Here is a 72089-nt window from a genome sequence, read left to right as displayed (position 1 = left end):
TTGGATCTGAAGACTAAGTCTGAAATCAAGAGGTCAGCAGGGTTGATTACTGTGGATGGCTGGGAGGGAGAGTCCCTGCCACTCTCTCCACTTCTGGTGGTTTGCTGGTGATCGTGGGTGTTCTGGCCTTGGAGAGGCATTGTCCTGACACCACCTTCGTTTTCAGATGGGGTTCTCCCTGTTCGTGTCTGTTTCCAGGTCCACAGTTCCCCTTTTTGTAAGGACACAGGTGTATTGGCTTAGAGCCCACACTAATGACCTCGTGTTAACTCAATCATCCACAAAAACTCTGTTTCCAAATCACACTTTCACACGCACTGGAGGTGAGGACTGCAATGTCTTCCGGGGGACACAATTCAACCCATAATAACAGAGTCTACTTTTCTGACATCATCTCTTGCCTCTCTCCTTCTTCCCATAGCCACACTGGCCTTCCCGTTGTGCTTGTAACAGGTCAGTGGCATCATCTCTGTAGAGATTCTGGACTTTTTGGTGCTTTATGCTGAGGAAGCCCTTCTCCTGTCCATCACAGTCTTCTCACATAGATCTCAGGCCTAAGTCAGAGTCTGGCTCTGACCGCTCTCTGAGGCCCCTCTCTCACCCACCTGCTACTGGCCGGTCTATGCCCGTAAACCCCTGGCCGCAGCCAGAATCTTGTTCCTCTGTGTGTGTTTGTCTTTCCCGTCTCACATGAGCGCAGCAACCCTGCCTGCCTCCTTGGTGATGTGTCTGCAGCTCCTAAAGCCCTTCCAATTGCACAGCAGGGGCTCAATGAAATGATCATATCATAATGAATTAAATGGACTCGGAAGTAAGGTATAATCATTTAGAGTCACAGCACCAGAAAGAAGGGGAAGGGTCGAGTCAAGGAATATGTATAACGACCCATGGACAAATCCTCCCAGGTTGCAGGGGAGGATTGAAAGTCAAAGGTAGGTAGAGCAGGGGAAAGTAATGTGGGGGTGAGGGGTGGAATGGGGACAACAGTAACTGAACCCCAATAAAAAAATCAAAAGAAATAGAGGTGACAAGCCAATAAGAAATAAATAAGTTAGTTAAGGAAAAACAAGGTACATCACCCAACAGAATAAAAATTTAGCAAGGAAATTGGCAGAACAGGTCATTACTCAGAATAATTTTTTTCAAATATGGAAACATCATTCGCTTCCTTCTCCCAAGACTCAAAATAGTCTTCAGTGACATGTCCTTTCGTTAAACAGAGCCCCCCTGGCCAGGTATTTAGAATCACTGCCTTCTACCCCAGTCAGCATCCCCATACAGCTCCTCCTGGTTTTCTTGTTCCCCAACACTTACCTTCTAAAAGACTGTCTGACACACTTATTCCCACTGCTTCCTATTTCCTTTTTCACATTGTCTTCTATTGTTTATGCTGTTACAGTTTTTTCTCCCTTTGCCCATTTTGCCCAGCCCCTCCACTGACCCTCAAGCAACCTCCGCATTCTGTCTGTGCCCATGGGTCATGCATATATGCTCTTTGGCTGCTCCCCCCCACTTTCTTTGATTCTATTCTACCCCCACTTCTTCAGTAGCTATCAGTATGTTCCGTGTATCTGTGTTTCTATTTCTATTTTGTTTGTTAGTTTATTTTGTGTTATTACAATAGCCAAGATCTAGAAACAGCCTAAGTGCCCATCAGGAGATGAGTGGATAAAAGTGCTGGCTGTGGCTCATTTACATGGTGGAATACTACACAGCAGTCACAGAGAAGAAACTCTTACCTTTGGTAACAGTATAGATGGACCTAGAGAATATTAGGCTAAGTGAAATAAGCCAGTCAGTGAAAGACAAATACCATATGATCTCACTTACATGTGGACTCTAATGGACACTGCTTCTTAAAAGTCCCTCTCTTACTTCCAGGAGAGAAACTCGTCTGTTTGGTTCATTGAGGTAGCCCAAGAATGCAGATCAGCACCTCGTAACATAGTATATGCTCCGTAGATACGTGTGCATGGTGGAACAGAAAGTGCCGCCTTGCTCTTTTCATCTCGAATCTGTTTTCCCGAGTGTAATGACAGTGACAGGACTCCATTTGTAGGAGAACATCCTCGAGATCAGAGGAGAGAGAAGCAAAATCAACAGGGCGTGCACACTGCACAGTGTTTCCGTACAGGCTCTGACTATTCTTGCTCAACGCGGTGCCGTGCATTGGTGCTCACGTGCTGAAACTCCTGTTGGGTTGCGTGAATCCTGCAGGGCCTGTGCTGGTCCCGAGCCCGAGCCTTCACTCTTGCCTTGGCTGGAACTGGGCTCTTGTCGCTCTTTAGGATGAACGCTTGGTCATCAAAGCATGGTCTCTAGCCAAACCCCAGTGCATTCCCTTTTCCTACAGAAACTTTTTTTAAACCATACCAACATGAAAGGCCTCCCAACAATCCAGACCAACCTTCGCCTTAATGGAGTCTGAAGTTCACTCTTCTGTTTATGATGTGTAAGAATTGAAGTGGGAGATATAAAGTTTGCAGCTATTATGTAATCAAAACCATTCGTGTTTTCCCAAAGAGGAAGGGGGAGGCAAGAAGGGGATGGGGAGGCAGGGGAAGGAAGAAAAGGAAAAACCCCAGAGTTGGAAGCGCGGAGCCTGTGCAGTGAGCAGGAAGTTGAAACTCATCCAGCTGTCACATAAGAACAGAAGAAAAAGGCTTTATGTATTCAATCATTACTAAGCATTCTGCATGTCGATTTCCCACGTTATTTGCCAGAGTATATTGGTTTGGAAATGCTAGTCTTTTAAGAGCAGGAGAAATATTTGCTTTTAAGATAAAAATTGTTCCATTTTTGAAGGCTATAAAAATAAAACTTCCATGTGTTGAAAAAGTAAAAAAAAAGAAAAAAAGTGACAGCCTCACTTTGAAGCATTCTTTGCTGAAACCAAAAGGTCTCTACTGCCCGTGACTTTGCAAGGGGCTTAGTAAAGGAAGGGCCAGTCTGCGGCGCGCCAGTCCTGAAAATATACGTTAGACACACAGTGTCCAGTGCCCAGTGAGGGCGTGGAGGTAGATAGGACTTCAGAGCAAGGAGCTGATTGGCAGGCGAGCCGCCAGTACACAGCAGATTCTCCCGCAGAGAGCAGGTTCCTCCAAGCTAAACTGAGAGGCAGAAAATTTGGGGAAGTAAACGTTTTTGTGAACATTTTTCTCTTTTAGCGTCCGAACAAAGAAACTTCAATTACAATGAAATCACTGAATTTAGGAGTCCTCGAAAATGAAGAAAGCAGAGGAGGCCCACCTCTCTCTTTTACAGATGAGAAAATCTGAGCCCAGAAAAGAGCCTCGGCTTCTCAAGGTCACGTGCCTATTCAGCATCTCCGGCAGGCTTCACACCCAGTTACACAGTTGTTTGAAAATAAACATTGAACGTAGGTGTTCTGACTGCATCTTGGGCGTTTCTTCTTCTTTGATTGTTTTACAAGTGCCTCTCTGCTGGCCTTCGAAACCTCACCAAGGATCATCTTACTCCTTCTGGAGGGGGAAGCTCACGTATCACTCGTTAGTCCGTTTACTACTCCATCCCTACAAAAGGCCGTCTTGGGAACATACCTGATACACTCCTGGTCCACGTAACATAAAATCTGATCCCTCATGAGCAGAAATGTCTGGGGTGGCCTCTTGAAGGGCGGCAGCGTCCCGTGCTGCCCTCCCACTAGAAGAGCCCCCAAGCTCCCTGTCATCCTGTCTGTCTCTCCTGGAGTCGAGGCTTTGTTGACCTCACCCCGACTCATCGCCCACTCACTTCACCTCTGGGACCAGTTGTCCTCTTTAGCTCTCTCTCTAGGTATCTGTGTCTTGGCTTCATATCTAATACCTTTGTGGCTTTGCATCAAAATTGCTCTCCAGGATGCAGAAGTCATCTTGACACTTTGAGTGTCACCTCTCCACCACCTGTGGTCTCTCCCGGAGGAATGTTTCTTACTATTCAGTCCCTGCCCGCGACACTGTGCTCAGTTCCCTTGAAGTGAGATGAATGTCATTTGCTTATGGAGTTCTCTTGCTATTAATACATCCTCAATCCTCGATGCTTTTTCTTTCTCTTACTTTCTGTATTTATGATGTTCAAAGTAAATGCTTATGAAAGATGATACATGTTGGTCAACTGCCTGCATTCCCCTGTTGAGTGTATGGACTTCGGCAGTTTTAAAAAATAGTAACGACATGAACACTCGTGTATACACCATCGAGCTTAAGCAATAGAATGTCAGTGTCGCTGAAGCCCCCACAGGCTCCTCCTGATTCCATCTGCCTTCCTCCTACTTCAGAATGTTTGCCATTGCATTGTTTTTCTTTTTTCTTTTATTTTTCTTTTATTTTTAAATATATTTTATTGATTATACCATTACAGTTGTTCTATTCCCCCCCTTCATTCCCCTCCACCCGCACACTCCCTCCCCCACCATTCTCCCCCCCTTAGTTTATAACCACGTGTCTCAAGTTCTTTAGATTCTATATTTCCCCCACTATTCTCGCCCTCCCCCCTATCTATTTTCTACCTACCATCTATGCTATTTTCTGTGCCTTCTCCCCCCTTCTCCCCCTCCCACCCCCCTGTTTCTAACCCTCCATGTGTTCTTCATTTCTATGGTTCCACTCCTGATCTAGCTGTCCTCTTGGTTTGCTTTTGTTTTAGGTGTGGTTGTTAATAACTGTGTGTTTGCTGTCCTTTCACTGTTCATATTTTTCATCTTCTTTTTCTTATATAAGTCCCTTTAGCATTTCATATAATAAGGGCTTGGTGATGATGAACTCCTTGAACTTGACCTTATCTGAGAAGCACTTTATCTGTCCTTCCATTCTAAATGAAAGTTTTGCTGGATAAAGCAATCTTGGCTGTAGGTCTTTGGATTTCATGACTTGGAATACTTCTTTCCAGCCCCTTCTTGCCTGTAAGGTCTCTTTTGAGAAATCCGCTGACAGTCTGATGGGTACTCCTTTGTAGGTGACTGTCCCCTTATCCCTTGCTGCTTCTAGGATTCTCTCCTTCATTTTAGTCTTGGCTAATGTAATTATGATGTGCCTTGGTGTGTTCCTTCTTGGGTCCAACTTCTTTGGCACTCTCTGAGCTTCCTGGATTTCCTGGAAGTCTATTTCCTTTGCCAGACTGGGGAAGTTCTCCTTTATTATTTGTTCAAATACGTTTTCCACTCGTGGCTGTTTCTTTCCCCCTTCTGGTACCCCTATAATCCGGATGTTGGAACATTTAAAGATGTCCTGGAGGTTCCTAAGCCTCTCCTCATTTTTTTGAATTCTCATTTCTTCATTCCTTTCTGGTCCGATGTTTTGTTCTTCCTTCTGGTCCATTCCATTGATTTGAGTCCCCGTTTCCTTTCCATCACTATTGGTTTCCTGGACATCTCCCTTCATTTCAATTAGTTTAGCCTTCATATGTTCCTCTAATTTGTGACTATAATCAACCAGTTCTGTGAGCATCTTGATAAATAGTGTCTTGAATTGTGCTTCTGAGAGGCTGGCAATTTCTTGGTCACTGAGAGTTATCGGCTCTGGGACTTTGAGTTCTTCTTGCGCCACCTTTTGGGCTGTTCGTGCCTGTTCTATAGCAGGATCGGAGCCCTAAAGTGTTCACTAGAGCAGGGCAACTAAGTTGCTGGGTTGTGACGTTGTATGTGGGGGCGGGGTCAAAGAGGAACAATGGCTTCCCGTCTGCCGCCTGCCGCCGTGGCCCCCACCGTTACCAGTCCCACACGTTTCGTTCCACTGCACGCGAGTGTGCCACCACCGTCAGCCCTCCACCACTGGGATCGCCCCCTGGGGCCTGCGTGGTCCGTCTCACTGTGCGCGAATGTGCGACCGCGGTCAGTCTGCCCCGCACCCTGACTGTGTCCGGGCTGCCTGCTCGCCTAGGTCTGGGGACCTGTCCTGCCCGACCCTGCTCCGCTGCTGGCTCCACCTCTCTTACCGTCCCCATTGAACGGTTCGTAGTTGTCGGACTTCCGTATAATTCAGTTTTCTGGTCTTTGGGTGTGTCCTTGTTCTCCAAACCTTTGTTGTATTCAAACTTGGCTGTGGGAGAAGACACAGTGTTTCCACCTATGCCTCCATCTTGGCGGAAGTCTGTTTTTCTTTATAATTTTATCAGTTGTGCCTATACCTCGAATGTGTGTTCGGTTTTGCTTCTGTTGAGGTTTACAAACATAGCATCATGTACATAGCTTCTGTGACTTGCTTTTCTGGCTCATTAATATTAATTATTATTTTTAATTAATGCTTATCAACACATCGTTTAATTGATTTTCATTGCTGTAAGGAATTCCATTTTATAACCATGTCATCAGTTACTCGTCTTTTCTACTTTCCATTGACCGATGTTTGGGTGATTTCCAGTTGCTGCTTTTAAAAAATTGCTGTTGGGAACACACTTAGGCCTATCTCTTAGTTTACCTATTAAAGAGTTTCTGTAGGATATAAACTTAGGAGGAAAATTGCTAGGTCATAGGCTATGAGAACCTTCAACACAACTGGGTGATGTGGAGCCATTTCCTAAAATAGTTGTACCCAGTTATATTTCCATTCGCTCCACATTCTCACCAACACTTGGACTTGTCTGACATTTCTTCCTAATCTGTGTGTGCCTGTGTGAAATCTTCTCATTTATAGTATTAGCATACATTTCCCTAAATACTCATGAAATGCATCACTTAAAAATAGCCATATGGGCCATCCCTATTTTCTCCTCTGATATATACCTGATGACGTATTTTACCACTTTAAAAAATTGGATTGTCTGTCCCTTTCTGATTTATGTGCAGGAGTTCTTTACATGTTCTAGATTTCAAGCTTTTGTCCGTAGTGTATTATAAATAACCTCTGCTGCTCTGTGAGTTGTCCTTTTACCTTTCTCGTGATGTGTTTTCTTTTGATGATTTTTTTTGGCGACTCCTAATTTTAATTTAATCGAATCGATTTTTTCCTATAATTTGCACATTTTGTATATTTTAAGTAATCCTTCTTTTCCCTGAATTTATAAATATATTCTATTTTTTCTGAAAATATAAAACTTTCCTCTTAATCTACATGGATTGTGTGTGTGTAGTATGAAGTGAAATCTTTCTTTTTTTCTTATGAATAACTAAATAGATCAATATCTTACTGAAAAGTCTAGTCTTTCCTAACCTGCAATGACAACTCTGTTTCCATATTTAGATGAGCTTATTTTGGTCTCTCTACTTCATTCCACAGGGCTCTGTGTTTATTCTTGCACCAGTATTATATTTTCTTAATTATAAGAGCTTTTATACTAAGGATTGATATCTGGCAAGATGAGTCTTTTTTTTTAAGATTTTATTTATTTATCTTTGGAGGGGAAGGGAAGGAGAAAGGGAGAGAAATATCAATGTATGGTTGCCTCTCGTGTGTCCCCTGCTGGGAACTGGCCTGCAACCCAGGCATGTACCCTGACTGGGAATTGAACTGCAATACTCTGGTTCACAGGCCCACGCTCGATCCACTGAGCTATACCAGCCAGGGAAGATGAGTCTTTTTTGATAAAATTCTTCAAGAATGCCTTAGATGCCTCACCCCATGCAATGAGTTGGGCATTTTTTCCTTTTTTTTCCCCTCTGAAAAGTTTTGTGTGAGATTGAAATTATCTTTTTCTTGAATGTTTCCTAGACTTATTTGTAAAATGTCTTTACATGACATGTCTTTACATGTCTCTTATTTAACAGAAGAGTTTAACCATGGATTTAATACTAGAATATTATTCAGAATTTTTATTTCTTCTAAGTGCTTTTTGCTATATTTTTCTAATAATGTGTGCCTCTCAGCTAGCTCCTGAAATTTGTTGGCATTTATGTTTTAATGGTGTTCTCTTTTCTTTGTAAACAGAGATGCTTCTTTAGATATGTCCCCTTTGGTATTCTTAATATTATTTATTTGCGCCTTCTATTTTTCGCCTTGACCAGTATTGCCCAAAGTGAATTGATTTTGTTGAACTTTTACAAGACAACTGTTTGGCTTTTTTTTTTTTTTGATCCTCTCTATTTCCACCTTTGCTTTTTCTTTTAGTAACTCATCACTATCTATTCATTGTTACATTTTTGCCCAATATTGACCTAGCCCTTCATCAAAGAACCCCACGTGCGAGTACACTGTTTTCTGATTTATGTTGCAGTGCTGAAGGGAGAGGATGGCGGAGTAGGGGAACTCTACCCCTTCCCCTCTGTGGTTTAGCAGGAGCTGGCCGTTTCCAACTGGGCAGAAGATGGCTTTGCATTTCAGAGGTTGGTGTGAGGTATTAGGAATATCCATAACCTCAAAGGGAGAGTCTGCAAAGGGCACATGTTCAAGTTCATCTCTGACAGCCCAAATCCCACTGAGCACACGCTCGAGTTGTACTTAGGACATTCTTAAAGAGTTTTGTCAAAAGGATTCATCCTGTCAGACATTGATCCTTGATATGAAAGCGCCATGCTAGTGAATTTCCAAATTCGCTGATCCTCACCTGTGTGGGAGAGATAGCCTTTCCCAGAAGTTAAATATTTTGAGAAGATGAGTACTGGGGAGGGCCGGCAAGAAGATAGGATTGCTGAGGATGGCATGGACCCTCGAAAAATTAGCTTGACCATGAAATAAACTAAAAGAATACACAAGGGAAGACACAATGGCCATAACATACCATTTTACAGTTTACAGTTTTCTTTCTAAAGCACCTCAATAAACAAAGTGTTCTTCGGTCTTCTAACAACCCCAGTGTCAATAAAGTGGGTGGGACAGATACTCTGAATAATATACAATGAGAAGCAAGTGGGTGGGGCTTGTTTCCTTGGGAAAGAATGTCATCAGTTTGACTGAAGACAGACTTTATAATGAAACATCCAATAATAGGTTTTTAAAACTTTTTTAAATTCCTGTGATGCACAGAGCGTCTTGAATAGATTTTCAGATGAACTTGACTCAGAGGCAAGTTGTTTACTTTGATACGGCCTTCCCGAGAGTCGTCATTATTCTTTAGATTGATTTCCTCTTCAGGATCCAGGATACAATATACATCTTTAATTTATCTCATCACTCTTGTGGGGCACTTTCCCGCATGTGCTCTTGAATTTGCTAAGTGGAGGCATATCTCTATTTTGTAATCCGTGAAAGTTGGTATTAAAGACAAAATAAATACACTTCGGGGAAGATAACATTTTTCACAACAGATGTGAGAGCAAAGAAACTGCTGACATGTTTATTAGCAATGGATAAACTGAACGTTTCAGTTTGGCCCAGCCCCCAGAAAATACAGATGTGTATCCAGATGCAACCTCTAGAGTCTGCAAGAGAAAATTTGTGTTGGACATTCTACAAGATTTCTGGTACTTCCTGCTTAACAAGAAGCACCCCCGAGAGTCACCTATCTCGTGATATTTTGACAGTTTTTTTTCCCTTTGCTCTGCTAAGAGCCAAGAAGTACAGTAGGGCACCGTAGTTTTTAAAAAAATAGAAATGAGAAGTTTACCAAACTATTTCTGACCTTCAGGTTACAATAACAAGGTGGATCTGGCTGAAACACGTAGGTACCGAGGTCATGGTTCTGCCCCTTGGGCAACTCTCACTAGTTGTGGACAAGCTAAACCTTCTCTATCGCTTACAAACATTTATTTAAACGCATAAGCCCTCAGTTGAATTCCTTGATTTTTCCGCCCTTGATGGGAAATTGACTAAAGTCTTAGCAAATCTTTCAGGATCTAGTGACAATTTTTCATCTGGACAAATCACAACCAGAAAGTCAATCTCAACATAGGAATCCATGCTTTTAATGTTTATTTAGAATAACATATACATTAAGCAGTGTCCCAAAACTAAGAATTTGGCATTGTGACTATCTATCCTGGGTGTATATGATCACTGAGTCAATTAAATTTTTGGTCAAAGTTATCTTTCTGTTTGATCAGTAAGTTTTTTAAGTGGCAATATTAATAGCTACCATTGATTCACCCACATATGCCAAGTACTATGCTGGTGGCTTTATATGATAATAGTAATAGTCTCTAACATCTTTGGGTATTTAGCATGCTACACACTAAGTTTTCACTGGAATTTTTTCATTTGTTTCTTTCCAAACCTCCCTGAAGTCTCATGATTATATACATCTTACAGATGACAAAACTATGGCTTCAGAAATTTGGCATTCAATAAGAATTCAAAAGAAAATTTAGCTGGGGAAAAACTGTTTTGAAATGTTTGATTGTTTTTACAGCATTTAGATTGTTTTTATGAACTTGTTTATAACTCAAAAGTCCTAGCAGTTTCAATGGCATTTAACCCATAAATCTAAGAAATCATATGCTGCTTTGCTGGTGGCTGCCCCTTGCTGTTCTCTCCTCAGTGCCAGGTAAATGTGAGCCATTTGTGTGTTGCTCAAGTCACTGAACTCCCTGGAGGCAGCAAGACTCAGAAACCAAGAATCTAGGGCAGAACCTGGGGCTAAAACAGAAAGCAGGACAAAAAAGTAGACATTTCAGATAATGGACTTATACCTGATTGAGTGACAAGAGCAAGTGAAAGTATTCGAAAATCGAGAACGGAGTCCTCACGGGCCCCTTCCAGTCTGGCTTCTTGCTTTCTGGATTTCATACTCTTAAAACTTGATCTGGAAACATCTGTGCTGAAAAGTCATTGGCACGAATGGAATTTGAGGTTTCGTGTTAAATTGAAGTCCTGCTGTGTATGTTTCTGGTACACGAGCAACGCATAAACGTTGGTTTTTCAGGACTGTCTAGAAACAGACCATTTTGAAAATTTTCTTTAACAATTTTCATTACAAAGAAATACAATGATTGTGAAAACCCTTTTTTCACAATGATTGTGTACCCTTTTTCCGACTTACTCATTTTCATGTTTTATGAGAGCCACCCAAGGAAAACGAATTTAATTTGTTTCATAGTCACACCCTGTTTAGGACCTCAAACCAAGTGACCTTGCTTGGTCATTTACCTCATTCATCAGACACGCTTTGAAATGGTTGTGACTCTTGCTAACACTCAAATCCACTCTTAAAAAGTGCAGATTTGCAGCACTGAGTAGATACCAAAGAATGTTTTAGAGGCTGCCAGGGCAACGCAAGAGGCGTAGTCACAGAAAATGTTTGGGCTGTGGAACAGCAATGTCATTGGAATAGATACATTGTTTCCTAAGGCAACTGCTCTCTCGAAGTGTGAAGTGAGAAGTATTTCCTTTGAACGTGCCAGACCTTATACATTCAGAGCAGTTCTTCTCAAACGCATAGAATAATTTAGGAACGTTACAACAAATTTGCAGAGTGACTCCATGCATAGAAGCCTGGGGACCCAAGTCTCAAATAATCCCGTGGGCCTGCAGTAGGACTCAGGAGCCTGCATTTTAATTAACAAGCTCTCCCAAGGGATTCTACGCACCAGAACCTTTTCTACACAGACCCATCTGGACACATTACTACATAGTCACACTTGGTACACCCAGGAATGTAACTCCGCTATTCTGCGTTGTCTTCTCTTAAACAATCTTGACATTGCTTAAGAGTTTGGACTCTTGTGGTTATTCTTAGTTTCAATTTAAGAATAATAGTTTAATTTTTCACTATGACCTTAAGCCAGTAATTCTTAGTGGATTACAAATGAAACCCCTAAGACTCAGAGTGTAACCTCTCCACTGCGTCGAGGACTGCAGGCCGACAGCTTTGTTTTCGTCTGAATTTTTCAGTGGCCCTCAACAAGGAGGCGTGTTTTCGTGAGGACACTAAAGTGTATAGGTCAGGGCCAGCTTTGAGGGCCCTTCTAGTCGAGAGAGGCAACAACCCAAACACCCGTTTAGAGAGTCATGGCTAAGCTGTGGTGCGCTCACCAAGTGGAGGGCTGTGCAGCGGCGGGGGGCGTTACCTGTAGCCACCGGCACCAGCATGGACGGACACCACAGGTACAAGTTCAGCAAGTGCAGTGAGTTAGAAAAGAATGCAGTCAGGATGCCCCCATGCGTAGAAAACTCAAAACAGGTAAAACAAACCGTACTTTTAAGAATGTGTACGTTAATGGCAAAAGTACAAGGCAAACCTAAGCAATTAATGGCACAAAAATGAAGACCGTAGTTGCCGGTGGAGTGGTCACAGTGAGGAGAGAGCCTTTGAGTGGGTGGGAGCTGACAGGGCTCTGTTTCTCGGCGAGGGTAGTGGTTCCGCAGGTGCTCGCTTTACATGTATTTGTTCATTGTGTTAAAATGCACCGTGAAGTTCACTTTGTCTTACTTGCCAAGCACGCAACAATTTAAAAAATAAAACCAAAAATCTAAGAGGGAAGTCAGGGCTTTTCTCTGGATGCCGTGCACACAGACACACACAGGGATGTTTGTTATCTATGACTGTGTAACACACTGCTTACTTACCCAAACTTAGCAGCTTCAAACACAATATTTTGTTGTCGTGATTCTGGTTTTGTGACCTGACCAGACTTGGCTGGACAAGGGCGGAACCGTTGAAGGTTGCTTCTACTCTCACAGGTGGGCTCCTCGGAGAGATGCCTGTCGGAGCGGGGGCCGACTCGGTGCCTCCCTCTCTCGGGGGTCCGTCTGGCAGGGTGCCTTCCCAGATGATAAGCCCTGGTGTGCAAGTGCTGATCAAGTGTCTGCTTGTATCATTCTGGATCATGTTTCCATGAGCCCCAGATCAATGTGGGTGGGTCTGCGCAAGGCCATGGAAAGCATGGGCGGGGGGGTGCATTATTGGGAGTCAGCAGTGTAACTGGGTACTGCAGTGGTGTAGCCACGGAATACACACATGCAGGATATACACATATAGAGTATGTAAAGAGGTGTGTGTGTGTAGGTAGGTACATAACAGTTAGATAGATAGACAGGTAGATAGAAAGATAGACAGAAGGGGAAAAGTCAACAGTCTAAGGACGGCCTCACTAGAAAGTATAAGGGTGATTCAAATGATTGCTGTGTCCCTCCCAAATTTAAGATTCTGATACTTATTTTGTGAATCACAAGTTTCCTTTTTGCACAGTCACTGTCATCTCTGTTTTTCTTAGTCCAAGATAACTTGACTGAAGTAACCAGTAAACAAATTGGATGCTGAAAAAGAAGAAAAAAAAACTAGTGCTGAAATTCTGCCGTTTCATCTGACACTGGCGGGGCTGTGGCCACCTGCAAATAATGAAGAAGAGCCATCGTCCCTGCTGCTACCCTAGTTTCCAGGCTCCGTGAGGAGCCAACAGCAGCTCATTTGACTTGTCTGGGCCAGAACCATAGTAATGCGATAATGACTTTTCTACCAGCCTGGGAGGTGCCATTAGGACTGAGTAAAGAACACACCGGCTTTGGGCCCCGCTCCAGGAGTGCATGCCATGGGTGGTGTCCTGGAGTCCATGGCTCCTGAGATCTGCTGCATGAGGCTTGGAGTGAGACACAAAGCAGGCAGGGAGGGACCCTGGGAAGGAGAGCCAGCAGGCATGCGGATCGCACAGCTTTGGGAGTGTGTTTTAGCAGTTTGGCCACGAGCCTCCCCTAGTTCAGCATTCCTGTAAGCAGTTAGGTGGTGGTCCTTTTTCTATTGGGCCGTGAGCTCTCAGGGGCCGTGGACCAGACCATCTTTCTAAATCCCTGGGGACCCTGAGCTCAGGAGTGCACTGTACCCAGTGGACGCTCACTCACTGTTGGTGATGGCCTGGCAGACCCAAATCCACACTCATTAGTAGCATGTTTAACCAAATATTTCTGGAGTTTGAAAGAGGTCTCATTCTGAGTTTGAGGTGGAGGCCCACCTACTTCTTTATTCCAAACAACCCCGTGTGTCCATCAGAAACTCAGCATAGCAAAACATGTATTTGCAAAGAGCTCAGCTCAGCTAACTGGCCCTGTGCACATCACAGACCCCCTTGCTCAGGCTCCTTCTCCAAGCCCTCGAGAACTGTCCACACTGGGGGGGGCCATTCGGTACACTGTCTGGTGCCTGTTTGCACCCAGCCCACATAAGGTGAAGCTCCTGAAAGGTTCCAGAATGCAAAAAACAGAATTCTGGAGCAGACTTTTCTCTTGCTCTTCTCCTCTTAAATGTGTGGACTGGAACATGTGTATGCATGTGGTTAAGGCCATAGAGTGGGACTTACAATTTTCTCTTTTTTTCATCGCTCCTTTCCCTAAAGGGAACCTCAATTCATGACTGATGTCCATATTTTTTTCATTTGAAAATGCTATTTGAGATGTAATTAATGACCCACCAGCAAAGAACACTGAAATACCTGATTGGGTGAATGCTGAGGACTCGTTTCAGATAGACGGGCAATCACTTGTGTGTTTGCCATGGGTTGGAGACTCATCCTCGGTGCCCGAAAGGCTGTTTAGGATGCAGTAATCTGTCATTGTGAGGCTGGTCAGTTCCCATATGTCCCCTTTCCTCGCTCTTGTAATTGTTGAGACTAATGAAGTAATGAAACTAAAGCCTCCACCCTCCATTTTATCTGCACTTACGAACACTTTCAGGTTGGGTTTGACCCCTCTATTCCCTACACTCCCAGCTATATCTTCCCCCCCGAAGACAGAATTTTGTGAGAGTATATCAAAGTACAAATCTCAAAGTACAAATATTATGTATTTTCCATCTTATATCCCACATTTTTAATAAGTTTTGATGGAGCCTTTATAAGGACACACGAAAGTAACTCCAGGAAATAGTGACCACCCAGAGCCCAGCACTATTTAACGATAGTGATTAGTTCCCACTGCCTGCCGGGAGGATTACCATGGCAACTGTGCCTCCATGTAGGGCATAGTGACAGCTCTCTGGGTAGTTATTGCTTTCCATAATGGGACCAGAGGTGAATGGCAAATTCAGTCCTCTTGTTCACCAACGTGACAGCGGCGGCTGTTTGGGAGAAGGAATGTCCTCTGGTCACAGTTCTCAGAGGCAGGCTGCATGCTCTCCACCTGGTGGAAACACCAGAAAGATGGCCTGTCCACAGACATCTGGCCGGCCTGAGGCTGCTCTGCAGGCCCTCTCTCTTCCCCCTTCACGGGGCTTCTGCTGGCTGGAGTGAAACTGGACTCTACTTTCCCCAACAGCCGAGCTTCCCTCCCTCACAGGTCCCCCTGATCACGTTTTCAAAAGCTACCTCTTACTTTCCTTCTAAGCGATTTGGATGTTTGAGAGAAGCTTCTTTCCACAAGTCTTATGTTCAAAGCCGACACTAGTTTTGAGAAGATGCTTACTTCTTGGCCTAAAGTGAGGAGATGTATGAATGGAAAGATAAGTAACTTAACAGGTTTGAAAGAAGCATGAATCTTTAATTATGAGAAAAAGTAACCTTATATGCCCTCAAATTTGAATGTAAAAACACCCCAGTGTTTAAAGATGCTTTAGACAATGAACAAATCACAGGGAACAAATCTTAATAAAATGTATTCCATTTGGCCAAGACTCTCACTTCTCTCTTGACACCTCAATATTAATCATTATTTGCCTAGACTAAGACTGCGTTCTGGTCAGAGGTAAAAACAGACCCCCGAGTGTCTTAGGAGACCCTCCCAAACAGGCGTTTATCATTCCTCAGCCAGGGGCAAGGAGCACTTAACCCAGCAGCTTGGAGGTGAGTCTCTTCTAGAAAGCTGCGCCTCTTCAACGGTGATGGGACTCTGAGCAACAGACCAGCGATTTCCAAACCCATCTGAAGACTCGTGCCACACCTAGATGGATGCTATTTTTATCTCCTTTAAGTTTTGGAGGCTTCGAGAATCTTTACTGCTATGAAAAACCTTCCTTGACAGAGTTAGGAAAGAACATTGAGATTTTTTTTAACCTAACTCAAGGATATGTTTATTGATTTTAGAGAGAGAAAGAGAGAGGGAGAGAGAACCATTGAGAGAGAGAGAGAGATGGGCTGCCTCCCATACACACCCTGGCCGGGGATTGAACCTGCAACCTAAGTATGTGCCCCTGATCAGAAATTAAACCCACAACCTTCTGGTGTATGGGGCGACATTCACAACTGAGCCAGCTGGCAAGGGTGAATACTGGAATTCTTATGCTTCAAAAAATTAGATAGTATTGGCTTTTTTCTTTAATATAAAGGCAGAGGAGAAAATTTTGTTGTGATCATCCAGATTAAGGGACAGAGAAGAAGAAAATTTCCGAGAAAAATCAAACACATGTTTATGGTTGTGAGTCAATATTTCATGCATGTTGACTTTCAAACAAAGGGTTTTGACCCGAGAGGCCTCAGCAGGGAAAGTCCTGCCGGGGAGCGGAGGGGAGCAGAGAAGCGTTTACGAGTCTGCTCCAGATGAGAGGATTGGTCACAGTGATGCGCTAGCGCTGAGATGGCGAGAACACGAGGTGAGGCACCGGGCAGACCTGGTTTCAGACCCAGCCTTCACCCCTAGCTGTCTGAGACGCTTCAGACGGGTTACTTAGTCTCTCTGCTCTGACTCCCTCGTCTGTGGTAGTGCACGGCAACACGGGATCGACGTTGCTTCTGGAATCGAATGAGCTCACGCATGAAGCACGGAGCACAGTGCCTGGCACAGCTTAAAGCTGCTGCTAGGGTTTTTATTAGTCTCTTCTGGCAACAGACTTTTGTGGCTGTTTTGACAGTTTAACCCCACATCTCTACCAAGTTGCCAAAAGAGAATTTTCCGTCCCTGCCCCTCTTAACCACACCCTGCTTTAATCATGAACCAGATTTCAACACCATCCCTGAAAGGTCACCACCCATCACAGATTTTCTCTGTGTGGTTTTAAATTTCATGGCACCTATAAATGTTAAAAACAATCTATCAGTCAAAGTGATACTTAGCACTGGTTGGTAAAAGAGTGTACTCTTAGAGTATGCCTTACAATCTAGAAAGAAAATACGTGAGTTAGACATGAGTGAGGCCATTCACAATACCCTCCATTCCAATGGCTTCAAGACAACATTCTGTGTTCTCTGCAGACAGGGAGAGTTTGTATCTCAAAAGCCATCTCTCCAAGGGCCACGGATATCTCAGCCATGTCAGCACCGCCAACACTTCTAAGTAAGCCTCGATTGATCGATCGATCTATCTATCTATCTATGTATCCCTTCTTCCCTCCAATTCTCTTACAAAACAGTTCCAGTGATGGAGCACTGTAGGTTTAAATTTTTTTCTTCTCACACTTAATTGATATTTTGTGTTATTTTTTTCAGATTTCAATTTTGCCGTGAAACACACCACACCCAGTTTATAGTGTAATTATCCTCAGAACACTGAGAACTTTAATTTTGGACTGGATCTTGACAATTCAGTTATTCTCCATCTGTATCAGCTCCTTTCTTGTGCGGTGATGGAAAATGTAACTGAATCTGGCTTTAACAACCACAAAAAAGGATGGGTGAGGGGAGCGAAAGCTAATTTGTGGGCTCTCCTAACCAAAAGAGGTAGGGGTGGAACTCACAGGGACTTACAAGTGTCAGTAGACATTCATTGGTTTGCATATTTGAATTCTATGTTTTTAAAGCAGTGACTTCATTCTTATGTTCTGTTAGATGGTAAAATGGCAGGGAGCTCCAAGCCCAGCTGGCCCCAGGTTCATGTCCATAGAGCCCTTTTTCTCTCCCCCTCTCTTTTTTTCAAGTCCTAGCAAAAAGACTTGTGGATGGGAGAATTCTGTGAACACAGAAGGTCAAATGGATGGTACGTGTGAGCTGTCTGGTAGACCGTACCCTCACCTAGTGGTTTTAGGCAAGAGTAAATTTGTTCTTTCAACTGGGCTGCCCTGAAACTTCATGCTTTCACATCCACTAGAATAGAGGGAAATACCCAACTTCTATGGCCATCTCAGAGCATCTCGTCATGTGCCGTGTAGGTTCTCAGCATCTGTCAGTCAGGCTGTATGGTTTGAAGAAACATACAGATGTCTGTACTGTAACTCCCCTAACACCCCCCTCTCCATGTCAGCCATCGGGCAGTTCATCCTGGGCTCGAGGGGAAGACAGTGAGGAGATGAGAACCTTTTTAGGTTTGTGTGTATGTGTGTTACGCATACACAGAGTTAAAACAAAACAAAATAAAACAATCAAACAAAACCAGAGAGCAGCTTACACCTTTGAGATCTATTAGATCCGTAAAGATTATTCTCTGTTAGGTTCAAATGTATCTGGATCCAGGGTACACAAGTTGATTGGGGGCATTACTGCACCCTTTATTTATAGAAGGCTCAGAGGGTGTGAAATAGACATTGACTGGCCACTCGGTGGGTCCCTCCAAATCTCCCTGTGACTTCAGGGAGTTGTACAGAGCACAGTCCTGTACTACCTGAGACAGTCCATTTTGGAGTCTGTGTTATCTTTGGTGAGGACCAATTCTTTCATCCCTTTAATTAGGATGATATATACTTGTAAAAGCCCTAGATTATTGATCCAAATCTTAGCCCTCACAGGGTTTTTTTTGTTTGGTTGGGTAATTGGTTTGGTTTGGGGTAGGACAGGGTTAATAACACCATTTAATCAGTTCCACAATAAGCAAACACTGAAAGAAGTTTTAATTCTTATAAAGCATAAGAGTTAAACCTCATATTTTTTCCTCTCTGTTCTAAAAATTGTGTGACACATGGCAAAAGAGCTTGCCGAAGTCCCCATGGTCAATAAAAAGGACAGAATTGTGGTCCTCCCAGTCCTGCATGCATCTTGTGTTCATCTTCAGATATCTGTGGAAAGGCTCTGAGCCAGTGAAACGTGGTCTGGACATCACACCCTGTTCTTATGTTTGGCAAATAAATGGTTGCTTTCTGGATACGTGGGAAATTCCCTTTGAGACATCCTTGTGAAGTGTGGTTGCTCTGCTTACATCTTGCATAAGGCACACATGATCCATGGTGTTGATTTTTATAGACTGGATGGAGCTCCTCATCATTGCTTGAGACGTGTTACAATGGCTCATGGGGTTGGGCTGCACCACCACTTTGCAGAGGTCAATTCTGAGGCTGCCTGCAGCACCTTTGTCTTTCCTAGACGGTTCGGATTAGAGGAGGGGAATCCACCCGTTATCTTTCTGGCTGCTTCTTCTTAGAAAGTTAACACAGTGCAGTAGCCTTTTAGTGTATGGAAATTTTATCACATTGAAAACCAAGGAGGATGGGAAAGGAGCATCTTCACAAAAGTAATTTTAAAAGCTTTTTTCAAAAACCAGAATTTCAGATTTGGAGAGAGAAGCCTTTATGATATTTTTATTTATTTGTTAAAATTTTCAAAGAACTTAAGACAAAAGCTTTTTTATTGTATGGGCACATGGGCTCCCAGAGCTCACGTTAACCAGAGAAGGTGACCATGTCAGGGGCATTGGTTTGGGAAAGAATCACAAAATTCACTGGATTATGAGATTAAGTTACGGGTGGGATTGATAAAATTTTATGCTCATATTGGGGCAGTTAATGGAATAAAATTTGAGAAGTTACATAACCCCCAACTATTTCTAGTAGTGTCCCCTGTGTTTTAACTTGGATGATCCTGCTCATGGAGTGCTGTCAGACTTTCTTCTGGATTCAACTTCTGTAAGGTTTCCATGGAAATAGTCATCCGTGGTTTCTACCTTCGGGTGCAGTCAGTCACTTTCCTCTTCTGTGATGGTCATCAATTTTTGTTTGCCCACGTGGGCAATACCCTCCTTGTCGAAGCCTCTCTCCCAGCTCAGTGGAACATGGTGGGTAGTAAACCAGGCACACCTTTAATTCCTCAAATAAATGTGCATGTTCTGTATGAAAGGACGTCAAAACTCAGGCACATCTGACTCATTCATTTACTCAGTTACTTATTGAGAAAATACTATGTTCCTGGCATTGTTTAAGGTGTTAGGATATAGCAGTGAACAAGCAAAGAATCCTTTCCTCATGAAGTTTATAGTCAAGGGTGGGAGACAAAAATTAAAAAAAAAAACAAGGAAAAGAGTAAACTATATAGTATGTTAGATAATGATATGTGTTAAAGAGAAAAGTAATAAGGGGACGGGAGACTAGGGGTGTTGAGGATTTACACAGTCAAGGCTCAAGAATTCACTGAAGTGCACGGAGGGTAATCATCGTAGTTGCTGTGCCAAAAACATTTAGAAAGACTTAACTTACAATTGATAATTCATTGGGTAGGAGCTGACATGGTTCAAGTTCCATGGGGTGAGGAGAGAGCTTGTTAAATACATGCACGGCTTTTCAAAAGATTGTCAATAGAATTTTAAAGCAATTTAAGTGAAAAAACATTTCCAAATTACAGCTGCACACTAAATATAAATATGTGTAATTAAAACCACTTTATGCATTCACTAAGTGGGTCCCCCCACCCCCAAGCGTCACTCTAGCAAGCAGGATATTGTTGGCCTCACTCCAACTATTTTAAGCATAGACAAGGGATAAAACCCTACTTCTAAAAAATTTAATTTGGGCATTATATTAATTCAAAGAAGCTTTCCTGCCAAGATGATAAATTAGTGTTATTTCCCTGAGCATATTTAAATTGATACAAACATGTTATAATGGGTGTATTTTTCTTGTGCTTTAAAGGCTGGCCAGGCAGAACTTTGTAGATCCAAGGAGAGAAAGAAAAACCATAAATTAGGCTTTTGCTAAAACCCAGAATACTTATACTCCCCAGTCCCCTGATGACGAGATGTTGGATGTAGCTCTAGAAACAGGAGCAATGAGTTCTTTTTCACCTCTGCTTCAACACGACTGGAATGGGCATTTCAGTGTATTTCTGCTTCAGTGTGAGCACACCTCTGAGCTGTTAATCGACGGCTGTTGAACCTTAGTGGCAACCGAATCTCCCTGGTAGATAAACAGAATGTTTATGTGATTTGAGAATCCTCCCTCTGCAGTTCATTTGACATAGTCGTTTCTCGCTGGGTAACTGAAAACCAAATCTCTCCTTTGACCCTGTTTACACCTGGCCTTGTTTCCTGGCACTTGGGGGTCCTGAATTGTCTGCTATGTCTCCCATCTCAAACGCCTTCTGATTTCCCAAATGCCTTCTCCTGAATATTTTCTCATCTCTGATAGACACTAAATGACTGAGGCATTGACTAGACCAAACTCTGAGGGTAGCAGGATGTGATTGGGAGACCACTTCTCCTTCAGGGTGAGGTAGTGACAGGGGTCTCTTCAGTTGGCGACGTGTTTTCTGTAGAGGGGACTGGAACAAGGCTGTGTGGCATGCCAAGAACTTTTCCCAGGCAGAGCCATTGGTCCTCCTCTGGACTGAATGTAGGGCACTGAGAGGAAGGCAAGGGCTGCGTGTTGTTCTCTGAAGAAACTTTGGGCCTAGCAACCCAGCGTGGATTAGTTGATGTTTTTGCTTTGCTTTCATAAACATGGGTCCAGTATTCAGTTGTCCAAAAGCAGATTTTCAGGAGTGCATGTTTTCTAAGCAATTAGTATTTTCCTTTCTCCTTTCTGTTGGACTCTTGAACTTAAAGAGAAAGCATTTATAATGTTTTCTTCTAAAAGACTTCATGAAAAGTTGTATTAATTTTACAGGTAAAATGAAAATTTTAGATAACTCAAGGACTTAAATTATTCATGCTTCTTTTGGATGTAGCTAACACAAACTATTAAGTTAAATTGCTCTATCAGTTTTTCGTGTGTTACTAGTTTTTGTCCTCTTGTAGCCCTTTCTTTGAAAAAATCAACAGCAGTTCTGGGTATCCCACAAATTCACTGTGGCTCCAAGCAGACCAAGCTTGAGTGGGTGTATGCGAAAGTTGGAATCTGAAAGAACATTTGAAGGCATGTTTACAAGCTTGCCCTTCAGTGTTCCCAGTCCCACCTTACTCCTCCCACTTTTACTGGCCTCTCTGTGCAAAGCTGGGCTCTTGGAGGACCAGGATGGCTGCTCAGGTTACATTCTGTATGGAAGCGCTGGCCCTCTGCTGGTTGTAAATGAAGGTTTTATTAACTCCATGCCCCACAGCTTCCATTCATTGGATCAGCGAAAGATGAAAGTTTTTTGCTCAAGTGACAAATTTGGAATAAGGGTACTATGTGTGTGTGTGTGTGTGAAAAGATGGAAATCTGCCCACATCAGATACTGGATTTTCATACTCACACACATCAGAGGAAAAGTTTGCTTCCTAACCGGTTCTCATGTTTTCTTCTAGGGGCTTCTCTTCAAGAGGCTTCAGAAAATGCTGCCGAGTGGCGGTGTACCCACGAGGACATGAGGTACGGGCGACTCAAACCTTGTCACCTAGGCTGGGGTTTCTCTCCAGAGTCCAGGGAATGGGTGTCCGTTTGAAAAGACATGGAGAGAGACACATGGGGAAGCCTGGTTAGAAAAAACTAAACGGAGATTGCGTTTGTCTGGAGGTCGTTCTTACAACTGCGTTTAGCATCGTGCAGCGTGCACGGCAATGACTGAGAAGAGGGACACCCGCGACGGCAGCCTCATTACCCTCCCCGTTATAACAGTGGCCCTGGTGGGGCCGAGAGGAGTGTCTTCTCATTTAAGGCAGAAAGCAGCACTTTTGAATTGGCAGTGAAGATATTTGGCCAGGGCTGTACACTCAGAGAAACACGGCGCTGCAGGCGTCCCAACCAAGCCTTCTCACCCTTAGGTCTGATTAAAAATATTTTTAGTTGATGGAAATTTGGGGTATTTCCAGTTTGGGGCTATTATAAATAAATCTCCTATAAACATCTGAGTACAAGCCTTTGAGTGGGTTATGTTTCTGTTTCTCTTGAATAAAAGCAAAGAGTAGAATTTGTGAGATTTCTGGTCAGTATGTATACATATCCATAGATATATATGGATATACATATATATATAATTTATATGCTTAAACAGACAGAAGTGATTGTGTAAATTTGCATTCCCACGAGCAATGGGCATGAGCTATAGTTGCTCAGTATCCTTGCCAACATTTGGTGTAGTCAGTTTTTTAAAGTGTTGTGTTTTTATTGCGTGTATATTAGTATCTTGTGGTTTTATTGCATCACCTGGATGACTAGCCTTGAGCATCTTTTTGTGTGCTTATTTGTCACCTACATATAGACTTTGGTGACATGTCTGTTAAAATATTTCGCTGATTTTTTATGTTGTTCGTCTTCGTATTATTGAGTTGTAAATGTTTTTATGGATCTTGTATAGGTTCTTTGTCAGATACATCTTTTGGCAATATTTTCCCCTAGTCTGTGACTTGCCTTTTTATTTTTTAGATACTGTTTTTTGAATGAGCAAACCTTTTAAATTTTGATGGGCTCCAATGTATTGGGTGTTTTTTTAACATTCGCAGACTTTGGTGGTTTGGTCTACAATGTCTTTATTTAGCTAAAGGTCACAAACTTTCTTATATGTTTTTTCAGAGGAGTTGTGGTTTTAGCATTTACATTTAGGACTACAATCCATTTTGAGTTAATTTTTTACATGATGAAATAAGGGTCAAGTTTAATTTAATTTTTTAATTAATTAATTAATTAATTTTTAAAAAATATATTTTATTGATTATACCATTACAGTTGTTCTATTCCCCCCCTTCATTCCCCTCCACCTGCATACTCCCTCCCCCACCATTCTCCCCCCTTAGTTTATAACCATGCGTCTCAAGTTCTTTAGATTCTATATTTCCCCCACTATTCTTGCCCTCCCCCTATCTATTTTCTACTTACTGTCTATGCTATTTTCTGTACCTTCTCCCTCCTTCTCCTCCTCCCACCCCCTGTTGCTAACCCTCCATGTGTTCTTCAGTTCTATGGTTCTTTTGTTTAATTTTTTAATTATGAATATCTAATTGCTCAGCATTTATTGATAAAAATTTCCTTTCCCCATTGAAATTTCTTGGCACCTTTGTTATAAAACACTGACCCAATGTGTGCTTGTATATTGCCAGACTCCCAATCCTATCCCACTGATCTGTATTTCTGTTTTTTTCCAACACCATTTTATCTGGATTAAGGTAGGTTTACAGGCTTAAAAACAAGTAGTATAAGTTCTACAACTTGATTTTTCTGTGTCATATTTTATCAGGGGTTATTTTAGATCCTTTGCATGTCCATATAAATTTTAGAATTAGCTTTTCAATTTCTATAAAAATCAAGACATTTTGACTGGTTTTGTATTGAATTTATAGATTAATTTGGGGAAAATTGACATCTCAATATTGAGTCTTCTAGTCCAATCCATGAAAATGGTATATCTCTCCATTTTATTTGCCTTTTTAATTTTCTCTTCACTGTGTGTCATAGTTTGCAACATATAGGTCTTCATAATCTCTCCTTCCTGCTCCCCATCCCATCCCCACCTGGCAACCACTGATCTGCTCTGTCACTATAGAGGCATTTGCTTTCTAAACTTTCAAATAAGTGGAACCACACTTTTCTGTTTGACTTCCTTCACTGAGTGTAGTTATGTTGAGAGTCACCCATGCTGTGGTGTGTATCAACAGTTCACTCCTCTTTTAGCGTTATAGTATTCTGTTGTATGCATACACCACAATTTGTGTGTCCATTCACCTGTTGATGGACGTTTGGGTTGTTGCAGTTTTGAGTTATTACATATAAAATCTGAATGAGTATTGGTATACATATATTTCTGCGAGCTCAGGCTTTTATTTCTCTTGGATAAATACCGAAGATGAAAAACTTGGGTTTTATGGTAGGTATATGTTTAATTTTACAGGACACTAAAAACCTGTTTTCCAAAGTGGTGGCATAGCCGTACATTTTCACCTGAATTAGATGAGATTTTCACTTACCTCCTTACCATATTATCCCTGAAATTTATAGTTTCTTTGAATATGTTAACTGAGACAATCTCTTTGTATGCATTTTAAAATGCTCCAGATTTTCATGTTGACATTTCATGTATGGATTGAAGCCTTTCAAGATGCAGCCACTCATAGGAGGAAAATTGACCATGGTGTTGCATCTTCACAAATTCAAAAATTAGTGTTTTATTCAGTTTTATTCTGGTGTCAAAGCCAAGATGTGAGCCTGAGAGCTGCAGCAACCAAACTGAGAGCTGGCCCAAGAGAATGGGACCGGCACGTGGGGAAAGAGGGAGAAAGAGAGAAGGAGGAGTCAAAGACAGAGGAGGGACAGACTGACAGAATTCAAACCCCTGGCTTTGACACTTGTTGCCTGAAATAGTATCTTTCCCTCTTTGCCTTACAAAGGGTAATATATGTCACTCCTGCCGATATGCTACATGGTCTAGTTGAAGAGGCCACCTAACATAATAAAAAAAAACAAGGAAAAAAGTAAACTATATAGTATGTTAGATAATGATACCTGTTAAAGAGAAAAGTAACATGGGGACAGGAGACTAGGGGTGTTGAGGATTCATACAGTCAAGGCTCAAGACTGGAGCCTAACACAAGAATAATAGCTCACCATGCAACAAAAGAGTGAGGCAGCATGTGACCTACTGCAGTGACCTAGTGCTCAGTGATGCCGTTCTGTTTCTGCTGTATCACTTCTCGGGCTTGGGCTCCCGTTGGGTTCCTGTGGTACAGCGCTTCTCCCCTTCCTTTTCAGGGGCCTGTGGGAGCTTCTGTAAGGAGAGTGTGTGTGTCAGGGGGTGGATTTAGGTAATGACATGTCTACTTGTGAAACGCCTGCACAACTTGAGAACTTTCCGTCTCGTTTACTCATGTTAAAGCTCTCCCTTGGGCTTTCTCACCAGTGGCAAGTTTCTGACTTGGGAGGTCACGGTGTATCAGGCATGTTCACGGGCCATTCCAAGTGTTTGACCGTTGCCCACGGACAAAAGATACGCAGACAGTAGACCTTTCTCTTATTGTGAATGGAAACATATGGCACAAATAAATCTTTGTCTACCTGGGGCCGTCCATTTGTCAATAATGGAAGTCCCACCAGCAAGTGGTATGCTCAGCAATCTCTTATTAACAAAACATTGACATCACATGTACAAATGCAGACTTAAAATTCTATATAATCAGAAACCCGATTGACTCCAAAATTACTCTGCTTATGCTTCATCTTGACAAAAAAAAGTACTGAAGTCCCACAACTTTTTGGTAATTCAAGGCTAACACTTTTCTCTAAGGTTCTTCGTCTTGTTCAAGGTCAGACAGAGCCCTATTCAGTGAGTATCATGGACTGCTGACAAGATCTGTATTTTTGCAATCTGGAAACTCCTAGAGGGTAGCTTTTCAACTTCTTTTTTTTCTTCTCAGGAAATAACTCAGTCAGAGGACCAATCTATAAATGTATTTCAAGTTCATGGATCCTGGGGCCCATCAATGTGATTTAAATGAATAAACATTCCACATAAATTCCAAGTAGCTAAGAAACTGACTAGCTAAGGTAACGTGAGCCGTGGAAAACTAGACTGTAACTTTCAAGGTGATGGAACCTGTGGAGTGGCTAGGCAGTAGCAGAGAAACCACGCCTCACAGAGCAGTGCCTGAACCTGCTTCCATCTAACCCGACCAAGGCCATCAGATCGGAGCTTCACCAGGTGCCCACAGGTTCCGAGTAAACTGGCAGCTGCCCAGTGCTTCCGCGGATGAGAAGGAGACCGGGGCATTTTTCGATAAAAACCACCAGAGAATTCTATCCAGCTGCATTATTTCTCGAGCAAGGGAGACATCTTGTGTTTTGTGGAGCCCAGAGGTTTTATTTTTAGTAAGGATAAATGGAAGCATTTTTAATAAGGATAAATGAAAGCTTTTCCTTCATTATCCTAGGTGAGCTTTTACAAGACAAATTTACCCTGAAAAGCCAGGCGTCAGTCTACACGCAGGCGTCAGGTGAGGCACTGTGCATTTGCATCTTCGAATAAAACCGCTTAGACTCAACCACTTGGACTACAGATGGAATTCTTCAGCCTCCTGTTTTTAAAAGTCTCAACCTTGAAAAAATACAATAAGTACCCTCAAATAGAAACTTTAAAGAGAAGAACTATCCATTAACCAGGCTGTGTTAAAAGGCCGAATTAGATCTGATGAGTTTATGAAGCTGGTTTTTAAATTCCATTCAGGAAAATACTGAGAGTCTACTGAGGCACAGTGCTGAGGGAAAGCTGTGGTCACTGTTACTTTAAGAGAGTTTCAGTGGAGAGGAGAAGAAAGATGTGTTTTAAATGGGCTGCTTAGCGTGGTAGACATGGGGAGAGAGCACAAGGCCTGCTGCAGGGCTGGTTTATGGAGCACATTTCGGACTTTCCCAGGCTTCGTCTGTCGGCTTCAGCAGAAGCTGGAAGGCCAAGGCCTGCCCCTCAGAGCAGCCCTAGGCAGGCCTCGGTCGGATGCTGTGGCAGCAGAGAAGTCGCGTTCCCTCTCCCAAATACCGCGGAGTGTGAGATGGGAAAGCATCTTGGATCCCGCCTTGCAAGGCTTTCCCGACGTGCTCTGGAGGAGCGAGCCGGTGTACAGATGGACCAGGATCCGCACACGTAAGGCTGAGAAGCAAAAGGAGCAGAGACACAACTGGAAAGTAGTGGGCCCACGGCTTCAGACGGGGGTGGGGGGCGGCCCCGGGCGGCCCCGCCCTAAACGGCAAGGGGAAATGCACGGTAATGGAACTTGACCCGAAGCCTCTGGAGCTGACGTCTTGAGCGAACGTAAACCTTGAACGCAGAGTTCTGCCTGCAGGACTCTCGTCTCGCAATGAAGCACAGTGCTGGGCCCAGAAAGCTTTGCCCACTCACTGCCACACGGGGAGACTTTCTGGGAGGGTGTGACAACCTCGAGGTGACACTGAAAGCCCTGGTGTGTTTGTACAGGCATGTCCGGTTCACCTGGGTCCGACAGGACTTTGCAGGCCTACGAGAAGGAACTCCACAGGGTCGCCAGTTGCCCATGCCTCTGCAAACGCCACTGGCCTGTCCAGCCAAAGGAAAACACAGGCGCCTGCTAGGAGTAACAAAGTAATGGGCTTTCAAAGGAATGAAAACTGTCAGTTCTGGACGATCTGGTATTTTTAGAGAAAAGACCTGTGTAGAGGAGGCACCATGACCATGTCAACCTGAACTGACACGGCTCCAGTGTTCAGGATGGTGGCAGGGGCTGTGACATGGCGCTGCAGAGAGTTTGTGTCCTCAGGGGAGCAGGAAGGCACAGGTATTGGGAAAATATCCAATAACCTACACTTGAAAGCATGGATTCTTTATGGCTCCAACCACCTGGCAGGAGCACATAGTTTGGAGTGAGAAACAGGTCTTACCACTGTACACACGCTTTCTTGCCGTCTACACCTGTGCTTGCGGTGCCTGAGGAATGGAAAGACCAGAAGTACAAAAGGTTCCCACACAGGGCAATCCCCGAGGATCCTCGGCCAAGCGGTCTTGAGCCGGGATCCGTAGTTTGTGGCCCACACATTTCCAAAATTTTCTGAGGAACAATTTAACACTTAGATCCTAGAGTTTGGGGTTTTTATCAAAGCATGTTTTAAGCAGTTTATCAAATAAGGTTATAGAAATTTTCAACTCAAAAATTGTCAATATTTTGAAAACTACCTAGGGCTAAGAACGGAAGAAAACTTCCTAAAAACTGGTGATATCAGGCGTAAGGTTTAAGTATGAAACTTCACATTTCTCTAGACTTCAGCACAGCATCTTGCTCAAGACAATTGCCTGGAAAAAAACTTGCTGGATTGGCACAGGATGAATGTTTTCATGAGCACGTGAGCTCTGTGTAAAAGCCTGAACTCCAAGTAGAAACCTCTTCGGCGTCTCCCCGGACCAGGAGATCACTCAGTCCAGGAGCGCCAGATGTCATCATTCGATAAACTATTCAGCACTCTACCTGCCTGAATATTCATGAACCCAGATGCCTAGGACATGTCAGATTACTGGTGCTCCTGTGAAATTGTGTAGTGGAAACTGTTCAAAGTACGTTTCAGGGAAAAGCAGCTCCAGGCCCAAGTCTCTTATTTTATGCAGTGGTTAGCCGCAGGCCCATTGCCTTACTCGGGACACAGCTTCTTATTAACACTGGGAAGTTTGGGCACAACGCCTGGAAACTCGCTTTGCTTCTCTCACATGAAACTCTGGATATCACCGCTGACCACGAGAGGTATCACTCACCCGACTCTTATGGAGACATCCTTTATAGCCTTCCCATCTTGGACAACTGACAAAGGTAAAAATGATCTCCAGAAGCCGTTCCTTCACTTGAATTAATGTCTATTTTCTGCCAAAGTAGAATGGTAAATTATGAGAATCTTTAGAGAAGAGTTGATTGTAAAGAGCCATTAGTGAATGATTTGCAATCCTATCTCCTTAGAGGTCAGTCATATATACTTGTAGTTCAATTCAGTAATGGCCAAAGATCAGGATTTGATATCCCTAATGTAGCTATCAAATGGTCAAACGCAAACTTATGAGAATGGACTACTGAATGGAACGGACGAAAGCAGAATGTGTTACTTTGTGACCACACTGTTCAAAACCTTCATACTGCATTTAGAATAACATTGTAACTCTCTACTGTGGCCTGCAGTCCAATGTGATGCAGCTTCTGAGGCTTCCCCCACCTCCTGCTCTCTGCTCCCTAGCTCTCAGTGATGCTCCAGCCGCGTGGCCTCCCTGAGGTTCCGCCCCTGACTCCCTCCCCCAGCGATGCTCCCTGTGTCTCCCAACGCCCTCTGTGCTCCTTGCAAAGCCTTAGCCAGGTGTGCTCTGCCCTCCACCAGGGGCGGCTGCTCCTGCACACCCAGCTTGAAAGGTCTTTCTAGCATCCCAGTCCCTCCCTAGCATCTCTCCTCGTTTCAGTCCTTTCTTTTTCTTCATGACTTAGTCAGGACCCCAAGTAACCTGTTTGTTTGTCATTTTTCTGTTTCCGTCAACTGGACTTGAGCCATGTTGAAGGCGGAGACCTTGTCTGCCTTGTTCTTCGTCTATTGCTGGCACTTAGTGCTCAGCACGGAGAGGGGGCTCGATATACATATCTGTAGACAAATAGCAACCAACACGGATCACCAGAGTTTGTGCGGGTAATCGGATTCTAGCGTTGAGTTTATGAAGATAGGACTGCAGAATCCAAGCAAGGTCAGCCTGCACTCAAGCCACGAGGACGCAATGCCCAGCTTTTGTGTCCACGAGTCACCTTCCGACAAGTTCATCTAGTCCAGCCAGTCTCCTTCTCTCACCCCTGTTCATCACTCAGACCACGCCTTTCATCTGGTCTCTCCTGTAGTTGCTCCCGAATCTTCTGGAAGCGACACATGGAAATGTGGGCTCTGTCCATGGAACCAACCACCACTCTCCCACCACCAAAGCTCCATGGAGCCTTCAGTGTGTCCTGACTGGCTGTTTGTCAGGGCACAGGATGCTGGTCCCTCTCAGGGCAGGAGCTTTGCATCCAATTGTCGTAGCTCCCTGTGTCTTAACCAGTGGCTCTGTTTGAAGGGGTTGGAAACCGTATAGTATTTGGATTAAACCACTGGCATCTGTGGAAGGAAATGGGAGGACAGGAGGCCAGTCAATCTGTGGTTGGGATCAAACTACCCTGACCCGGGAGGGCTGATCTGAACGAGGCGCTGATGGGGACTGGGCGCACAGAGCAGCCAGGGAACTCTGGGGAGGGTGGGGGTTGGTTCCGGTGCTTTGGCAACAGTAGAGGAAAGGAGAGTCTGCAGAATGGATGGGAGAGAAAACAAGGACCCACTAACTGGAAATCACAGGGCTTGACGGATGCCTTACTCCATTGCCCTGGAAAATGTTTTATGGCAGGCAGGCCATGAATTCAGAGTGGTTAATTTTTTATTCTGTTGAATCAAAGCATTTTGACAGTATGTACCCACGGAGGGTGAGGCATCCCTGACCCCAGCTGCTCTGTTTCACCAGTGGGCAGAACCATAAAGAGGACCCCTCATCCTTCCGCCCATCTGCAGAGTTACGTACGTAGTATCTGCACGTGACTTGGGGCTTCCACTAGGATGGGACAGCAGGTACGAAGAGCGAGAAGGTGCTGCTGGGTTTTGTTTGTTGCAACGCCTTTTCTTTCTGCCCACGCTCTCTCTCTTTATACCCTCTGTAAGGGAATCTGATGACCAGAACCTCAGGCGTGCTTGTTCGGTTATTGAGACGTGGTTATCGTTTCCTGTGAGCAGGCGAGGACACTGTACGTGCTAGACGTGCGAGGGGGGTTGTTTTCTGACACCAACGTGGCTCCCTGCCTTCTCCTCCCCACGTGCAGGGGGAGCCGGGAGAGGAAAGCCGTCTATTCCTATCCGATAATCATGGCTTCACGATCTGCCTCTTAAAATGACACAGCTGTTAGAGCCCTCTGTCATCCATTTCCTGTTTGCCGAGACACCTGTCATATGAGCTTTGCTTTCGGAATTGATATCTGCTGGTCCACGGGAACGCACACAGCTTTTCCGGTCATTCTCAAAGATAGATGGCTGAGGAGTCAAAATTGTTACATTATTATCTTGTCCTTCATGTTCCATAATCTGTAAATTAGTAATACTGTCATCTACCTTGTGGGGGTTGTTATGTGGCTCAGGTTAATTAATATGCATAAAACCCTTAGGAAATAGTAAACAATGATGTGAATATAAGCAGGAGTTAAAGAGGCTTCCAAAGGGTATATGCGAGTGGTCTCTATCAGAGGTCAGTATAGCTGCATTTATTCATGAAGAAGCTTCTTCACGAGTTGGTAAATCCCACACATCTAATATGGTCTATATCACCTATTCCTAGGTCAAGAGTTATATAGTACTTTTCTAACAAATATGAGCTTTAGTTCATAATGCCAGGGTGCAATAAATGGCATAGGACGTTTCTTCTAAATCTAATTGAATGTGTTTCAATCAGGACGGTAGAAAATTAAACTTCAGGCATATTTGAAACGTTGGTAGAAAGTGATGGAAAAGGTGATCCCCCCTCCCCGATATACTTCAAGAACTCAGAGAATGTTAGGCGGTCCAGAACATTCGGAGTGTCTTTTAGTCCTTGGTCAGCATTGGTCATCACTGGTGTGTTCATTGTCCAAGTGTAGTCATGCCTTGAGGGCGGGCATTCTGCTACTTCCATGTCAGCCTTGGGTTCTAGGGTTTTTGCTGAAGCGGGGTGCCTCTGCGTGTCCCACACCCTCTCCTTAGGTATGTCTGCCAGACAAACAAAGCCCTCTAAGTTCCCGCCATCTCCCCAGGCCACTGGAAAGAAACAGGTCACTGGTTGTAGCAACAGTTGTCCAAATTGAACCTAGAAAAAAATGGAAATCTTGTATTTTGAATGTGAAGTTATTCCTTCCATTTCATAAATTTACTGAGCACTTTCCTAGGTGTGGGGGGTTTACAGTGTCTCTGGCGTTAACAACGTAGCAGGTTTCAAACTCTTTTGTGAATTTTATCTAATCTAATCCTTGAGTCAGAACCATTCTCTGTGGTGGAAACACAGGTCATGTCACACATTCCTATTTGACAGTTGAACCAACAGAAGCTCAGAAAGGCAAACCCCATTCACACAGGATCACATGCAGTCAGAGGAAACACTGGAAGTACATCTAAAGATGGAACCTCAGTAATCTTTACATTACTCCACTCCCATCCCGAGTCCCAGGGATTCCTTCCGAAAGGAGCCTAGGATGGCGTTGGTCTATCAGCCAGTAGGTGGAACAGTTCAGGGGACCCTCCCTCAGAGTGGTACTGTCCAGGGAGCTGCCCAGTGTGGCGCTCGCTGCCTGGACCATTGCCGGAGGGAGTCTCCATCAGCGTGGTATGGAGCTCAAGCCCTGGGGGTGCACAGATCGCAATTCAAACACCAACCCGCAGTAGTCTAAATGTGACATTAATGTCAACGTGCCTCCATTTTCTGAGGTGTTCTGATGGCCTGCCTTGTAGGACAGGTGGAAGGAGTGAGTGAGATGCTCTGTAGGGGTGACTTTGCCCTCAAGTCTCCCCATCTGCCATGGATGAAAGAAAACACTACCAAGACATGATCTGCTTGGGGAGGAGAGGTGGCCAGTTTCTCAGAGGAAAAAGGCCTCGAGCCCCTTCCTCCAGGGGCTTTTATTGGGTTGTAATACACAGGAATACAGGGCAGCAAGGATCAAACAGTAGATAACATTTCTAAGAAATCCGAGGGCCTAGTCTGGGTCAGAGGCTGTCAGGAAGGGGGTTTTGCAGAAACTTTGGGAAACATACTCATTTCCTGCTCAGACCCTTAACATATGAATGAAAGCATTCTTAGCAAAGCAGGTTTCACAGGATTTTTAGGAATTCTTTCTTACACCAGATTTCCCCAGATACCGGATACTGCTCTAGCAAGGCAAGGAGCTGCACCCCCTCCCCATCAGGTTTTCAGGCTTAAGTGGATTAGAGCCAGGAAGTGCTTCTCCCTGAGGACATGGGGACTGGGTCCATGTCACATAACTCGGGGGGCAAGGGTCCATTGCTCCCTCTTTGTCGCAGCCTCCTGAGTCCTTCCTTGAAGGCCTCCCAGGTGATCCAGTCTGGCTTAGGTTGCCCCTCTCTGTGAGGCGTCTTACCCGTCATTGACTTCCGACCATGCTTTGGGGGCAGGGAGAGGAAACTGAGGCAGCATTCAACACCAGAGACAAGCTTTTGTCTCCTGTGGCTCGGCATTCCGGAGGTCACTTGCTCACCCTTAGTCACGAGGGGTAGTTACAATTCTTGAAACCAGGCATAGCAGTCCCCGACAATGCTCAAAGGTACCTGCACCCTGACCCAGAGGAGGCACTGCAGCAGCGTGACCTCCTGGGTGCACCGCACGGTGGCGGGCTCAGCTATCTTCCAAAAACAGCAACGCCTCCCCACCAACGCACACACCCTTAACTCAGTTTGCACATTTAAAAAAATGTATGAAGGACATACCAAATGGGAGTCTCGTTGCTGGGAAACAGGCATACAAATATAAGTCACGTCTAATCCCTGCCTCAAGGGATGTGCCTTCTATGGCATTAGTGGGGGGGGCTTTCTGCACCTCAACTCTTCCATTTGGAGGGAGGGAAGGAGGCGGGAGATGGGAACGGGGAGCAATGCTCCTCCACTGCCAGTTCGAGAGGTACCTGGGGAATGGGAGCAAGTCCCTTAGGCGTTTCAGTCCCTTGGGCTGAGTGCTAGGCTCGTGGCAAAAACGGGATGGTGCCCGCTCCTCGAAGATGCCGCTCAGATGGCTGTGTCCAGAGGGAACTCTTGTTCCCTGTGTCCTTTCTTCCCTAGCACTTTCGGTTCCCATCACAGGATCCTCTGTCAGTCATCCGTTTTGCTTATACCCTAGAATTAACTTCCTGGGACCATCTGGCCCAAACACTCAGGGCTGCCCTTCCCGACAAGCTTTCCCTCAGGCTGCGGAGTTGAGCGGGGGCCCTGCCTTTGCCCTGAGGTCCAGTGAGGGTGGCCAAGGTCTGTCCAGGTCCGCTTCTTCTCCAGACGATGGGGGCTTACTTCACGCTTCACGTGCCATGCTGAATTCAAACAAAGCAAGGCAGTGTTGCCGTAGCGGAAGGCGCCAGGGCTTCCTGAGGCTTGTCCCTTCCTTTGTTCCAGAGAGTCCAGGCAGGGCTTTCCGAATGGACCCCAGGAGGGCTCTTTCCAGTTCGTGGTGGGCAGCCCCAAAGTGGCAATAAGGTATCAAAGAGTAAATGCTGGTAATATGGTGTGTGTGTGTGTGTGTGTGAGAGAGGGGGGGGGGCGGGGGGGAGAATAACCAGGGATCATGATTACCCTGTTTCAGAGGAGAGGCATTTTTGCTCAATAAATTTCAAAAACTGCTCCAAAATAAATGTGAACACATACACTCAGAACAACCAAACACATTTTCACAGACTACATGTCTCCTGAAGAGAATGTGGAGTTTTTGCTTCTGGCCAGCCTGGAACCTGTCCTCATACCCTCCTCACCCTGCCAAAACTTTGATGCTAAAAAAAAACCACTCCGGTATTTCAAACTCAGACCCAGAACAGCGAGCCTGTGGCAGATGCTATTCATGTTCATGGCATTTCTGATTCACACCGACTCTCTCAAACCACACTCAGTACGAGTTACATACACCGTCCACTCGCATTTTCCCATCCACCAAGCCCCCAGCCCTTACCACGCGCATCGTAAGCTGTTTCATTTTTCTCGTCGGACCTCCTCGCCATTCGCCCTGCTTTAAGAGCTCTGACATTTTCAAATCTCCTCCAAACCATTTCCCACCTAAACCGGCAGCACAGATGGACTCTTCTCCCCACCCTGGGGAGATGAGGAAGGACGGTCCCCTCGTCTGGCACAGGGCAGAGCCGGGTGGACGTGAGCAGCGTACCTACGATCCTCCGCTGACCCCGGAGGAGGCAGGGCAGGGAGAGAACCTGCGACTCCCAAAAATAACGTGACCCGTGTGCTCCAGGCCCGGAGTTTCCGCGGGCTCTACAGGATCTCCGTTGTCACTTTATGCCATGACCTCGGAATTTTCTTGTCCTTATTCTCAGGTGGCTGTTAACATTGTTTTAAAATATTCCCTCCTCCCAATCATGGAGCCATCTCCCTCCCTCCGAACACATACTCTCCCCGCCAGACTCGGGGGCTCCGCGTGGGGTTGGCGGCGGTGGCCATCCCCTCCCCTCCCCTCCCCTGTCCTCTTGCTCTTTTCCTGGGAATGAAGGAAGCTGACATTCATTCATTGCCTAGTGTGCCGTGTGGTTAATATCGTTTAGGACTGGTAACAGCGTTGTGTTGGTTTTCTGGTATCATCTCCCTGAGTAGGATCCAAGGGCCTTCTCTTTATTCTCATAGCGAAGCCCCGGGTTTTTGTCAGTTTCCAAATCTACTCATCATTTCAGCTTATTTTTCTTGGAAGCAGGTCCCTGATGTTCATTTTAAACACACGTAGGCCATGCTAATCTCCTTTGGATAGGTGCTCAAAAACGGGATCAATGACTATCTTTATCCTGGTTATGGACTCGGAGGTTTTAATTATTTTGCTTTATTTTTCTTTTTTGGTTTTCCTAAACATTAAGTTGGTTGAGTTAACATTCTTATTCCAGAGGCTGGGAATAAGATGAAAGTCAGGAGTCTGACTTATTTCTTTAGGAATGTATTCAAGTCATACTAAGCTATTCATTGACTTGGCCTTTCCCTCCCAAAGACCTTAATTTAGAATGGTCTGACTTTATTACTGGTGATTGGGAGAGTTTATTGCACAGGAATAAAGCATGTGGTCCTTGGGAGAAATATGAAAGTCATCGCCAGCTGAGAAGACCCCTGAGTAAAAAGGGTGAGACACACCCTAGAGAGAAGAATCTGTAAGAGAAATTACTTTTGGAGGAAAAAGATGATTGTTGGAGGTAATAACATGTCTTAGTCTAGATGTGTCATTTGTCCTCCAAACTTAAAAATAAATCCCATTTTTTCTCAATCTGACACATAATCCTTACAGAAAAAAATATGTGTGGGGTAAAAACCAAATAAACACATAAGTCCATCCACCCAGATATAATGACAATAGACACCTTGGTCTATGAACTTCCAGCCCTCTCCTCTGTATACATAGTTTACCTAAATAAAATCATACATCTTTGAAAGTTGCTTTTCTCATTTAATATCATGAATACCTATTGATACCAAGAAGGACACATTTATAACTCAGTAATTATGGTGTGATATCATGTGCTGTAACTTCCTTAACCTCCCCTTTGAATTACACAATAGGACTTTTACTAACTTTTTAATTTAAAATAATAATATAATAACTACCATACAGAACCCTTCACATAAGGGGAAAACAATGAGAGAGGGAGCAACACATGTCTGGAAGTGAAATTTTTATTAGATTAAAGTTAAAAAATGTTAAAGCTTTTGTTAGGTTTTCCCAAATTATTTTTCTTAAAATTATACTAACAGACATAGCAGTGTGTGACTGTGACCATTTTCCTAAATCCGTAAAGAAAAGTGGCATATTTATCATTGCCACTTTATCATTCTAATGCCAACTTTATCATTAGAATGATAAACACACCCCACTTTATCATTTTAATATGCATTTCTTTGATTAGCACTTACTGTATTTTTAAGACTATAAGGTGCACCAGACCATAAGATGCACCTAGGTTTTAGAGGAGGGAAATAGGAAACAAAAATTTGAAGCAAAAAATGTGCTAAAATATTTAATAACCTGTGACCCCGCTCCACTGCCACCCCCTGCCCCCCTGCCCCTATGAGCCAGGTAAGCTACATTCGGACTATAAGATGCGCCCCCATTCCCCCCAAATCTGGGGGGTGCATCTTATAGTCTGAAAAATATGGTATGTTCAATAATTTCTTCTATGCATATTGACAATATATTTTTATTATTTTTTAAGTTACTTATATATTTTTTACCCACTATTTTCTACTCTGTTATTAGTTGTTCACTTACTGAATTTACAAAGTTGGTATTTTAAATATAGTAGTACATTATAATGTATGTTGTGGATAGTCTTTCAAGTTTGTTGTTTTTTATTTCCATTTTTATGGCATTTTATGTAGCAAGCCTAAATGGTACACTTCATGGTAGTCAGATTGATCAGCGTTTCTTTATGTGCTTTTTCCCTCTGGGTTCAGGCTTAGACCACCCAGAGGACTTTAAATTAATTTTCAAAAAGTCTTGCTTATGATACATAAGATCTCTAGAAACTCGTTCAGAATTTTTATGCATCTCTGTTTATGATAGTGGTCTCAGACTATGCTTCCATGGAACGCCATTGTGACAGTTTTAGTCAAGGTATTGTGCCATTAAGTATGAATACTAGCAGTCTTCCCAAATCTTCAGAAAAAAATCATATAATGCAGTACCCTTCAAGTCTAAGGTTTCCAAGCACATTTTTTTCTTAAATGTTTGGTGCTGATATTCGCCTTTATTACTGTATCATAAACCCAGTGTCATACTATATATTCTGTTATTTTAAATTTAATATGTCGATATTAAATGGTGTTGTACAAAGATCACTATTACTTCCAGATGTTCTACCAGCTGACAAGTTGAAGGATCTCTAGTGTATGGTATATGTTTGCTACAGTTAAAAACTGAGCCGGAGATAAGGTTAACAACACAAAAAAGGGAGCAAACTGAAGACTGAGAATCCTGTTATAACTGCTAATCACTCGCCCTCCTTTCTTTAATGTCCCCAAGCCTTGATTGCAGAGATCACAGACAAATGCATTCAGTGAACCTCATGGCCATATTCCTGTGAAATTGGAATTTCCTGATGGTCTCAAATAATAACTTCTGAAAAGGAAAGGTGCCATTTCTAAACCACAAAAATGACTATTCTCGGTGTTAGAAGTGCGAATGGGGCGAGGAAACGCATTCCCGAGGCGGTCTTTACTGCAGCGCTGGGTCTGTGAAGAACATACACAGAGGCGCTTCTCAACTGGCTCTCATGAGCGGAAGCTTTGAAAATAGGCGCCCATAAAATGCATGCATTTCCTGAACTGGTAGCTGCTTTATTCACCAGACCATTAAAAGCCCATTTAGAGGGCCTCTCACAGGCTCACGTGCACTGCAGGTCCTAATAGCTGGTGGACCCAGCACAGGGAGAAACAGAACAAAACCAGAAGTTGGACCCATGTCCACTGACGTTTACAGAGGAAGAAAGCTCTCTCCCCACGCCTAAATTTCCTCCAGCACTGACATTCTCCTGAAGACAGGTAAGGTGACAAAACAGCCCCACTTCCAGTCCCCCAGCCAGAGCCCGACGCTCCTCCTGCCCTCCAAATATCCATCATCGGGCAAGGCAAGGCAAATGCACTTTTAATCAGTAACAGCTACTGTTTCTTGTACCGGGACTGTTTATGATTTAAAAGGGGGAAAATTAAATCAATCCTGATGTGAATGTTTTCCCTCTTGAAGAGAAAAAGCAACACCCTGTGTCCAAAAGTGGGGGGTGGGGGGGTGTTGTAATTTCACATGTTTTTCAAATATATTAAAAGAAAATAAATTTGAAATAGGTTTGATCCTCATTAGCTATGAACAGGAGAGTAGCTGTATAGGATTGATGAGTCGTGTCAAATGCCTTCAGTCTGTGCCTTCGCCCCATTGTATTTGCTGGTGTTCATACTTCGGTGTAGATTAATAGAGCCAGAGGGAATTTAGGGAACATCTGTCCAAAGGTGGCCACCTTGGGAACCCTGTCCCTGGAGCTGTTTAGGCAAGGAGACAAATCCGAGGGGAAATATAGAGGGAATTCACACAACAGATGGGTTTGGGATTATATTAGTGGGTGAAACTGATTATATGTGGAAGCCTAATATGTCGAATGTGTAGTGCATAGCAGTCTGATCTGCTAAAGTTCTTGTTCCTTAGTCATAAGAACCGTCTGCTTTTAGTTGGCTGAAAAGGAAAAAAAATCAATCCTGTCTTGCTTATTTATAAAGCTTTAACACCAGTGGGGTGGGAAGAAAATTAATGAGCCCAGGCACAAGGAATGTGAATGTTTTCATGTCTAAACTGCTGGCCCACAGACACACATTAGTATCTTGTAGCTTTTCGAGGGCATGGAAGAAACGACTTTTCGGCCCCTTATAACTTCGGGTGGAAAACTTGCATTTGCCCATGATGACTCGCCGCTGTAACTGGCACCCAGGGGAAGGGTCCAGCAAAGAAGCCCACAGATTTGAAGCACCGAGGTACTGCACCCTCACACGTACCCATACAGGAACACAGCGACAACTGGCGGCCCTCAGAACAGAATGACTGGTGAGTGGTGCAACACAGAAGGCGTAGCCGACTTCCAGGGTGCATTCAGTCCTTACACCGCCTCTATGAAGTCAAAATTTTCTGCACATTATGGATGAGCAGACAGACTCTCCAACACATCAAATGACTTATTCACGGGGGCATAACTCACAATCACGGCCAGTGTTCACCGTGAGGGCACTGATGCCTGTGCCGAGTGCGCTGTCTCCCGCGCCCCGAAGCAACCGTGCCTCCAGATGGAATTGCAAGTCGAAGGCCATGTCTGGGAAAAAGCCCTGTTCCACTCCCCGCAGCCGAGGAGAATGGCCCTTGTGTGGAACATATGCTACATTTCATCTGCCACGCTCTGAGGTGCCCCGTGGTGCTGAGTCTCCGGAAAAGGGCCCTTTCAGATGGTCTTGGTGGCTCCTCTTCCAGACGTGCGTCTGTGTGTCTGAGACAAGGGATGTACGAGACCCCACCCTTGTCCACGCGCCACGTTTGTCCTCTGGGGCCCCAGCTCCCCAAACAGCTCTGACTCCTGCCGATGGCCTTCGTTACTCGGATGAAAGTTTATGTGCTATTCACGCAGTAATAGTTCAAGGATCCTAATCTGGTTGAAGGCTCTTGTTTGAGAAGAAGAAAGCCATCTGGCCCATCAGCTTCATGACCCACCCTGGCAAATGAGAAAAATATGAAGCAACAGAGAAAAATACTAGAGTGCCGTGGTGTGACCACAGGAGCATAATGAGTACTGGAAATGTCGGGGAAGTGTGCACCATGGAGGAAAATTCTGTTTCATCAGTGTGTTGACAGTGTGCTGTATGCCCCAGGAGCTGCTCCAGACACCGCGAGGAAGAGAGGGAGTCTTTAAAATCAGTAGAAGGTGATTCTTGGCCTCGAGAAAAGGAACAGGGAGTAGCCAGTATGGTTCTTGGGTACATGCACGTGGTGGACGAGGCTGGAACGTCTCAAGTGGGAGGCGACAGAGTAGAGACTCATCTGCCTCCAGGGGCCGTGGGTGGATGTCAGCAGTGCCGTCTGGGAAACGAAAGTGTTGTGCAGGAGCAGCCGGGTGACCCTCGGGGAGCCCTCTCACAGGGCGGAGTCCCAGGGTGGCCCCTCGAATGGCTCGCTGCGGCTCCACAAGCCATGCCCCAGGTCTGTAGACTTACCCCACTGAGCCTAAGTATAGGGCTGAGCTAACAGGGAGTGAAGGAAAGACATCTGTCATGTCAGTGACCGAGGAGGAGCAGCCCTGTGGGACAAACCCAGGATTAGTGTCACACCCCTCAGTCACCCGGGCTTGGTTGTCACATCGCCCGGGGGACGTTCTGGACACTGCCTCATCACCTCATTTCACCGTCTGTGAGATGGAGCTGTAATTTCACCCAACACCTAGGGGAATTGAGGGGATAACTACACTGTTGTAAGTTCCGGTTTTGAAGAAAATCTGCTAATTTTAGATGCAAGAGGCTATAAAACAACAAAATTATTTTTATCTGAAATGTGTAGTTGATTCTCATTATTCACAAATTCTGTCTTTACAAATCTGGCTGCGTGCTGAGAGTGCTTTGTAACCCCCAAGTATCTGTGGTCCTCTCACCCGCCGACGTGTTCAGGGCGGCAGAAGCTTGAAGCAGCCTCCCTGTTCATCCCCACGGAGCTCGGGCAAGGTGGCGGTGCCCTGCCCCACCTCACCTCCCACACCGCAAGCGTGTGTTCTTTCTGTCATCTACCTGATGCCAGGTTTTCGCGTTTTGTACTTTTTGTGGGTGATTCCATCTGCTTAAAATAGTCCCCAAGCACAGCGTGGAAACACGGTCTGGAGTTCCTGAGCACGAGAAGGCTGTGACATGCGTTGTGGGAAAATATGCATGCTCAATGAGTTTCATTCGGGCAGGAGTTACCATGTTGCTGGCTGTGAGTTCAATGTTAATGAATCGGGGATATGTATTAAGGTGTCTTTAGATAGAAATGCACACAGAACAAAGTTGATGTTTTGATCAGTTGATAACAATGTGCTCCAAGCCTCGAAGGAACCTAACCCTGTATTTCCCCTAAGAGCAATGGGTCAGTCAGCATTTGTTAATTCAATATTTATTCCCAGCTACTAAGAGGATATAACTCTTCAAATAATGTGAATCAGATGTATTTACTATTGATTATCCTGAGTTTCCCCTTAGAAAAATCACTTCCAGGGATAAAGGAGAGTTTAGTGATCATTTCGTCCAACTCCGTTATGTTGTATTAGAGAAGGTGGGAGTGTAGGGTGTGACTTGACCTGGGTTTCTAAGCAAGAGTCAGGCAGAGCCTGGGTTGGAACCAGGTGTGTCGGCCTTCAAGCCCGTCCTTAGGCCTTAGGCCCCCAGACCTCACTCGTTTTCCCGTGTAAGCATGGGAAGGGACTGCTTTGAGAGGGGCGGTTTCGTGGGGTCACATAAAAGAACGGTTTCCCAGGTGGTTTTCCTGCAGGCCTCGTGCCCAGAGGTGCCGGTTCCCCTGGTGTGGGGAAGACGGTGGACCGCGGGTCGTAGGCGCCTCAGCTCAGAGACACAGCCGTTCTGTTCCCTGCTCGTGGGCAGCAGTGTGCTATGTGGCAAACAGCCTTTGTGAACCTCATCAAGACGGAATGAGATAAACATTTAAAGGCAAAACACTTCATTTAAAATCATTATTATCCTAGGCATGTTTTGTTTATGAGATTGAGCTAAGCAGCCTTGAGAGCAACTAACAAAGCTTTGCTCTTTGATCCCTTTTCCTCTATATTCCTGAGGACTAAGCAGGAGTAATTTTATTCCATTTTTTTATTTTAAAAGATGTTATTTATTTATTTTTAGAGAGCAGGAAAGGAACCTGGCCCACAACCCGGGCATGTGCCCTGATCAGGAATTGAACTGGCGACCTTTTGGTTCATAGGCTGGTGCTCGATCCACTGAGCCACATCGGCCAGGGCCAGAAATCATTTTAAATTGCGGCAAGAGAAATTTGGGTAACACCTTAGCCAAGCTGGGTGATTAAGAGAAGGATGAGGCACGGGGAGTGACTTCAGCTTGGAGAGCTGGAGAGCTGGGAGAAGCGTGAAAGTGACCGCTTGTCTTGGGTGATGCCAGTAAGTTCAGTGAGCACTTGAGAGTCTACCGAGTGCTGAGCATTTTGCCTTGTGCTCTAAACTTCATCTCTGGAGGTCTATATTATGATAATACCATTCTAGGAAGGGAACCCCCAAAACCCGAATTTGTTTATAAAACATTGCCTAATCATTCTTACAAGTTTACACTTCAACCACTGTCAAAGTATTCTCTGTGTGATGCAATACACCTATTGAGACATTTTTTCCACAACTCAAAACAGTTTTGAACTTGTCGATTTTGATGCCTATTAGTGCTTCTGTCATTTTTTTATTTCACCTCTTCCACATCAGCAAAACATTCCCTTTTGAAGAACTTGTTTCATCCAGGGAAACAAAAAAAAAGTTGCTTGGGGAGAGAGCAGGTAAATAGGGAAGGTGGAGCACAGGGTCATGCCATTTTTGGTCAAAAACTGCTTGAATACGCAGTGTGGTGTGCACAGGTGCACTCGTAAATCACCCATCATGAAATGGGTAAATGCATTGAAAGAGTCTTAAAAAAAATTTCACTGAAGCCAAATGCAGCCTCTCACAACAACGCCAGTTGGTAACACTGATACAGATGGGCTCCTAGAACACTCACCTAGTGGGGGAAACCTGTATTACAAAGGACTTGCCCTCCAGAAGGTAATTCCAGTTTGGGGGATCCCCCTCGTGATCCCAAATTATTCTGATTGCTAATCAGTTTGGGCATGACGTGATAATAACAATAAATAAGTGTAATTTATTCCAAATCAGTCTATTTGTTAATATAATAGATTTTTTAATTTTTATTTTTCAATTATAGTTGACGTTTAATTGTATTTTGTGTTAGTCGTAGTGATACAGCATAGAGGGTAGACAGTAATATACTTTACAAAATGATCCCCCTGGTAAGTCCAGTCCTCACCTGGCACTAGACATGGTTATGATTGACTGTATTCCCTATGCTGTACTCTACATCCCTGTGGCTTCTGTAATGACCAATTTTTGCTTCTTAATCCCTTCACTTTTTCACCCAGTTCCCCAAGTCCCCTCCCCACTGGCAACATCAGTCTGTTCTCTCCATCTAAAATAATAGTGTATTTTGTCTCTAATCTTTTTCTTGGCACCTTTCCTGACTTTCTTCCCTCAGTATAGACTTGAAAATATCTTTCCTAGAAATACAAAAAGCCAAAAAAAAAAAAAAAAGCCTAACCCCAATAGCTTCTCAGTATAGAAAGTGTCTGAAGGTGAAAGCCCGCAGTGCAGGTCGTTGGGCCAGATCTGGGGCCAGATCCACCCGATGCGTCTCTTGGCCCATGGACGCTTCTGTTTATAGCCCCAGGGTAACTGTTACGTAATGTGGTTACAAGTGGGAGGCGAAAACTAACCCGATCTGGGAGTGCACTGAGAACCTGTGGGGTAAAGTCAGAGCTGAGGCTCACATTGTTCTATCGTCAAGTTTTCTTCCAGTCAGGTATGATTTGTCAGACGGCACCACCCAATGTCATTGCCATGGCTTTGAGGGCGAAAGAGAGAGAGAGAATTAACACTGAGCACTTACCATGTGTCCCACACTGCTCTGGACTCGTCCGTATATTTATTATCTTATTTAACTGTCATAGGAAACAGTCCAGGTAAATGCTTTAATCTCCATTTTATGGGTAAGGAAGCGAAAATAAAGGGATGATGTCATTGTTCTAAAGTCACAAAGTAAGGCCGCCAGTGCTCATATCCAAGGATCCCTTGATCCAAATGCCCTCTGTGTCTCGCTGCGTCCGTGGCCTCCCCCTGCTCATCTGTTCTCTGCATTTTACGTGGAGAGTCCAGACTTTTTTCTCACTGTGTCATCCACAGACTCTGTGTGTCAGAGTCACCCGGACAAGGGGTCAGAGTTTTAATGGGTGGGCTCCCAGAATCTGCTTTGTTAACAAGCTTCCCAAGTACTTTTCATGCACTTTAGAGTTTAAGAGACAATGGTCTCCATACTCACACATATCAGAAGGAGTGGAGAAACAGAAAATACCACAAAACCTGCACCAGAGGCGATGCTCATGGAAGGTACTGTCAGAACCCTGCTTGTATCCCTTGGGCATCAGCCACGTCACTGAAGACAGCCGGCTTCACCTGTGTCTCTGTGACTTTCTCCTGGGGCTTTCTTCCCAGCCCCCGGTAGGGTTCTGCTTGTGTCCATGGTAGACCAGAAGGACCAGAATTAACTGCCCTACCTATCACCCATCTGATAGCGCTTTTACCCAATGACTGGTAGGGGCTGGTATCTAGTCCTCCCTCTCACTGACTCTGTGTGGGGGTGGGGGGCGATTCTGAGGCTTGGGTTCTGCCCTGCTGTCCAGAAATCCCCCCACAAGATTAAGTCCCACGCGTCCGTGGTGATAGCTGGCTTCATATATCACTTTATCTGCAGCATTCTCTTCCTTGTCTTCGTCCCCAACTTTTCTAGCATTTCCTCCTTGCCCTTTTATGCTATTGGCACTGGAATCCTGGTGTCTGGGTCTGCTTCTGGGAAACCCCAAACCAGACAACATGTAGCTAAAAACTCCATGGTAGTATTTATTTCTCCATGTTAGACTATTATGGTTCTCTACCTGTCTCTTCGTGGAGAGAGCTATTGACCTCTGAACTAACTTCACCTGTCTGTGCAGGTGTTCACTGCAGAAGTTCCTCTCTGTTTAGCCTCTCAAATTCAGCCATCCTTTTCACTGGAGTGAAGAATGTAAGGTTGTGAACTCAGTTGGATGTAGCTTAAAATTCGGACTCTTCTGTGTACTAGTGTGACCTTGGCAAATTTTTAAGCATCTTTAGACTTCCATGTTCTTATCTATAAAAACAAGAATAATATTGACTTCAGATTCTTGGTGAGAGGATTAAGTGAGAGAATAAATGTAAGGAGCCAATAGATTTTCAGTGACAGTATGTTTGTTCGCCCCCCTCCTTCTTTGGGTTTCCTTGTTTCCTGAAGGTGTGGTGACCACGTTAATCCCTGGTGATCTGTCTTTTATTTGAACTTGATGATTCTTACTGATCACACCATTCATGTTTATTGTTATGAGAAATTAACAGTACCCTCCAAGAGCTAATGTCTAATGTCTGTTCCTTAACTAGTGTAGATTCTTGGTTACATCTGTATCTTAAGTCCATTTGTATCCCTCTAGTATTATGCCTCACTCGCAGAGGGCACTTGGTAAATATTTTCACTGATTTGTTAATGCATCAGATAACTAGCAACACCAAGGGTAATGACCCATATGTGATCTTTACATGCATGTCAAGTTCGTATCACTGGCTCCAGGCCTCAGCAGCACTAAACTTCTTCTCCGGACCTGGCAGGGGAGAACAAAAATAAACATCTCATTCTCCAAGGAGGGCTGGAATTCCAGAGCGTTCATGATGTGAAGGGTGTAAAGTCTGGCAAGAGGTGCTTTTCAGAACTTTTTGCCAGACATGAAAGCCATGGAAGGACCGCATCCTGGCTGGAACCCTCCCCCAAACGGGTATGGTTTTTGAAGGGGGCAAGGTGTTTGCACGGCGGTCTCTCTGCAAATGCTGTCCCTTGGCTCCTCCCTTGTCACTCCTACAATGGAATTTCACCTAGTGCATGATTATGTACTTATTTTCTTGTTTCCACCCATCATGCCCTAACCTTGCATCACGTTACTGAAACTTATTACTACATTCTGGATATTTATTACTACATTCTGGAAGGCATCCTTAAAGCTCCCCTTTATGTTTTTTGGTCAAAACCACATGTGATACCTTATTCTTTTTCAGTTATATTTCTTTCTGCTTCCCTTAATAAATTATTTTTGCAGAATAATTCCCATGACTGGCACTGCAATTTCAAATCCTATTGCTTCCTTTTTACAAAGTCAGGTCCATTTGCAACTCGCCAACTTTGTTTTATATTCTGTAATTTCTGGAGACACAACAAACCGCAGCCTTCTTTGAGTACATTGGGGCAATCATGTATTTAAATTTTCACCAATCATAATGATTACCAGTTTTAGGAAAGCAACTGTTTGATCTTGCCTCTCTTTGTGCCTCCATTTAGAACTCAACAGACTTTTTAAAACATCACCTATTTTCTTCACTATTCCTTTCTACAGACCCAAAAGTGCTTTTGTCCTTAGAGGTTCCTACTTCCTGTCATTCAAGGTAACCTTGGAGGAAAGACCACAATTACCGATTGTTTTTCCCAGGAGGAGAAAAACTAATGATCCACGTATTCTTGGCCACAGTCATTTCCCTTTAATGCTTGCACTGAGCGCTAAAACATCCTTCAGTTGTCGGGAGAACATATATTCCCGGTCCCACCCAGCTTGGGCATCTTCCTATCACAGAGTCACTGTGTGTGTTATATCGTGTGGATTCTGATGTGGGCAGAACCAGGCAGGTGAGTGGACTTCTTGAGGGTTCACCCTAAGCTGTACATGAACCACTCAGAAATAACAAAGGATTTTATTTTGCTTAAAGACCCAGGGAGCTTGTGATGGGGGTGGAAGGGCCCAGCTGTAGATTTGGCACCCAGCACCACCACAGGGGTTGAGTGATAGGAACAGTGGGGCTCTGAAAGGGATGGGCCTGGTTTTAATATCACACTCTGGTCTTACAGTCCAGCGAAGTGCAATACATTGAGGCTCAGGAAAATAAACTACAATCTGGGGAACAGATGAAGAATGATCAGGGAGTGATTTATAATACTCTTCTTGGCAATGATAAAAGTGTTGGGTGAAGAGCAATATAGAGAGGGAATATATCTTGTCCTATTGTGGTCTGTAATTGTGTCCTTCTCCTGCAGCTTTTAGATACCAAACCCAGGTGTCAGTTATAATGACAGCTTCCAAGTTCATGAAAGTGAAGTTCCAGACCTTCCCTGGGTCACTTAGTTCTAGAAGCTGTCTAGGCCAAAGAGCCTTGCCTAAATGAAGTATGCTTTCCTTTTCCACCATATAATTGTGAAGGCTTTCTTACTCCCATCCAACTGCAGTGAAGGTATTATTCAGCCGCACTGTCTTGGAAGCATTCTCCGTAAACTGACTCATGACACATTCCTAAGAAACAAAATTCTGGGGGAAGATGAGGTGCACATTCCCTGAGTCTTAAACTCCACGTCTGTGGTCACGAGATGAAAGACATCTATATGAGACTTTATTTTTTTAACTCCATCTCTGGGAAGAGTTGGAGTATTTTTAATTGATGGAAGAGGGAATTTATAAAAATCAAGTCTTCCTTTTCTTATAAGTAATAGCTTTAAAAAAGGAGCAAAGGATTTTAAAAGCCACAACCAAACTATGCAGTCTATTCAAAAAGATTAAATTCCTGGATCTTAGGGAAAGTGGAATTAATGATCATGTCTCCCATTTCATAAACTTTCTGGTCATTTAACTCATTAAAGAAAAAGTTATGTTTGTCTTGTGATTTGGTGCATTTCCTCAAGTGATTTGGTACAATGATTGGATCCAGAAGGAAGGAGAATGGACACAATCCCCCTAAGAGAGCTTCTGGTTCTTCATGGAAATGCCTGTTTGTTTATGGACATCTCCGAGGCCGGGTGGGGTAGGAGTTATGGCTGCCTGGGACTTTGATCCTTGGTCCCAGGAGCCAGCCCCTCGCGGCAGCCTTTGCGCTCCCTCGCTGCGGCACTGCTTGAGACGAGTTCTAAGGGCCACATCCCATGGGCAGAACGGTGCTCGGTCCTCAGCCGTCGGCCTCAGCCACCCCCTGGGTGTCATCACTGTAAGGGTTGTGGGTGTTTTCAGTCACGTTGGAGGGAACCCCGCGAGAACGGGTTCTGGGTGAACTCCACGCCGGTGTAAGAGATGGCAGCGCAGAGAGGGGTTCGAGACAGGCTGCCCCGCCTCCACCTCTGAGGGCTCACGTGAGACGTGAGAGGAAACTGGGGAAATGCCTGGCGCGGCGTTGTACCTTCTCAGCAAAGGCCCCCTGCACCTCCCTCCGAGCTCTGGAGTCTCATCCAAAAGGGGCCGATGGCACCTTGTGTTCGATGTCCTTACTCACACCAAATTCCAGGTGACAACGTAGTATTTAAATGCAAAGAAATTTTAAAATAGCTTTTTTTGTGTCTTCTTATAAAAGGCATACCATGTTTGGTATCTAACATCTGGCAAGCACAGGAAAGTGTGAAAAGGCACATCACTGTCCCCAGAGACACTATGGCTGACAATGCCGTGTAGCTTTCTTTGGCCTTGATTTAAATCTTTTCTTTCCCTCTCTTTTTTCTAGTTTTTGGTTTTTATTTGTTCGTTTGTTTTACAAATTGAGGTCACAGTGTTCTATATCCTGGTTTTGTACTTATCAAAATATCTTAAAGATTTTTAGGTCTTTAAATATTCTTATTTTTTTACAGTTGAATAGTCTACCATTTTGTGACTGTGTTATTCATTTAATCTCCAATTTAAAACATTTAAGTTGTTCGCAGTTTTTCACAATTATAAACAGTAATCTGATTGAGACTATTATTCATAAATCGCTGCTGATTATTTAGTTGTAATAAATTCTTAGAAGCGACAGGTCGGGGTTAAGGAGCGCACATACATGCGGTACATGCAGGTACATACATGCAAGAGGCTCAATAGATGAGGCCTGCAGAAAGTATCCAGCCAGGGACTGTGGAAAAGAGAGATTTATTGAAGATGATACAAGAAACACTGCACATAGGACAATGACACCTCAGTCCCCTTCAAAGGTATGGCCTTCTTGAGGAAATCTGGTTCATGGGTAGTGGTTTGAGTCGAGTCATTAGCATCTGCAGCGCGACGGTCCTTCTGCTCTGGTCGCAGAAACTGTGGAGCGAACTTGCCCCTGGCGGGTGTCATGCCAAGATCCTGCATCAACACCTCGGACACGGTGGTTCTTAGACTCTCCAGTTCAGCTTCTGGTTCTCATACTGTCGGTTGCCAGTCCTTTGTTGATTGCAGACTGTACGCGGTCAGCTCTCTCGGATGTTCTGCACGTTGCCGACGTGGATCACCTTCAACAGATTCTCGACCACCTTTGAAGTGTTGGTGCCACACCTTTATTTGCACTGCACGCATTGCATCATCCCCAAAAGCCTTCTGAATCATCTGAATAGTTTCTGTGGAGCAACGTTCAAGCCTAACACAGGTCTGATGAAGATTCGTGGTTCTACTTGCTCAGCCATTTTGAATGCGACAACCACACAGTACAGGTGCTCACTCAATGGCATCTGCCGCTCTCCACTGACTAGTACAGTGAAGTTGTCACTGTTCATGCATGTGCATTCCAGTCCACTCTCCTTGGCTGCCAGGTTACATTGATGTCCGGCAAACTGTTCTCATTCTATTAACAACGGCTGGACTTTTTCTGGACAGACCTCGTATGTATTTAAAGTTATATGTACCTATGTGGATATGAGCTTGTTTATGATTAAGACCCCATAAATTTTGTGGCAAGTTTCATAGTCCTACCTGCCGCTTGTACAAATGCTCATGTCCCAAGAACAGAACATTTCAAAGCCAAATAAACAATAACTAGAGAGCATTTGACCCAGAGAATAAAAAAAGCTGTAATGCAAATCAGCTTTCTTTTCCTACCACATATTTGAATGACCAGGGAGAAAGCTGAAGGAAGGGAGGTTAAATAGACATTTTCTACACATATCAAGTTTTGGACAAATTCTTGAGAGGAAAAAATAAACAACGTACTGAAGGGTTTGTGCTCTAAGAAAGCTGGCAAAGCGTAATGGCAGAGCCGATATGTGATTCCTACACATGCCGTCACGTAGCTCCTTCCCGCCCTTTACCCACAGAGAATGACAGGACTTGGACCCCGTACAACTGTGAATATACGGCAGTGATGTTCCCCACATGGCCAAAGGGAAATGGCTCAGACATGCGCATTCCTGAGGCCAGCTGAGTGGTGTGGTCTTGCTGAATTCCTGTAAGTTGGAATCAAAGGAGCCACGGGGGTGGCGCTGCGTAAGGTTCTTGTGGAAATGTTATTCTCCGGGATGCGGAACGCACAAGCAGGTTTCAGAAGGAAAATCGGTTTCCGGGCTCAGTGGCCATCTCTCAATGTGGGTTTGTCTCATCAGCTTTCTTCAAATCATATTTCTTCAAATTATTTAAAAGATACATGTTAGTTGTGTTTTTAAGGGTTTTTTTTTTCAATTTAAACAAAGAAGAATACAAAATCTCCCACAAGCTGATCACCTAGAAATAAGGTATCGTGTCTCCTTTATGGTATCCTAGTACTTCCAACCCCTTTTTCTGAAATCTCCTTGTGTCTTTTACATACTTAAAGCCATAGTGTATACACAGTCTTACATCTTGCTTAGATACAATATTGTGAACATTTTCACATCATAAAACATTCTCTAGAAACTTGTGTGTAATATATCATTGCATCAAAATGTGCTAAATTATTTAAGTCTTTCCCACTGTTGAACATTAAATTTGCTTTCATTATTTTACTAACATGAATAACAAAGATGAATATCCAACAAAAACCTTTGCTGCACTTCTGATCATCTCTCTAAGGTGTGTTTTTCTAGAAATCTGATATTTCTGAGAAAAGGGAACTTAATGACTAAAGCTGAAGCTAAAAAGTGTATTTTCCTCTTATTTCTTTTGTTTTCAGCCTGTGGCTTACAGGGCCATCATTTCTATATGGATTCTATTGTTGTCTTACAGTAATGAGCACAGTGTCAGTGACCTCCCCACTTCTGGAAGTTTCTTCTAGCTCAGCTCTCTCATTCCAGCTGGTCATAATGCCAAACCCTCACCTCTATTCACTATACCCAAAAATGTTTCCAAAGGACAGGGCTTCTTTCCGGGCAAACACCTCTCTGATCCTCAAGTTTCCCCCGACTCCCCGGCTGCATCCTGCTTGGATGCTGAGGCTGCGTCCTGGAAGGCAGGCTCTTGCGCATCAGATCTCAGATCTGAGCCCAGCTTGGCTCACCTGCTTGTAATGGAAAACCAGAGGTGTGGCTCCCCAGAGCCTTCACGACTACACTGCCATCTAATCTCACCCACTGTGAGACTCACGCCTACATCGCGTTCACATCCGAGTGGAAATGAAAATACCCTGAACCATGTCCAGCGAGCCAGTGACAGGAAAAACCGTAGAACTAGCTGAAATGTATGAACTATCACTCTTGAAAATGAAACCAAACGGAAGCAGACCTACTGTGCACGCGAAGCCCATGTGAAGTGGAGGGAGCTTCACCGAATTGAGTTTGAACTTCTGTTTCAGTGCCGTAACTTTAAGAAAGCAGTTTTGTCTTCTTGGGCCTCCTGCTGCCCCACAGAAAACAGAAATCCTATTCCCCACTCCCACATTATCACAGTGTAATCTGTGGAAACATAAACATTCATACTCAGTGTTTTGTATTCCTCAGAGAAAAAGGGGTTAACAAGTGGCCGTTATCCCTACAGCTACAACTGTGGGAAGTCTGGCGTTGCCTTTGGCCCTATTGCCTGAATACATGACAGTAATTTGTTGGCGTAGAAGCTTCCTGATGACACGAGGTGTGTCCAGAAGTACCGTCTCCTGTTAGACGGATCCAGCTGGTGTGCATCGACCCCCTGCTGCTCGGAAGACTGGCTAGACTGCCACATTCTGCCGTTTCGACTTCTGTGCTCGTTCCTCTACCAGGGCTACCCAGCGTGATAGCTCATCGTTACCGATGTCACGGACATCGGCTATTCACTCCAATTAAGGTAGACATCTTCGTCTCCCGGCTGAGGCTTGTATGATCATCATAACTAGCATTCATTAAGGTCTCTCAGCATGCAGTGAAATGGGCGAAGAGCGTCACAGACTTTACAACCTGTAGTTCCCATGACTACCTCTTTGAAGAAGGCAATTCTGCTTCTAGGTTTACAGATGAAGAAACCGAGCCCTGAAAGGGTAAGAAATAGGCTAGAGCCGAGACTACGCTAACCCCATAGAACCTTAGACTTTGCTTTTTAGCATATTTGCAATGATAGCCTCCTGGAAGAAACCACTTCAGTGTGTAGCTTTTTACAACCCAACTTGCCTAAGAATTAGAAAGTGTGGTAACTTTTAACGAAAGAGCTATTCAACTCCAGGCCGTTATTATCTTCCTGTTCTGGGCCAGGGGCAGGGGCGGTCGGGGATTAAACCTGGTTTCTTTGGGCGTGACAGCGTGTGCTTTGGCTGGTACGGCGCTGCACAGGCGCTGGGGAAATTACCCGGGGTGTGCGTCTCCTAACCCGGACCTGCCATTCACGGTGGAGCCGGGGTTTGGAACTGTAACTCTCTTTTCCTGTTTCAGAACTGGTCTCCCTTTCTGTGGATTTTTTTTTCATTCACTAGAAATGTGTTCTTGTACATTTCTCAGACCTGAAGGACCAACTCTGCCAGGTGAATTTAATTTACGACCCTGCTGACCACACCCTTATGTCTTCCCTCCCTTTTATTTTTAAAGAAGTAGCATTTCTGCTGAAATCTTGGTGTGATGAATCTTTATAGAAAAATAATCTGTAGTTTAATGGGGCTTTAAGAAATGTCCTTAAAAAAGAAACTAGTTGGTATGAAAATAAATCTCGAAATATCTATGTCTGTGATTCATGTGACTCAAGATGTTTTTCTTTGCTAAGATGTTGAGGCCAAAGTGATTTATATCCCAATTAAAACCATTACATTACTGTAGAAGTTTGGAGGTATTTGTCGTCTTACAAATGGCATCAAAAGAACTCATCTCAATAGAGCTTTGGGGTGATAGTTCATGTGCAGGCACTCAGAATGTGTGTAAGTCAACTTTCTGATGCATCAGTGGAAGACTAGGAGTTCTCAGGAAACTTCCAGGTACTGGTGAAGACCTGAGCCTAAGCAGATAGCTGCTCTGCTTGCCCAAGGACATGGACAGAAGGGGCACTCGGGGTGAGGGCGAGCCGGATGAGCACCAGAGGTCTGAAATTCCATGCCGGAAAGCAAGAGGGGAGTCTTTTTAACCTCGAATTATTAGCACCGTTCGTACTTTTTCCTTTTCATTTCTTCGAAAAAAAAAGTGTACTTGAGCGACTTGCTTTGATCATCCACCCACATGTTTGTTTCATTCATAGATATTTGCTGCCCCCAGGAGAGTCGTCCTCAATGCCAGTGTCCATGGGACTGACCCGAAGAGGTGGTCCAAACCCAGAGCTCCTGGGCTGCTGCCAGAGATCATGACCGATGAGCTTGGGGAGGTTCCCAGGAATCTTCCTTTCAACAAGCTTTTGGGACATTCGCAGACAGCCCTTTGAATTCACTCGGAGAACCAATTTTGTAAAGTACCACACATAGGATGAGGCCATAAACAGGGGTACAAAGATGAGGGGTACATAGGATGAGACCATAAACGGGGTACAGAGATGGAAAAGGCCTGTTCTATTCCTCGGGAAATATCAGATTAAAAAGGCGCATTGATCTTAGCATTAACTGTAAGCAGCACTAATAATCATAGCTATTCTATTCCAGGCATCGGGCTGGTTGTGTTTATATATCAGTTCTACAAACCCTCACAGCTTACTGCTCCCATTTTACAGTTGTGGAGACTGAGGTTCCTAAAGATTAAGTAACACGTCAAGGGCAGAAGCCGAGGCCTGGCTCACTGCACAGCCCAGCCCTAATTTCCTGTGTGTGCTGTCTTACAACCCTTGCATAGGTCACAGTATAAGGCAACACATAAGTGCGAGAATGACACCCCCCAGGTGGTCTCAGAGGTATGATGGAGGAAGAACATACATTTACTTGGTGCTTACTGTATGCCACAATCTATATTTTTTCAGTGCGATCTTTACCACCCAGTGAAGCATCAGAGTATCGTTCCATCTTACCTTGAGTCTCCTCACATGTAAAAAAGGCATAGTGAAAGGCCTTGTTCCACAGGATTCTTAAGACGATTGCACAAAACAGATCATGGAGAATATCTAACTTGGCAGTGAGTGCTTACTGAGTGTTAGCAGTTTTTAGTGGAGAAATCTGAGGCTCAGAGGGGTTAGGCACCTCGACCAAGGTTGCCCACTAGCAAGATTTGGGAGTCAAACCCTTATGACAGCCTCGGGGAAAGGAGAATGTTTTTTTTAGCTCTGATGACGGGGGACAGCACACAGGCAGGCCTTGCAGGAGGGGGAGAGTTTCAAGGGCAGGATTGGCGGGAGGGAGCTGCAATTTTTGCCGGAGTTGTTTAACCTCGCTGAAATTGTATCTATAATTTAACAAAACCGAAATCTCCCAAGACTTCAGCCCTCAGAACTCCTGCCAAAACAAATTCTAGGCAGGTTCAAGAAAAGCGTCCCTGCATTCCTTCAAGATACTCATGTGGAATGGGCAGAGAAAGCGTGGACGTTTGGAGTAGAAATGAAGACTGGCCCACGAGGCTGCTGCAGCAGACGGAACAGGGTGTCCTAGAGGCAGTCCACAGACACGCCCGTGAACCCTGGTGTTAGCATGGGCCCGTGAAGGCCGAGCCAGTGGGCGTGGCCCTGGTCCATGGGGTGGAGGCGGTGGGCTGCTGCCGCCACAAGCCTTTCTGGAGGAAATCCATGCCCTGAAAATGTAGATTCTGTGCTCTTGGAGTTTCACCCACTGAGTTCAAGTCCCCTACCAATGGACTGTTCCTTCAGTGCCAGGACATCGTGGGGGAAGGTCAGGATCCATGGAAGCCCAAGTTTCTCCATCAGTAAGATCAGGGGCCGAAGGCATGGAAAGGGCTCCCCGAAACGCACATGGCTGGAGGCAGAGGCGGGGCTGGAGGCTGCGCACCGCTCCCGGGCCAGCGCCCCTCCCCAGCCACAGCTCCGTCAGCCCCTAGGTGTCTGCAGAGGGGTGGCAGGGGGAGGGCATCTCCACAGTCCCGCCCCCATGGGGGCCCCAGAAGAAAAAGGAAGTTCCCTTTTCTGTCTTAAGAATCCTGTTACATTCTATATCTCTCTTTTATTCTTTCCTCTGCCCAATAGCTCTTTAACCAGTTTTTTCATGTATTCATTCAGTAATTACAAAACAGCTATCCTATGCCAGACACTGCCCTGGTTTCTGTGGGGACAGCAGTGAGGAAAGGAGATGGATGACAAACCCCATGCATGCTGGGCTCACCTTTGAGGGGTGCAGTGGGGCAGTCTATCAACAAGACACATTTGTTGAATATGGTAGGTGGGAAACAAGTGCTCAGGAGAAAATAAAGAGGAAGAGAGGAAGTTAACAAGGGGGTGTCTCACCGAGAAGCAGACATGTGGGCAGAGGCCACATGGGGGTCTGGGGAAGTATCTCTCAGGCCAAGGCAGCAGCAGGGTGAGGTCTGAGGGGGGCTGTGCCCGGCATGCTGGAGGGACAAAGGGGTGCGTGGCCGAGAGGGGGTTATGGCTTTTCTCAGAGTGAGAAGGAATGACACTGGGGAGTTTTGAGCAGAACACCTGATGTGCTTTAGGTTTGAACAGGTCACTTTGATCATTGTGTGGAGACGAGACCACAGGGACAGGGGTGGTAGTGACCACCAGAGTTACCAAGTAGCCAGCTGATAATTACTGGTGTTTCTGAGGTCTCCTCGGTGTTAGTGATTGTTCTGTAACCTTACTTCCTGTGCTCTCTAATTTTTCTCCCTTAGCATCCCATGCAAGAAGCACACCCTGTTGTGTATTTCCATTGCCGCATGTCCCTGCTAATTCTGAGCAGTGACAGCTCTGACCCAAAGAACCTCAGGCAAAACTGAGTTGACGGACTGGCGAGTACCTCATCCTGATCCTCTCAACACCCCTCGTCCTCTCCTGGTGTGTCCTCCTGTGCTTTGGAGGCTGGGAAAATGGAAACTAAAGTTATATTTTCCAGACCTCCATAGAGCACGGTTTCCAAGGGGGTTGAGTTCCAAGACTTGGAGGCAGAAGTGAGAAAGGGGAGGTGGTGAGCAAGTAGAGAAAAATGGAATTTCTAAAAAGCATGGTGGGGGGCCATGGGTCCTCTGGGGTGAGCAGTAAGACAATGGCAGAGAGGCCTGTCCCCAGGATATCATTTCTCTTGGACACATTGTACTTGGCTATTACCCTCAAGCTTGGATCCTTGGCTGTTCCAGAAATCCTGTAAGATTCTAACACCCCGTGATGAATTCTATCTGATTGCATGAGCCAAGACGGCTACAGAAGGTCCAGCCATCTGATCTTAGTTTGAGGCCTCAGGAAGGAGGAGAAAGCGACAGGGATTTCATCAGTTCTGCCCCAATTCTAAGAAGACTTCCTGAAAATCCCTCACAAAAAATTTTTCCTTCCATCATTAGACTATGTTAAAATACATAGTCTAAAATACACAGTGTGGAGTGTGTGGTCCCGTAGCCAAAGGCTTGCATGTTCAATTTCCAGGCAGGGCAAGTACCGGGGTTACAGATTTGACCCTCAGTCTGGGCATGTGGGAGAGGCAACTGATTGATGTTTCTGACATCAGTGTTTCCCTCTCTCCCTTTCTCTCTGTCTAAACGAGATGAGAAAATGTCCTTGGGTGAGGATTTCAAGAAAGCAAACCAAAACTGTGGAGCAGGGACACGACTGCATTGAAGCAAGTCAGAGTAGAGGCAAAGCTATCACATGCCTGCCACCTGGTAAGCACGTGTTAAAATGTCAGCCATAACGATGATTATTATTGGTCGGTGACTAGCATCACTCTGGCCACAGGGTGGAGGATGGGCGGAAGAAAGCTAGGTTACTGAAGGCAATGTGGACAGTTGGCAATGGCTGTGAAGAGAAGGTAGAGGCCAGAGATATCCAGGCAGAGAACAGCAGGACTTATGGAGAGAGAAGGTAGAAAGAAGAATCTGGATTCCAACACAGATGCCTGGGTGTCTGTGGGACCATTCACTGATAAACACCAGGTGGGCAAGGGAATACACTAGCAGGGGAAGAGGAGGTGTCTTGGGGACATCAGGTCATCATGTCCCAATCTTCTATTTCAATCTAAAACACTGATGCCATGCTTTTTCAAGGGACCTGCAGGACTCAGTATCTCTATTGCCACACTATGGGGAACCAGTCACTAGCCATTGGTCACCACGATCTTTTCTTACAAACTAAGCATTATTTCTTACTGTCTTTGAAACCTCTCAGCGAATGGACTAGAGGAAGAAGGACATTGGCTTGGGTTCCTTTCGAGGCTGGTTGTCACATGAAGTTTATGATTTCATGTCTCTTCTGCTGTTGTCAGGGGGAGCAGGTGACAGCATAGAACAACGGGGCAGGTTCTTCCCCATCTCAGTGGTAGAGAACAAGCTGGCTCGAGGGAGCTTGTGTGCCCACCTGGACCTTCCAAGGAAAAGATGAGGAAGGAGCCAAGGGCTCGAGGACAGCCTGCCTGTGTGACTAACTCACAGGGAAGTTGTCTGACTGGAGCAGCTCCTTTGAGGAATCAGATCCTGGTCCTACGCCTCCCTCGCTAAAACGGAATTTACCCATACGCAAACGACGTATTTTGTAAAAGCAGGGGGTGTTTCATTATTAAATTCTGTGTTGCTCATAGCCCTTTTATTTTTTAGGCCTGGCATAATTGCTTTCGGACCTCAAGCTCGCTGAGTTGATGATTTTGGTTGGCTCTGTAGCATGACCTGTGCTTTGCGACTCAACCCCAGGCCCCGGGGGTAACGGTGCCTTACTTCCCCTAGCAGCCATCAGGGTTGAAAGTGGAGCTCGCATGGAAGAGAAGGGAGACAAGTGTTTGGAACCTGCCTGACTCCGTCCCTCACTCACCCAGGATATATGATTATATTAAACCCAATCCAATCCCCTGTCCCCGCCCCACACTCTGGGAACAGCTTTTAGTGTCCTTTAGAAATGCCAGCGGGCTGTGCGGTCCGGAGAGTCGGATCTGGATGGGATCTGATTCCTCTCCCTGGGAGCTCCGGGTTAGCTTGATCCCTCTGAGCCTCAGACTCCTCCTGCGTAAACTGGGACTCATAGTAGGACCTATCTCGTAGGGCTGTTGAAAGACTGAATGATTCAACACCCTACATGTAAAAGTCACAGCGCACTACCTGGTATTGTCCCCCTGGTAGAGCAGGCTGGGAACGGTGTGGAGGGCGAGATAGCTGGGTGGGTCAAAGTGCCTCCAGGCCAGGTTATGGGAACTTCCAATAACAAATGACTGTCTTAACTGAAGACTTTTAATCGGAGCTGATATTCTAAACAGAGCAATGACTCTGGACCTCTGCAGTCTTTCTGTGAGGGGAGAAACAAGACATAATGATTTTACAGCCGTTCCCACTATTTATTTTTAAAATAATTAAAATCTGATGTTTTCAGTAGGCAAATTTATTTATTTTGGGATCTTGTCTTCAGCAGTGACAATGAAAGCTGCAAAAACAACAAACAATGACCATTGACTCTTCTCTTTCCAGAACCCCTCCTGTTCATGGGTTAATTCCTCCTTATTCCCCAAAGATTTTACCTATAAAAACTGTAGGACTTAACACAGGAGATTCAGTTACCTTTTTTATTATTCACTTATCTTATGTTCTCATGTTATTATACTGGAAGAATTTTAACCACCCCAAACACCATTTAAAACCATGTAGATGTAATTTGCAAGAAAACTCCTGACAGGTCCCTTTGGGCCAGTTTGATACAAGCTTAGTAACAGAATGCATTTTAAGTGGGTCTATTTTCCTGGCAAGGATTCTGCGTTTGCTCCATGTTTATATAAGAATGTGTTTGCTCTCCCTCTGGGACCAGACTTTATCCCCTGTTTTTCCTCTAGGGTGTAGCTCTATAATGGCCCAGTGGTTTTGATGACTTCTCCAACTCTGTGCTCCTGGAACCCATGACCTAGAGAGACGGGAGCAAGGACACAGGCCAGAGAAGACCACCTTGAGAGAACTGGTGTTTTCAATGCTAAGCCTGTTAGGAGTTAGGAGCAACAGTACCCAGAAGGTTTAGCAAACCTGGGAAGAGACAGAAATTAAATACCTTGTGTGATGAGCAAATGATGTTTTAAGATGGCCAGAGCATTTCACGTGCAGGGAAGACTGCGGTGTCTTCCTTTCCCAGTTCACCTTTTTCTCAGCCACTAGGTTGCGTCTTCTAAGAGACGGCCGTGATTGGCTCAGAGCTCTAAAACCCTTCAGACTTTAGAAAGAAGGCGTTAGCCTGGCACACGAGCCCTTGACGTTCAGCCTTCCCATCCTCATCTACCATGGTTGCCCTTCACCCACTGTACTCCAGGCACACTGACCTTTCCCCCCAATTCACCACCATTTTCTCTATCCCATGTCTTTGCCTTGCCTGCTTCCTTTGCCTGGAGAAATCCTGCCCATTTGTCAAAGCCCAGCTTAAATACTGTTTCCAAATGGAAGGCTTCTTTTAAAAGAATTATTGAATATACTATTACAGTTGTCCCATCCCCCCCTTTATTCCCCTCTGCCCTGCACCCCCCACCCACATTTATCCCTCTTAGTTCATGTCCATGGATCATACATATAGGATCTTTGGCTTCTCCATTTCCTATACTATTCTTAACTCCCCCTTGTCTATTTTTGTACCTACTATTTATGCTTCTTATTCCCTGTAACTTTTTCCTCATTCACTTCTCTTCTCCACTGATAACCTTCCATGTGGTCTCCATTTCTGGGATTCTGTTCCTGTTCTAGTTGTTTGCTTAGGTTGGGGTTTTTTTCGAGGTTCAGTTGTTGATAGTTGTGACTTTGTTGTCATTTTACTGTTCATATTTTTGATCATCTTCTTTTCCTTAGATAACATTTCCTTTTCCTTTTTAACATTTCATATAAAAAGGGCTTGGTGATGATGACCTCCTTTAACTTGCCTTTATTTGGGAAGCCCTTTATAAATGGAAGGCTTCTGAATGCTTAAAGCTGACATACTTACATTCCCCTGTGTTTCCGTGCACTTTGTAACAGGTCTCTATGTAGCACTGTATGCGCTCATGTGTAATTATTTTCCAGTACATCCCTTTCCTCTATGGACACCAGGAAGGAGTATATCTGCTGAGAAGAACTGCATAATTGGGCACAAAAATCATAACCAGATTCTAGCAGCCATTGGTAAAGGAGGCCTTTCAGACAGACTGCTTTTCAGGGCAAAGCCACAGGCGGAGCTGTCAGCCTGTGCACTGTGTTCCTGTTGGCTGAGCCCACTCTTATAAAGGAGTTCCTGGAATCATCTTTCAACCAATGGGCAGAGACCTGCCTTGTCCAATCAGAATTGCACAGTCATATCGCCATTTGCATATTTACTGACCAAGCAGAATGGCTCCTTAAGGACCAATCAGAATGCTGAAGTCAACCAATCAGGGCAATGTTATTTGGCCCAATGAAACTTCATTGAATTTGGAGCCTTTATTTGCATAGAAACGGACCAATCAGGGACTAGGGTGGGTACTCTATATAAGCCAGCCTCCCACTGTCTTGGGGGAGAGTACTTTAAGTTTTGTTCGGAGGGTGCATTCCCGATTTGCAGACTCTTTACCTAAGCTTGGGAGTTCCCGTTGGCATTTGGTTGGCAACAGCAACTTTTTCTTGTCATCTTTATTTCATGGTACTATCCTCAAAAGGTTAAGAAACATATTTTATAAATTGTTTTTACTCCACTGTTTCAAAAGCAGTGATTGAATTTAAAAAATGAATGAATAAAGCAACCCAGCGCAAGAGCCCAGTAACAGTTCCTAGAGAAGATGGGATATTGAGGGGAAATGAGCCCTTTCTCCCAGTTATCTGGACTCTTCAGCTGCCTGAGCTACTTTGGAGAGGGCTTCCTGGGAACAGGTAACCACAGATCACCACGGGGAGACCCTCTGCTCTCAGAAATGTAGGTGCCCCTTGATAAAATGAGAGAGACCTTCCAGGTTGCTGACTTTTCCCATCATGAAAGTTTATTACAGAGAAACCAGAACCTCAAGACACCCTCAATGAGGATGGAGAGGAACTGTGTGGGAGAAAAGGGGGCTCAGATTCCTTTGCAGGAAAAAAAAACCCCACCGCTGTGTGGGCTGGGAAATTCTTGCACTTCAGAGTCATCCGCCCTGGAATGTACGAGGGGAAACAGTCTCAGCAGGCTCTTGACTCAGCACGGCCTGGAATTGATGTTAGGGGCTGTTCGGCAAGGTCCTGGGGCATTCCGATTCACAGGGGTCTGCGCCCAGTTGCACACGCCGGTGGGTATCAGTACAAGCCTTAAATCAGAACCACCCGGTGCACCCCCGCCCCTCGGCCTGGCTCGGAGTCCTCCCCCTGCCCCTGCAGGCTCATTAAGGCTTTTCCCAGTGCAGAGACNCCCACCCACATTTATCCCTCTTAGTTCATGTCCATGGATCATACATATAGGATCTTTGGCTTCTCCATTTCCTATACTATTCTTAACTCCCCCTTGTCTATTTTTGTACCTACCATTTATGCTTCTTATTCCCTGTAACTTTTTCCTCATTCACTTCTCTCCTCTTCTCCACCGATAACCTTCCATGTGGTCTCCATTTCTGGGATTCTGTTCCTGTTCTAGTTGTTTGCTTAGGTTGGGGTTTTTTCGAGGTTTAGTTGTTGATAGCTGTGACTTTGTTGTCATTTTACTGTTCATATTTTTGATCATCTTCTTTTCCTTAGATAAGTCCCTTTAACATTTCATATAAAAAAGGGCTTGGTGATGATGACCTCCTTTAACTTGCCTTTATCTGGGAAGCCCTTTATAAGTGGAAGGCTTGTGAATGCTTAAAGCTGACATAGTTACGTTCTCCTGTGTTTCCGTGCACTTTGTAACAGGTCTCTATGTAGCACTGTATGCGCTCATGTGTAATTATTTTCCAGTACATCCCTTTCCTCTGTGGACACCAGGAAGGGGCATATCTGCTGAGAAGAACTGCATAATTGGGCACAAAGATCATAACCAGATTCTAGCAGCCATTGGTAAGGGAGGCCTTTCAGACAGACTGCTTCTCAGGGCAAAGCCACAGGCCAAGCTGTCAGCCTGTGCACTGCGTTCCTGTTGGCTGAGCCCACTCTTATAAAGGAGTTCCTGGAATCATCTTTCAACCAATGGGCAGAGACCTGCCTTGTCCAATCAGAATTGCACAGTCATATCTTCATTTGCATATTTACTGACCAAGCAGAATGGCTCCTTAAGGACCAATCAGAATGCTGGAAGTCAACGAATCAGGGCAATGTTATTTGGCCCAATGAAACTTCATTGAATTTGGAGCCTTTATTTGCATAGAAACGGACCAATCAGGGACTAGGGTGGGTACTCTATATAAGCCAGCCTCCCATTGTTTTGGGGGAGAGTACTTTAAGTTTTGTTTTGAGGGTACGTTCCCGATTTGCAGACTCTTTACCTAAGTTTGGGGGTTCCCGTTGGCATTTGGTTGGCAACAGCAACTTTTTCTTGTCATCTTTATTTCATGGTACTATCCTCAAAAGGTTAAGAAACATTTTATGAATTGTATTTACTCCACTGTTTCAAAAGCAGTGATTGAATTTAAAAAATGAATGAATAAAGCAACCCAGAGCAAGAGCCCAGTAACAGTTCCTAGAGAAGATGGGATATTGAGGGGAAATGAGCCCTTTCTCCCAGTTATCTGGACTCTTCAGCTGCCTGAGCTACTTTGGAGAGGGCTTCCTGGGAACAGGTAACCACAGATCACCACGGGGAGACCCTCTGCTCTCAGAAATGTAGGTGCCCCTTGATAAAATGAGAGAGACCTTCCAGGTTGCTGACTTTTCCCATCATGAAAGTTTATTACAGAGAAACCAGAACCTCAAGACACCCTCAATGAGGATGGAGAGGAACTGTGTGGGAGAAAAGGGGGCTCAGATTCCTTTGCAGGAAAAAAAAACCCCACCGCTGTGTGGGCTGGGAAATTCTTGCACTTCAGAGTCATCCGCCCTGGAATGTACGAGGGGAAACAGTCTCAGCAGGCTCTTGACTCAGCACGGCCTGGAATTGATGTTAGGGGCTGTTCGGCAAGGTCCTGGGGCATTCCGATTCACAGGGGTCTGCGCCCAGTTGCACACGCCGGTGGGTATCAGTACAAGCCTTAAATCAGAACCACCCGGTGCACCCCCGCCCCTCGGCCTGGCTCGGAGTCCTCCCCCTGCCCCTGCAGGCTCATTAAGGCTTTTCCCAGTGCAGAGACCCCGCATTTTGGGGACCGGTGGAGTGTTTGATATTTTCCACTCTGCGTGTCAAGGGCATTTACAGTCGGCGTCAGAATGTTATGTCGGTCTGAGGAGGCACTTTGAAGTGCTCGTGGTAGAGGCCACATGTGCAGGCAAGATGTGCCTCCTCCGCGTCCCAGAGGCTGCTGCTCAGGCTTTCCCAGCATCATGTGACAATGAGCAACGCGCTTAACCCTTTACTTCTTGGTGTAGCTGCTTGGGCTTGGTCTTACTGTTACCGCTCAAGGGGGTACTTCCTCCCCCTCCATCGCAGCTTTGGTCAGCCCTTATAGGCACCGTTTTGTGTCTGTTTTGGCTACCACTCTACATGAACTTAGGTATAGAAATGTGTTTCCAAAGAGTACACGCAGAGCGGAGGCACACAGAGTAACATTGTCCCGGCGGACAGAGCCCAGTGGCCCTTGATACTTGCATCCCGACCCGGAACTGGTTCGGAGATGCTCCGCCTCCTCCAGCAGCAGGGGGCTGCCGATGGAGTCATTGGTTCTTTCATTTCATTAAATGATCATTCGCAGGCAGCCCTGCAAAAGCCACTTGGCCTATTCCAAGAAAGTCTGGACACCTGAGACCCTGAAGGAAAAATATATATATATATGAGACTTTAGAGGAAACATTATCAGCTGACCTCAGTGTCTTACTTCGTTATGTGGTTTGGCTCGTGCAACAGAGTAGGCCTGAGATTGATGACTTGCAAAGTTTTTTCATGTCGGAGGTTCGGCAATGCTCAGCTCTCAGCTATCCTGGAAAGGTCTTGAACTTGGCAGGATGGACTGGGTGGAGACAGAGGGCTCCTCTTAGATATAGTGGGTGCCAGTGATCGGTTTGTATTCGCAAGGCATTTGGCAATGCAATAAGAACAAAAGAATTTTTAGTGGACGTGAGTCATTTCAGGCACTCCAGTACTGAGACCTTTTGGCAAAGGTGCCTTGGGCTCTACTCCATCACCCAGAAGGGTCTCTGGAGGTATTTGTTATATATGGAATTGTCCCCTGTGAGAATAGCTACACTTCTTCATTATAAGTCAGGAATCTGAAGAAAGGAAGAGTCCAGCCTTAATATTATACTATTAATTAGTAAGCACTGTACACTATGCCAGGCACTGTGCTGGGCTTTCACAGACTAGAATAAAGCACTATCTTATTTAGGGCTTTTAACAATCCTATTATCTGCTTCTTTAACTCAAAAGTTAATAATGTGTACAAGGTCGTATTAGAAAACGGAGAATCTGGGACACGGACCCAAAACATCCTGAGTCTAATTAACATCTGCGTTACACAACAGCGCAGTTCCACCTGCTCAAGGTCAGAGTCAGTGACTGATCTCCCACGAAGACTGCTCCTGGGCTGCTGCCTGCCTTTGACCCACATTTTCCCTGGCTGTGCATCAGGACTGTTTCATAGATACCTCCAGAGTGAGGAATGAGTACATGGCAGGTAACAAAACTGGGAACCACACCGAAGCCTGGATGTCTGGAACGAGAGCCAGCCCTGAGCCCATCCCCAGCACCAGCAGGACATTTTCCCAGAGCGGCCAGGGGATCAGATCCTTTGGAGTCAGGGATCCATGTTTTGCTGTCCAGAAATCCCTCTCCGATAGTCAGACTCCTCGGCCCCGGCACTGCTTTCTTCCTGTGTCACAGGCTCCTAGCGACAGTGGCAGTGGCCTGCCAGCCGTCAGGCACAAGATGGAAGAGGAGAGTGCTGACTTCCATAGTTCATTAGAGTAACTTTGCTGTTTGTATTTGCTGTGCACGGGTCCAAGGCCTTTCCTAAGAAGCAGGGTGTTTGCACTCCTGTGAAGAGCCTTACCAGAGTTAGAAGAATGAAGGGACCAAAAGGAGGGAGTTAGGTGTTTTGTTGTCTTACCCCGTGTTCCCAGGAGGGAGGCCAGCATGGAATTAGGGGGAGGGTATGCTGTGATTGTTTGTTTTTGATGTCTTTACATTGGTTGAGATGAGAAATCTTTCTGGTCACCACCGTGCCCTGGAAATAAATGTTTGATAGGGAATAGTGTCCAAGTCATGTGACCCCTAAAAAGCCCATTTGGCCCAATGCTTAAATGTGTTTTCAATCAAGAATGGCTACCTCCAGTCCCCTCTGTGCCTTTGACCTTGGAGACCTCTATCCAGTCACTTCCTTATAAGGCTTCTCCCTTTATGTGGCTCCCTCTGCTTAACAAAACTGGTTTATTTTGCCTCCAATGTACCAGAAAAAAAGAGATATGTGTTTCTGCTGCTGAATGGATTCATCCAAGTATTTTTGTTTTAGAGCTGAGTTGGCAGCCGATTCTCACAGGAGAGGCGATTGGCAGCTAAAACAACTTTAAATTAGGCATTTGTCATGATTCAGCCTACTCATAAACCTACAAAAAAACCCCAAAACTTAAAGGTCAAAACTAACAAGACTGAGGTCTGTTTGTTTCATAAATTAATAAAGACAGTTGGTGGTCCATTGCCTGCTAGTCTGTATTACTACCAAGAAATTTAACTTTGTCTTTATTCTTTTATTGTCCTTTACTTTCCTGTAAGCTTTTCTGTTGGTCTTCTCTTATTTCCTCTTGCTTCCTTATTTTCCTTATTTCCTCTTGCTTCCTATTTTCCCTTGCTCGCTGACTCATGTCTTTCACTCTTTATATTCCTGATTTTCCCCACTCAGTGTTGTACACAGATTGGGAATAGGATGGGAAACCAGTGGGAGGTAATGTACGCCGTGAAAGGTTCTCCACGTCCCATCTCTGGCTGTAGCATCGTTCACCTTCCCAGCCAGAAACCTGCCGGCAGCTTCCACCTGAGCACCTGCCCTCCTTTGCCGATTCTTTACTTCTTCGTCCTCGTTGTTTTCCTCTTTTCCGTTCTTTCTTCCTCTTCAGTTTTTCTCTGCTTCTTTTCTACAGGGAATAAAAAGAACTATTATTCCTTGATGACTGAATCCATGCTAAATGTGATGTTGAGCATTTTGAATGATGTCGCTTGATCATAACTGGAATGCTAAAATATAAGTGATTGTCTTACCACCGTGTGGGGGAAGGAGTGAGTGTCTGCCCGAGCCCGTGGGAGGTGGGACAGGAGGCCACCCATCCTCCGTGCTGTCTTCACAGATCAGCCTCCACTCCCCACTCTCCCCTGACCTCAGGCCTGGAGGTTTGTTTTGCTTCTTATTACCTGTCAGGTCAGCAAATGTATTTAACACTGTCTAATTGTTTTAACAATGGCTATGCTTTTAAATGAATATACACAAAAATCTATCATTGTTAAGTTTGGGGGATAAAGGAGAAGTTTAAAGTGTGACTTCAAAGCTCTGTCTTGATTGGAAGCACATTTATTATTTTTTCTTTTGTTTTTAGTTTCCAATTATAGGACACTAGGCATGACTCAATTGGTTGAGGGTCATCCCGCAAAGCAAAAGGTTGCTGGTTCTATTCCAGGTCAGGGCACACACCTGGGCAGCAGGCTGGTCCCCAGTTTGGGCCCATGTGAGAGGCAATGGATCAGTGCTTCTCTCTCTCTCTTTCTCCCTCCCTTTACCTCTCTCTAAAAATAAAGAAATAAAATCTTAAGAAAAAGGAATTACATTTTGAAAGTATTCTTATTTCTCATGTTTACTAACTTCTCTTTAGCTTTTTATCTACAATTTAAACTATACACTGGGTTTTTAATTTCAATAACTTTTTAAAAATTTTCCTGAAATGAGCCATATTTTTTCAAATATGTGAGTTTTTTTTTCGTGATATGTTCATTTGACTTTATTTTTGTATGCTTTTAGCATAATCACTTTATAATTTATATTGTTATCCAATTATCTCAAGTCCTCAAGGATATTAAGCATGCTGTTTGCCTTATTTGCTAAATTTTGTTCATGACAGATGTCTCTTTGGATGTTTGTAATTTTTAATAGAAATGTATCCTTATGTGGGGTAGAGGTTTTTGTTTTGGGGGGTTTTTCCTTTTTTGAGAATCTTTTGTAACTGTGGATGGACTTTCAGAGTAGTTTTATGTTCGTATCTGCCAAGTGACCAGAAGAATCACCAGCCATGGGCCAAGTTTGTCATTATTTTCTAAGCTTAGGGTTTCTAGATCAAGTAGGTTGTGTAATTTCAATCTAGAACACCTGCCAGAGAGAGTGGACCATTCATATGTTGTCCAGAGAGACTCCATCTCCTTCGGAAGCCCGGAGAGTGGCCTAGGAACTTCTCTGCCACGACTATATGTGCGTTGCAGATCTTTTCCAGTCCATCCTTTAGTTAACCCTTGGGATTCAGGATCTGTGTAGTTGCCTTTGTCTTAATTCTGGCTCACGTGGTCCCAAGGCAGCTTCATCTGTCTCTGCAATGCCAGTAGAAACTATGTCCCTAGTCTAACTAGGGATACACTCCATGCACACACCCCTGCCCCGGCATTTTTCCTTTCCCCACTGGTTTTCATTCTGCCTGCTGATTCCGGATGACCTGTGGGTTGTCCCTTCTCAGCTGTGACGTCAAAAACACATGTGCTGTATTGGATCTAGCATTTCTATATTTTTGTACTAGGTGGGTTTACAGATTATAACGCCCATCAATTTACTAGAATTATATTATTCAATATCTTAAAACATATTTGAAGTCGAGATACAAAATGTGCATGGATTCCATTCTGTGTTTATTAGAAAAACAAAGAAAAAGGATTAAATTTCCCTATGCTACTTCTTTCTGACCATATTTATTTTTTATAAAAGTTGAGCAGACATAGCTACTCAACTTGATTTCTCCCTGTTAAAAGAATTTCCAAAGCTTCGACATTACTAATATGAAGATACTTGCTAGAATATCAAATAGTCATTGAATCTCACTCTATATTGATACCCAGCGGTTGAATTTTAAAATCTTCGAAGTTACGTAATCTTGGAGAAGTATCTTAATATAGGAACAAAAATCATATCTATCCCCAAAGGTTGCTGAAAGAGATAAATGAAAGCATAGCCTGGTAGTTTAGTTGGTTGGAATGTCAGCCCACGCTTCTAAAGGTTTGATCCCTGGTCAGGGCACATACCTAGGTTGTGGGTTCAATCCCATGTCGGGTGCATATGGGAAGCAACCAATTGATGTTACTCTCTTACACTGATGTTTCTCTCTCTCTCTCCCTCTCCTATACCCCTCCATCTCTGTCTCTCCTGTCCCTTTCTCCCTCCCTCCCTTTCTCCCTCTTTCCCTTCCTCTCTCTCTAAAATCAATGAACATATCCTTGGGTGAGGATTAAAAACAAAAAGAAGAGATAAGTAAAATAAGGAAGTAACATACTTAGTCTAGTGCCTGGTCATAGTAAGCGTGGAGTGAAAGCAGGAATAATAATAATAATGACAATAATAATAATAATAATAATAGTAGTAGTATTGAAGTAGTATTTGGGCACCTAATTCCAGATGCTACAGTTTTTTATTGTTAAAATTAATTTACATAAGGTGTAAACCTTGAGAAAGTCACCTGGTTTTTTGTGGCACAAGTCTGTTTCTTTCCTCTCTTTATTGTTAATTCTATTGGCACAAATCAGGATTGTTACTGGATTCATCTGTGTCTTCAATAAGGTATAAAGTAGGAAGTTAGTAAGTAAATTCAAGCTACTCAAAACTAATCATTATGAGACAGTTGATTGTAAGGAAGGTCTTTTGTGGAGTAATTATGCAGATCCTGAAGAAAGTGGTCACTGCATTATCTTGGCTATGCTGTATGCAACATACTTAGGAACTGTTCCCATAAAAGCCTTGGCTGGTAACTTTGTCCAGTGGCCTGGAGCTCATTCTGGTACTGGAGGGGTCAGAAAGCAGTCTTGTGCGCGGCCGGCTACTCAGCATAACTAGGCACATGCACCTGCTCTTCCAGAACGTGAGACCAGAAATCTTGGCCAATAATCCATATTGATTTCTATACTTTATCTCATGAAAGATATTTATCTCTGTAGAATTAATCTAAAAGTACTTTGTAAAGTTTCTACTTTTATCTCACATATTCTGGTACAACTAGAGTATCTCTCTGCCAATTTTTTTTAATAGTGAACCCTAGATACCTCTGTGAAGGGAATGATGATAACTTGGGTGAGTGTCATGTTCAGAGTTAAGTTTCACCATTTAAAACAAGTTAGACTAAAACAATACCATGTGTACAGTGTGCACCTTAGATCCACTGTAAACATTTTAATTTCCTTCTTTTATAGTGTCTGGAAGAATCTCAAAGTTTTAAGAGTTTTTTTTTTTTGGTTTTGGTTTGTTTTTGGTTTTTTTGCCTCCTGAGAAGTGGAGACATGCCATAATATTTTAGGCAGTGCATCCCTTTGACCTGAGATAACTCCCCCCCCCAAATTTACTTAGCAAACGAGAAGAAAATACCTCTCCTGGACTAGAGGAGCTTGAATCGACGAGACTCTAAAGGAGGCAAATTACGTTCACAATAATGGAGAAGGAGACAACAATGCCTTCCTGAACACTGTTCCCTTTCGAGGCGTGTTTCTTTCCTAGGGGTGCATGCAGGTTGTACTGCTTAGTCTTTGACTCACGGATACGTGTTTACGTTGTTGAAAGTCTTTTTCACATGCTGGCCCTGAGTGAGCAAGCCTAAAGTAAATTTATTAAAAAGACAACTTGCACTTTATTACCAATAAGCTGTCTTGCTCTGTGCAGCTACTCCAACTGTGTGAACTGATGCAGAATAAAATCTGATATATATCACTCTGTATTGTAATCTTTACACCATTTATTCCACCCTTCTATTTCTTATCACCTCCTCGACTCTTCCTCTGTTTAGTTAAGATACCATCAGCTTCTATAACTCTGAAAGTGATAGAGAAGTTACCCCATAAACTCTAAAAGAGGTGTTCTTAAGCACTGGCCAGTTTTTGCTCAAGTTGTAATTCAAGTTAAGGACCTAGGTTCCTTTTGTCTCACGTCTGCCGTCTTCACCACGTGGCTTCCAAGGTACCATATCCATCTGTCTCACACTGTACAAGGAAAAAATTGTGGAGGTTGAAGCACAGGAAGTTTTATGGCCAGCTATTAAAGTAGTATACATCACTTCCGCTCAGATTCCACTGGATGAAAGCCAGTTATAAGACATAGATTTAATGGAGGCTGGAAAACATATCATAAGACATCGATTTAATGGAGGCTGGAAAACTGACTCTAACTGCCTGCCCAGGAAGAAAAGTAAATGGATTTGGCAAAGGGCTGGCCAGTGTTAAATCACACTGTCTTCGTATCTGCATCAATCAATTTTAAATGGGAAGTTCATCGTTTTCCTTAGCAGGCTACAGTTCTCCTTCCTAGCTTTCGGCCAGCTGACAGAGATGGGGGCTTTTGTGTTCTAGAAGTCAGGGGAGTTAATCTGCACGCAGAAGTTCCTTACAGCTCTATGTGTGTGCTGCTCTTTGCAGTCACCCACGTTAGATCAAAGCCAAGACCAAAAAGCACAGAGAACTGGCAGCGTGGGCCTCCCCACATGTTAGTGGGAGTATGAAGAAGGGGGCCAGACCGGGTTTGCTGACGTCTAGGTTGGATGTGGCCGTTGAGCTCTAACTCAGGGTGTATGATAAACAGATTCAAAAATAGGGCCAGCCGAAGCATTACAACTTCAGTTATCTCCATATAAACTGAGATGATTACTTTTAATACTCGTAAGTTAATTAGGAACTTATTCTGGATCTCTGCATCTACCGACTCTACTTTCAGATAATTTCGTTTTTCCTGCAAAAGCCAGTTTTCATAATGACGTGAAGCTGGATGAACATAACTGAGTTCTGTAGGGCTCGTCACGTAAATTTCAGAGCCCGGGTAGGCTGGTATGACGTCCCGGTGTTAAAGTTTCCGAAGGCCATCCTAACAGAGGGCTCCCCAACAGCAGAGCCTGGAGGTGCGTCCCACTGGTGCCACCTGACGTCGGCCTCTCGCTATGCCTCCTGGGACTCAGGGGCTACCAAACAAAAGATGCGGTCCACCCTTACTTCCCTGCAAAGGAAGCACCAGAATTTTTACACACGGTAGTAATGCGTATATACAGATGTCAATACTTGAAGTGACTGGGAGAGGCTAATTTGTATATTTGGGCGAGGACTTCATGATTATCTTCCTAAATTCCACAAAGCACTTTAACAGGCTCTGTGGAGAGCCAGGGGAGGGATAGTAATGAATAAGTAGCCTCAGTAACTTGAGCATTGTTGTAGGAGGAGGTAAGAAATATTGGTGACAGGTACAAAAGTTCTGTTATGCAGGATGAGTAAGTTCTGGAAATCTCATGTGTAACATGGTGACTATAGTTAATAATACCAAATTGGATACTTG

The sequence above is a fragment of the Sturnira hondurensis genome, unplaced genomic scaffold, assembly GCF_014824575.4.
Source record: "Sturnira hondurensis isolate 20B ecotype Veracruz unplaced genomic scaffold, ASM1482457v3 Scaffold0022215, whole genome shotgun sequence".
NCBI lineage: Eukaryota > Metazoa > Chordata > Mammalia > Chiroptera > Phyllostomidae > Sturnira > Sturnira hondurensis.
Note: the sequence above shows the minus strand (reverse complement) of the source record.